Consider the following 72,089-nt stretch of genomic DNA (forward strand, 5'->3'; position numbering starts at 1 on the left):
AGTCTTCTTAAATGCATCATCGGTGCATCATCAACATTGTTACCTGTATGTAAAATTACCTCCTTGATTTTTCTTCTCAAATTTGCTTTTTATTAATGTTCCATTCTTATTCTTATTGTTTTTTCTGACATTCTACATTCTTTGATTCCTTCTCACTCTGCTAATTATAACAACAACCATGCTATTGATGCGTTTTGTTTATGATTCCCTGTTTTACATGAATCACATTTGCAATACTCAAAAAAATTGTATTTTTCTGTTCAAAGAAGGATTAGAAAAGGTCAGTTTACATTCCAATTTTTTTTAAAAAAGGCAATGCCAAAGAATGTTAAAACTATTGCACCATTGCACTCATTTCACATGCTAGTAAAGTTATGCTTAAAATCCTACAAGCTAGGCTCCAGTAGTATGTGGATTGAGAACTACCAAAAGTACAGGTAGTATTTCAAAAAGGCAGAGGAATTAGAGATCATTGCCAACATACGATGGATCATGGAGGGAGTTCCAGAAAAATATCTACTTCTGCTTCATTGACTATACTAATGTCTTTGGTTGTGTGGATCACAACAAATTGTGGCAAGTTCTTAAAGAGATGGGAGTACCAGAGGATCTTATCTATCTCTTGAGAAACCTATATGCAGGTCAAGAAGCAACAGTGAGAACTGGGCATGGAACCACCAATTGGTTCAAAATTAGGAAAGGTGTGTGGCAAGGCTGTATACTGTCACCCTGCCTATTTAACTTATATGCAGAGCACACCGTGAGAAAGGCTGGGCTAGATGAATCTAAAGTTGGAATTAAGAAATATCAACAACCTCAGATATGCAGATGATACCACTCTAATGGCAGAAAGTGAAGAGGAAACTGAAGAGCTTCTTGATGCGGGTGAAGAAGGAAAGTGCAAAAGTTGGCTTGAAATTCAACATTAAGAAAACTAAAATCATTTATTTATTTATTTATTATTAGTTTGTTTGTTTTGTCAAGTACATATTGGAGGTATGGAAAGATATAATAATATTCAAATATATGATACTAATAAAAAATAAAAAGAAACATTAGATATAATAATATTCGTATACATGATACTAGTGAAAAAATAAAGAGAAACATTAGGACATGGATGGAAGGCACGCTGGTGCATTTATGCCACTTATTGACCTCTTAGGAATCGGGAGTAGTCAACAGTAGATAGTCTAAGGGTAAAGTTTTGGGGGTTAGTAGATGATACTACAGAGTCTGGTAGTGAGTTCCTTGCACCAGCTACTTGATTACTAAAGTTGTACTTCCTGCAGTCGAGTTTGGAACATGGCATCTGCCCCCTCAATGTTGGCAAATAGATGGGTAAGAAATGAAGGTGGTGACAGATTTTATTTTCCTAGGCTCCAAGATCACCGCAGATGGTGACTGCAGCCAAGAAATTAAAAGACGCTTGCTCCTGGGGAGGAAAACTATGACAAATCTATACAGCTAAAAAATAGAGACATCACCCTGCCAACAAAAGTGTATGTAGTCAAGGCAATGGTTTTCCCAGTTGCAATGTGTGGCTGTGGAAGTTGGACCATAAAAGCATCATAGAATTGAGGCCTTTGAACTATGGTTCTGGAGAAGACATCAAAGTCTTTGGTGAGTTCCATGTAGTGCAAGGCAATCCAATTGGTCAGTCCTAGAGGAGATTAACTCTGACTGCTCTTTAGAAAGTCAGTATCAGGCTGAACTCCACATGAGAGAATTGGACTGGGACTTGGTTTATTTCTCTGGTGCTATTTGGAATGCTGATAGTCAGATCCTGAAGATGAAACTCAAATACCTTGGCACCAAATGAGAAACAAAGACTCACAGGAGAAGAGCTTAATGCTGGGAAAGATAGAGGGCAAAAGAAGATGGGGACGACAGAGAATGTGGTGACTGGATGGAGTTACTGAAGCAGTAGGTGTTCTGTCTGGGTCACTCCGGAAGCCAATACCAACCCAAAAAGAGAAGCCAAACACACAGGTAAAAGGCAAAGGCAGTTTATAAAATTCAAGAAAAACGCAGGTAACAGAAAATGTCCTTACAAACAGGAAAATGCTGTATCTTCAGATATATCCACGAAGGCAAAAGTCCATGCAGCAATACAGGATTCTTGCTGCCAAGCTGAGGCTGTAGATAGCAGACCTACACCTCCCACGGGTCTTCCAAACTGCTGGGCCACAAGCCAGGAACAGAGACGCCGAGAACAAAGCAGGACACCGTAACTTCAATTGATAACACTCCACATGGCTTCAAGGGCTTGCCTGCCTTTTAAACCCTGCTGATGAGGACCACACCCAAACCCAGCTGTTTCTAATTCAATGGTGATAATATTTCTTTAACTGCTCCTTTCTTTGCTCTGAATGTCTCTGTTGCATGTCAATGACAGCTTGTGCGTCATCCCCTAATGATTCCAAGCTACTGGCTGGGGAGAGGCCCCCCCCCAGGGCTCTCATGCTGTTCATCCTCATCCCATTCCTGGCTGTCCCCTCCCCCGTCCGACTGCTCAGCCCCCTCCTCTTCGCTGTCATCCTCCTCCGGGCATGGAGCCAGCAGAGACACAGCTGGTCCCTGAGCAGCCTCAGGCTGAACCACAACAGTAGGTGTGAGCTTAAATGCATTACAGAGGACAGTAGAGGAGAGGAAGGACTGGGGGAATGCTGGGGTGGACATTGCAACTAACAACAACAACAAAAGAAAATGGCGGGCTTTCAAACTCTTAGTTGCAGCCATCATCCTGACATTTTTAACTTATTTTGTCCTATCGATCACCCATGACACAATAGCTGGGAAGGGATAAAAAAGGAAGGGAAGTGTCTGGAGGTCTTCAGGTCCTGAAGGAAAAGCAGGAAATAAACAAACTTGACATGGAGTTCACATTTGAAAGGAAAAATTAGGATGCCAAAAACGTCAGTATGGCAAACACTTTGGAGAATCAAATCACCACCCTTTTACAACTCATTCAAAAAGGTGGGGGTTTGATTGCTTAGTTGTGTTTGCTATCCTGACTTTTATGTTCTCTCCTCCGGTCATCCTGGGTAGTGATGGGCGAACCCAACGGTGTTCGGGTTCGGCAAGTTCGGACGAACTTTGTGCAAAATTCACCCAAACCCAAACGGTACGTGGCACCAAAGCTCCGCACCTGGAATCCCATCTTTTTTATTTTTACGGATTTTTTATTTTTATTTATTTTTATTTTTATGAAAAAGGACATTGCAGTGGTGGCGCAAGCAAAGGGAGGTCCTTTCACGTGAAAATAAAAACTTTTATTTTTACATGAAAAGACCTCCCTTTGCTTGCAGTGCCACTGCGGCATTCTTTTTCATTAAAAAAAAAAATTTACATGAAAAGACCTCCCTTTGAAGGAGCTGGGGAATCCCTCCCACGAAAAGATTCTGGGGGCGGAGCTTTGACGTCACGTATACCGGCAAGTTGCTAAGGACGCCAAAGTGATCACTTCCTGGATTCCATGGAATCCGGAAGTGATATATAAATATATATATATATATATAAATTATATATAATTATATTATATTTAATATATAAAATATTAAATATATTGTGCCTAGACTGGGCCCCAAATTTGTGAAGGGTCCTATCTGTTGATATATTAACAACCATTGAATGTCACACTCAACTCAACTGCTATGTGTTTTAATTTTAGTTTTTATAATGGGTTTTTAAAGGAAGATATTTTAAGATTGCTCAGATCTCAGAGGTATTGATATGGGTAACCATACCAATTAAATAAATAAATTCTAAACATATCAAACCACTTGTAATATATTCAAAATATGACAGTTCCAATATGATACATGAAGGCAGGTTTCCAGCTAACAAAATTGGTTATTCATTTATTTAATTTCTACAGCCTCCAAACTCAACCACGTGACTGAGTCACTTAAAATTATAAAATTATAAAACCATTAAAATTTAAATATATGAAATAAAATACCATAGGAATAGATATTAGTCTAAGTAATAAATGTTTTATTATTTAAATCCAAAAAGAGACATTTTCTTCTAGCTAACAATTGCTTTCATTGAAACTCTTCAGAGAAAACGGATTTTATTTATTTATTTATTCGATTTTTATGCCGCCCTTCTCCTTAGACTCAGGGCGGCTTAAAACATGTTAGCAATAGCACTTTTTAACAGAGCCAGCATATTGCCCCCACAATCCGAGTCCTCATTTTACCCACCTCGGAAGGATGGAAGGCTGAGTCAACCTTGAGCCGGTGATGAGATTTGAACTGCTGACCTTGAGATCTACAGTCAGCTTCAGTGGCACTCTACCTGCTGCGCCACCCCGGCTTTTGACAACTTGTAGCTCCCAAAGGTTCACATTAAGTAGCTATATTTTACTTAGTATAGAAGTCTAGAAAATACTTTGTGTTCATCAGTTAATTTTATTTTCATTTTGGGGATGATTCAGATGTATCCATATATACCAACATGCTACATGTGATCCCTTATACTTGCCTTCATGTATCAAACCATAAATATTATTTTGCTTTCATGATTTTCTCATCCCCCTTTTATAATAATTTTTAAAGTGGTATATAATGTCAAAACCCCATTTTGTATACAGTGTTCCCTCGATTTTCGCAGGGGATGCGTTCCGAGACTGCCCGCGAAAGTCTAATTTCCGCGAAGTAGAGATGCGGAAGTAAATACACTATTTTTGGCTATGAACAGTGTCACAAGCCTTCCCTTAACACTTTAAACCCCTAAATTACAATTTCCCATTCCCTTAGCAACCATTTAGATTATTACTCACCATGTTTATTTATTAAAGTTTATTTAAAAAAATATTTATTAAAGGCGGACAAAAGTTTGGCGATGACATATGACATCATCAAGCAGGAAAAACCGTGGTATAGGGGAAAAAACTGCAAAGTATTTTTTAATTAATATTTTTGAAAAACCGTGGTATAGGCTTTTCGCGAAGTTCGAACCCGCAAAAATTGAGGGAACACTGTAGTCTAAGATATTAATTTTTATAACAATAAGTTCTTATAGAGGTTAGTAATGGGCACATACAAAGGATCATAATACAGGAAAATTACTATACCAAGTAGCAATAAGAATAATATTATCCAATAAAGGATAAGAATAATCCCAAAGATGGAATTTAGTTTAAAATCTTGGTTTTATTGTACATAACTTAATATATATTTTTATGGTTTAATTATACAAGCTTAAGAACCCTGTCTGAAAGAAATTAAGTTGATTTATACCCTTGAAATTGATATAGCTTTGACTTTCCCCCAGTATTGCTATAGTTATGCTTAGATATACTGTAATGTAGAATTTAGTTGATACGAATGGGTATTTAACATTTGAAGATAAGTAATTTGTTTTTCTTCTTCTTCTTAAAGGGCAATTATTATAAAATAAGGGTGAAGAAACATACATGAAACAAATAAATAAGGAGACATGGAAATGACTGAAGCACTATGGCCTAAATGTATTAGATGAGAGAAAGCAGCTTATAGAATGTATTAGTTAATAGCATTTTAAATTTAAATAAGGATGTAGAACTTTTTTTTTTTTTTTTTTGGTAATCCAGGTGATAAAATCAAAAGGCGGCAGCATTTGATGGAAGGTGATGAATACTGAATGTAAATGGACATGAATTATTGTATTTTATTGAAGGTATGTAATATTACGTGTGTGTATGAGTGGAGAAAAATTAAAAAAAACTTTACCACCCCCACCCCAAAAAAGAACCCTGTGTGGACAATCCTTCTTTCTGAGCTTATGCCATAAAGCCTGATAGACTATCTGAAACTTTGGTTGTCAATGATTACTGTTCAATTCTTTGATGGTTTTGTATAAATAGCTATAGCAAAATCAAAGATTACTGAAACTTATTCTGCACAGAAAAATAGATTTTTCTTAGAAATGTTCAGTGCAAAGAAGGCCCGTTTGAATTAAAAGATTGAAATACTGACAAAATGATGGTTTAAATTAATATTTCTCAATTTTCGGCAAGATATGTGGGTTTTCAAGTTGCAAAAATACAAGTATTGCCAAGAACGAGAAAAATTGATGAAAACATCAATTTTACCAATGGTTAAACCTAATAGAATATGTTCTATTGTTTGTGTTTCATGTGGTGATGCAGTGGTTAGAATGCACTACTGCAAGCTTATTCTGCTGTCTGCTGGCTACCTGCAATTTGGTAATTTAAATCTCAACAGAATCAAGATTGATTCAGCTTTCCATTCTTCTGAGGTTGGTAAAACGAGGACTCAAATTGTTGGGGGCAATATGCTGACTCTGTAAAACCGCTTAGAGAGGACTGTAAAGTGCTGTAAAATGGCATATTGTTGTGCAATATAGTGTTATTACTATTCCTGATAGCAGTTTCCTTATACCAGTGATGGCAAACCTTTTTCCCTCAGGTGCTGAAAGAGCATGAGCATGCACTATCACATGTGCGCAAGTGCCCACACCCATAAATCAATGCCTGGGGAGGGTGAAAACAGCTTCCCCCATCTCCCAGAGGCCCTCTGGAGGCCAGAACAGCTTGTTTCCCAACTTCTGGTGGGCCCAGTAGGCTCGTGTTTTGCCTTCTCCATGCTCCAAAGGCTTTCCTGGAGCTGGGGAGGGTAAAAACGCCCTCCCCATCCTCCCGGTGGCTCTCTGGAAGCCAAAAATGCCCTCCCAGAGCCTCTGTCTTAGCCAAAAATCAGCAGGCTTGCACACATATGCATGGTGAAGGTGAGCTAGGGCAACAGCTTGCATGCCAGCAGATATGGCTCTGCATGCCACCTGTGGCACCCATACCATAGGTTCACCATCACCGCCTTATACAGAGCATGTGAAGATTACAGATTGATTTTCAAATCGTGCCAGGAGAAATTGGGAAGTATTTCCACTTGATATTCCAGAGACCCTGTGCTGTCTTCTCTATTGTAACTCTGTCCAGGTACATTGGAATAAATTATACAGTTAGTATCTGCAAGTTGGAAATTATGAGAGTTGAAATCTAATGCATCTGGTTGCATTAGTTGTTAGGGAAATCAGTCAAAGGCCATTTTAAACTATCAATAGTTGATCATGCTGTAAGCCATTTCCCATGTTTCTATAACTGAAATAAAGACCCACATTTGGAAACTAGAAAGAACAAGAAAGGAGAAGAGCAGGATAACTGTTTCAAAAAACATTTTATTGTGATTAGTAGGAAAGAGATATACTGATTACATCAGAGCAACTCTGCAGATACCAAACGCATACCTATGACTGGAGATAGGCATGATAAAGTTGAGTGTCTAGCTCGTACAAACCTTTGGTTAAAGCTCAAGTTCTTTCCCTAAGGTTTAATACTGTTAACTTCCAATGTATGCAATTTAATACTTGAAATTTAGCCTGCTTACCCTCCACAGATCTTAAAATGGAATATGGTCAGGTGAAACAATTCCTGAAGCAAATGTTAAAAGATAAGAGGGGCTGGCAGATCTAGAGAAAGCTCCAGACTTTCTGTTACAAGTATAAAACAGATATATTGTCACTCCTGATTCTCACAGCTAAAACACTTAGCCACTGGAAAATTTTCTCTCTTGCCTGATGCCGTATTTTGCCCTCTGAAGTATTGGATGATTAATACAAAAAAGTTCCACTGGCTGAAAGTCTTTGTACTTGCACTTCTAGAAAGGTAGAAACTACAGAACATACCCTTTTACACTGCTGCCTTTATGGAGACAATTGAACTGGATTTATACTTCCTCTGATCAGTTCACATTCTGGTCATCCAAACTTGGTCTATGTTCAGATCCTGCTCATAGAAGAAATACCCCTTATTATGTAGCATTTAGCTAAGTTCTGCATGCAGCACAGATCTATCAAACTCTGATCGACCATTATCCTGAAACCATAATTGATTTAAAATTTAAATATTGCTTCTTTGCAGATATTAATAGATATTTTTGGTTTGGTATAATTTTTGATACCATGCTTACTATAAATTAGTGCTTATGTTATCATTTAATAGAGGCAGTGATGGTCCATTCATCCTTGTGATGTTGCTGGATTCAACCCACACATTTTGGGTGGCGCTAAACTGATCATGGACACCAATGTCTGGCCCAGCTGACAGGCCAGCCAGAAATTTTGTTGCAACAAATGTATTGAAGCCACCAGGGTGTCCCCTGCAGATGACATATAGAGGTGCCGTCCAACCAACATGAAAAATGGACAAGGCCACCAGTTCAGGAGTGTAACCGGTTAAAGAAGTTAGCTCAAAGGAAGCCAAAACCACTGTGCATCATTGCCCTCAACATAGGAACATTGACTGGACACAGTTGCAAGTTAGCTGAAATCTTGAAACACCGCCATATTGACATAGCATGACTTCAGGAGACCAGATGGAAGGGACAGAAATCCAGAGACATTGGAGAAGGTTACAAGCTCATTTACTAAGGCACTTCCAACAACTATGGTGTTGTTGTTGTCATGAGCAAAGATTTACCCAGCCATGTGCCTGAGATCCAGAGACACTCCGACCATCGCATGTCTGTTACCATTAATACACTCACCAATTGACTCCAGGTATTTTCTGTTATGCCCCACAAACAGGACTTGATGAAGACACCAAGGATGAGTTCTGGAATGAACTGCAGGCTACAATTTGTGCCTGCGCTGAAGACGTTCTACTGTTTTTCTGGGGTGACTTGAATGGTCACATGGGAAGCAGTCAGGATGGCTACCAATGCCACGGGAACAAAGTTTATGGAAACTGCAATGAAGATGGATTTAAAATCCTGGACTTTGCAGAAGCAAATGATCTCATGATCTGCAGCCTATTTTTCAAAGAACGTCCAGACCATCTCATTACTTTATACCAGTGATAGAAAAACCAGTCAAATCAATTTTATTCTCTTGAGAACACAGGGCCTTCTCATGCTATGCAACACCAAGGCTATCCTCTCTCAAATTACTTGTTACAGATCTAAGTTGCAGGACCACAAAGAAGCAATGACCCAAAAACCATATGCCCACATACATGGAATACTTCCCTGCAATGGCTGTAATATGCTAGGAGGAGGAGGAGGGGGACGAGGAAGAGAAGAAGATTATCATTTAATACAAGTTGTATCTGAAATTTTATGTTAGGTGCCAGTTAGGCTATGCATAGCTAGTTACTACTGTATCTTCTTTCAGTTCTTCCCAAAGTAACAAGTCTCTCCTTTATTTTTCCCTGTGAAGAGACCCACCTCCTTGCTGGTTCATTAAAGGCTTCTAGAAGGAAAATCAGGAAGTCTCTGCTCTAATCTACACAGGGAGGCATGTTGCTTCTAACCGAAAGTACTATAATACAGTTGCTGGAATTGTTATAACTTCATCCCATTCATCACAATAAATCTTGCTTTCAGTTTCAGTTTAGGTAGGTGCTAAAGCAGCTGACAACATGCTGGACCTGGAGAATCTCCTCTGCTCCTATCTTCTGCACATCATCTGTCACTCACGTGGCTAGCTTCTAGATTTAATTTTCTGCCTACACCTATTCCTAGTCTTCCTAAAGAAGAAGCATTAGGTGCTCTTTCCTCTACCATTAAGTCTATTTCCCTAAGTAAACATGAGTGAGGTCAAAGGATTAATGTTCCATCTTCAAGAGCCTGCAAAGTAATTCTGAGGAAGCAGTTTGAGAAGGCCAAACCTAGTTGGGGAGAGAGTGCCAAGTTAAGTGAATCATTGCTCTAGCTCATGATAAGTAGCAGCATTGCTTATGAAATCATCATTCCTGCTACTTTGGGTGTTAAAAGGCTCTTTGAAGATCAATCTGAACAGCTTTTCAAGACGCATGGATTAGAAATGTTCCCAGTGGAGGGAAAATATCAATATAGCACACAACACCTTCAATGGCATTTACAATAGTTGATCTTGCTAGCCTAGCTGTGAAACTTCTGGTTTCAAGGAGAAGGGGAGAAGTGAGTATGAGTGTCTGGTGGAGATAACAGGATATATCAGGAATCTTTTTCCGTTATAAAAAATACAGCAAGGTGAATGAAAGCTAGACATTTCTCGTGCATTCATTAAAAATAGCAAAAAGAAATTCATGTAATTCTTCGTGTAATTTTAAATTTATCTTTTAATTAACTACTGAAGAACAGATACAGGAAGGAAGAAAATCATTGCAGCTGTTGATACATATTTTTAAAAATATATTCTCTTTATTATAATATTAACAGATTAAATAAAATGTTGAGAATCAATAGAAAAGCATATCTCAGTATTTCACTTTCCCCCAGTTAATACTAAAGAAGTGTACTTACTTGATGGGGACAATCCATTAGCACTTATGAAGTGCTCAGGCACTGTTAAAGATCAGTTATAGCCTGGTATACAGTACAGAAGTGAAGAGGTGGTGATACAGGATATTGTCCACAAAGCAACATGATCACATTCCATTAGAGAAACTAGTTCAACATCCAAGTCTTATTAAAAGACAAGGAAATGTTTCAGTACAAAATGTGGCTGCCATTTTGTCTTTAAATAAAAAACAGAAAAAGTATTGCTTGGATATTCATAATAATTATTCTTGAATTTATGATTCTGCAATCCCTTAAGAAACTCATTGTGGGTCTAGTGGCTAGGTTGAATGCAATCCATCCATCCATCCATCCATTTTCTTTACATATTTGATTTGATGGACAAAGAAAGCAAAAGAGACAAAAATGCCTAAGATGGAAACAGCATAAAGCTAACATGTATCAAATAACTATAAGGAGATACAGTATTTGGAGGGCATTCCTAAATGTGTACAGCTCACTATGATTTCTGAAATTATTACATCATACTCTGTTGTCATTTTTTGCCATGACATTCCCAAGCTGGCAGTTGTTTATTTACTATTTACTGCCAAAAATCCTCAGTATGAACAGCTATGGGACAGTCAATTGCTTAATTATTTACAGGCGCATAGCAGGATTCAAATCACAAACCTCAGAATTACATAAATGACTAATAAGTTCTTAATTGTAGAGAAATATCTGACAAATGCTTACAGCTAAATTGACTAGTTATGTTGCTGCCCATATTGATAAGACACCTAGTTGAAAATCCATTGTTGATCCATTGTATAATACAGATATCTATGGAGATCCACAGTCACCCAGCTCATCTATGTCCTAAAGGAGCTTTTTCAAAAGGCAACTGGACTTTCAGGTTTTCCTTTGAAGATTTTTTTAAAAAAAATATTTATGTATTTATTTTATTTGTCAAGCATGTACAAAGTAGTAGGTATTGGTATAAACATAAACAAAGTAGTAGGTATTGGAATAAACATAAACATTAGTAAAATAGGTACAGGTAAATTAGGCAATAGGACAATAGGACAGGAATGGTAGGCACAATAGTGACTTATACATGCCCCTTACAGACCTCTTAGGTGAGCTTGACTGTAGATAATCTAAGGTTAAAGTTTTTTGGATTTGAGGAAGAAACCACAGAGTCAGCTAGTGCATTCTAGGCATTGACCTCAGAGCTGAAGTCGTATTTTCTGCAGTTGAGTTTGGAGCAGTTTACATTAAGTTTGAATCAACTCTGTGCTCGTGTATTATTGCGGTTGAAGCTGAAGAAATCATTGAGAGGTAGGACATTGTGGTCAATGACTTTATGACTACATTTAGGTCAAATCGAACGCGACAAAGTTCTAGGCTATTGAAGCCCAAAATTTCAAGTCTGGCGGAATAAAGTATTTTGTTGCGAGCAGAGGAATGAAGAACTCTTCTTGTGAGATATTTTTGGACTCTCTCGATTGTATCGATATCTGATATGCAGTGCATGTGAGCTGTGTTCAAGAATTGTCTAGCAAATGTTTGTATGCTCTGGTTAGTAGATTAATATTGTTTTAATGTTAATTAATATTAAAGATGTTTCGCTTGACATCCAAGATGCTTCTTCAGCTCTGAAGGAGAGCTAAAGTCTTCAAAGAAAAACCAGAAACTCCAGTTGCCTCTTGAAAAAGCACCTTTAGGAAATAGTACAGGTAGTACTTGACTTTATTTATTTATTTATTTATTTATTTATTTATTTATTTAGTTAGTTAGTTAGTTAGTTAGTTAGTTAGCTAGCTAGCTAGCTAGTTAGTTAATACAAAACATAATTACAGAGGTTATGCTCATAGTACAATATATCAATGGGGGATATATGACAAAATATATAGGAATAAATATATCAATGAGGAATAAAAAAAAGATATAGGGCTAGAGAAGGTAAATAAAGAAATATAGGACAGGGGACGGAAGGCACGCTGGTGCATTTATGCTTGCCCCTTACTGACCTCTTAGGAATCTGGGGAGGTCAACCATGGATAGTCTAAGGGTAAAATGTTGGGGGTTAGGGGAAGACACTACTTATAAATATTCATTTACAGTATTGCAAGGTTTGGTAATCTGCGGTTTTGGTGCCGCATTTGACTTTCATCTCTCTGCAATACTCAAAATATGTATCACAACTGCCAATGTGTGACACCCACTTGCGCACTATTTATTGAGTTTTTTAAAACCAGGTAGGCATTTTAGATGTCAAAAGGGTTTTGTGGCTCACAGTGTTTTCTTTTCTGTGGGAAATGGTCCAAATGACTCTTTGAGTGTTTAAGGTTGCCGAATCCTTGGTGATAGTCAGTGAAGGGCTGCTCCTCTTACCTTCTACCGGAGCTCCCTTGTAGGCCGCATGCGCAGAAGCAAAAAAATAGGTGAAAATGGACAAAATCTCTCTCTCTTGCATGTCTTCGCGCAAGATTTGGCTTGCAGAAGCCAAATCTCAAGTGAGGGTGCGTCGGGGGCATGCAGCTGAGCAGACATCCAGGATTTTCCTACCGGAGCCACGCACTTGGGAGCACCGCTGCTACCCGCCATTGGTGATAGTTTGAATTTACTATGGCATTGAAAAGGGTGAGTTATGACTGTTTTCTACACTTATGCTGCTTCAGCATCTCCGTGGTTAATATTATTAAAATTCCAACACTTGGCAACTGACATATATTTATTATCGTTTATCATCTTACAGTCATGTGACCACTTTTTGTGACTTTCTGACAAGCCAACAGATTAATTTAACAGTGTGACTAACTTAATAACTGCAATGAATTACTTAACAACCATGGCAAGAAAGATAGTAAAACGGGGCAAAACTCATTCCACAACAACCTTGCTTAGCAATGGAAACGTTGGGTTCAACTATAATCATAAATTGAGGACTATTTGTATAGTCATCTACTGTATGTACTTAGGAGACATCATTTATACGTGCATGCCGAGCCACAATATGCTTCCATCCTAAGATTTTTATTAATATTGCTTCTTCATTGCTTATTTGACCCCCATGACAATCATTAAGTGTTGTACCACATGATTCTTGACAAATGTATCCTTTTCTTTTATGTACACTGAGAGCATATGCACCAAGACAAATTATTTGTGTGTCCAATCACACTTGGCCAATAAAAATTCTATTCTATTCTATTCTATTCTTTCCTAAGAGAAGGGATACTTTTTGTTAGCCTTTCCAAATCTTCCATAAAACAGATATATTCATTATCTTTATTTTACAGATGGATTTGTTGATCAGTCGTTAAGTCGTTTTCAATTCTCCATGACTTCATGGACCATAATCAACCCAACCCCCCTGTCTTCCACTGTTTCTCAGATTTTGCCCACATTCATGTTCATTGTGTCAATGGCACTATCTAACCATCTCTTCTGCCATTGTCTTCTTCTTTTGCTTTAAATCTTTCCCAACAGTAGGATCTTTTCAAAGGAATCCTCTCTTCTCATTTGGTGATAAAAAATATTCAAGCTTCAGCTTCAGTATCTATCATTCTGAAGAACTGTCAGAGTTGATTTCCTTCAGGATTGATTGATGTGATCTCCTTGCAATCCAAGGAACTCTCAAGAATCTTCTCCAACACCACAATTTGAAAGCATTAATTCCTTGGTGCTCAAGCCTTCCTTATAGTCCAACTCTCACAATATTACTACTGGGAACACAGATGGGTAGCTAATGTTAAAACACAGTAAGGTATCCCAAAATAGGTTGATCAAAGACGAATCCACACAGTTTCAGGTTTAATATATAAGCCCACGGTCTCAACGCATTATCAGAACAAGATGAAAAGTATGAGTATATAATCCCTCTTTCTAAACTAGGAACATATTAACATTAACAATATTTTTATATTAAAGTAACTGTGTTTAGATTTGCCAACTGGCATCACATTTCAATGATATCATCATCAACCACTTAAAACATTTGACATTTTAAAGAAGGTTCATACAGAAGTCTGAAAAAAAGGCTTTGGAAAATAGCAGAATGAGATTGATCTTGCATGTGATCATCATCCAGATGCTTTCTTCAAGTCATTTTAGAACTACAAAATGACAAAAACAATTTTGGCAATAAATCCAAAATTTCTTTTTTTAAAGCCAAAAGCAAGATGGCTACCACATGCACAGTGCCAGAAACTTGACTTTGTGTATGTGCAGAAGAAAAAACTTGGAAAAATGTCCCCCCCAATTCCCCTCCCCCAAAATAAATAATAATCCTTCCCCCTAAAAAAGCTGAAAACAAGATGGCGACCACACGCACAGAGCCAGAAACTTGGTTTCTGTGCATGTGCAAAAAAAATTTTTTTAAAAAAAATTCAATTTTTTTTTTAAAGACAGCCACGTCCACGGACTGGCACCAACTGAACTGGTTCTGTGATGTCATTATGACATCAGCAGCAGGTCACTACTGGTTCAGGTGAACCGGTCCGAACCGGGAAGAACACCACCTCTGATCTCACAATTTTAAATATCCCAGCCTATCCATGATAGTGATAGAAATGAACAGATTAAATTTAATGAAATAAAACTATACAATTTAAGCATGGCAAAAATATAGTGCTTATATAGCAAAACAATTAAAAAAGGAATGTATTGTTTAATATATTTATAAAATTGTTTTATACATGTATAAAACAGTTGCATTTTCTAAATTAAAAGCAATTGAAAGCTATCAGACCAGTGCTTATCTGTTCTATGCATAGGTAGTAAATATCTGTGGCAAAATTGTAATTTTTATACTTTAATATGAAAGTAATTATTTTTTTGTTCTTTGTCTATAATGCATTTAGAAAAATCTACCAGCTTCAAAGAAGTAGAATATTTTTTCTAAGGCAATAATGCAATTGAGAGTTTGAAAAGCTATAAATGCTTCTTACATAAAGATAAAACTGTTAAATAATGCCTATGATTCATATACTATATATTCATCACATATGGAAGGACTTCCATATTGCTTTGCCAAATGCATTTGAAGTAGGGGAAAATCAATTAATGAATAATGGTTCAATGTGGATTACAAGCAAATTTTGATATAATTAACACAAAACAATATTAACAATAATACTTTCTGCAGTCATTTGAATTTCTGCTGTCACCCACTCACAATTTTATTCATGACATATTTGTGTCATTTGAGTTAGTAATATCTCCCCATATTTCTACTACAGACTTAACTTCAGTTTGTCATCCGGTAGCATTCACAGTTCATCTGTTTGTCAATTTTTACACATTTCTTTTGCAAAGAAGGAATATGCTTACCTCTGAAAAGAAAGAATGCTTGGAAGTCTATCTACACATTATGCAGAGTCAGATGGTAGATTGTGATGATAAAATTCTGGATTCTATCTGATGAAAAACAGATGAGCATAAGAAGAACTGTGTTGGATCAAATCAAAAGGCTCATTTGCCCAGAAGTCTGTTTCTATAGCAGCCAAACCAGAAGTTGAAAGGAAGGCAGCAAGTCAAAGACAAGAACTTTTCCCTTACTAATGGACTTGAATAGTGGTCTGTAACAAAGGATTTTAATAATAATTTTATTAAATATTATAGTTTGAGATAAAAATAATATAAACAACATATATGTATGTATGTATGTATGTATACATACATGTATACACACATACATGTATACACACACACACATATATACACACACACAAATATATATATATATATAGGAGGAGCTACATGCTCCTCCCATATACCAGGATGACTCGACAAAAAAAATCACACAACCTTTTCCTGGTACAAGTTGATAAGGAGGCAAACCTTTAGCCTAGAGGCTAAGGCCACTGCCTTACAAGGCAGGGGCTCAGGTTCAAATCCCAGTAAGGGTATGGCTGCCTGATGAGAGCAAATAAGCTTGAAATAGATCTATTTCATTATCAGCAAAATTACACACAAGCACGCACGCATATTTATATACATACCATATTTTTCGGCGTGTAAGATTCATCTTAGTTTTACAGGAGGAAAACAAGGGGCGGGGAATCTGCCTCCCAGCAATTTGCCTGCAACAAAACAGCTAACAGAACAAATGATATACAGTGTTCCCTCGATTTTCGCGGGTTCGAACTTCGCGGATAGCCTATACCACGGTTTTTCAAAAAATATTAATTTAAAAATACTTTGCGGTTTTTTTCCTATACCACGTTTTTTTCCATCCGATGATGTCATATGTCATCACCAAAGTAATAATTTTTGCAAATAAATAACAAAAAAAATAATCATTGTTAATAAATAATTATGTTTATAAATATCAGGATCACTATTCAATGGTGAGTACCAGTAATAATGGTGAGTAAATGGTTGAGGGAATGGGAAATAGCAATTTAGGGGTTTAAAGTGTTAAGGGAAGGCTTGTGATACTGTCCATAGCCCAAAATGGTGTATTTACTTCCGCATCTCTACTTCGCGGAAACTCGACTTTCGCGGGCGGTCTCGGAACGCATCCCCCCCGGAAATCGATGGAACACTGTAGACTGTTTGCTGTGTATTTCTGTGCATGTGTGCCTGATCCATAGCAAAGAATTAGAGAAATGTACATTAGGGCAGTATATTAATGCCCGAGAATTTTCTTAAATGTAGTCACACCAACTCTTCCCACTCATTTAAATAGATGTACTACAAATATGACTAAGTCAGGGTTTAACTCAGTTGTCTTATTTTAATACTAAAACAGGACATATTACATTTCCGATTATACTTGTTTAGATGCTGTTAAACTTAATGTGGCTTAAATAACAGAAAATAAGTATATATTATTCTCTGCTATTTATAAGAAGATACAATAGCACTAGGCCTCTTCAGATCAAGCATCTATTTTTAAAAGCTTCTTCATTTTGTTAAGTTATCTAAAACAATAATAAAGCAGTTTTTAAAAAATAAGTTTATTTTGAACGTTCAATAGACATTTATAGTTATTGACTTACCTTCTTGCATCTACTTTCAGCAACTGATTAGCACAAGAAAATAAAATTCTGCCTCTGCCTCTCCCTCCCAGCAATTTGCCTCTCTGCAGCTTTAGTATCCCTTCATTTTAGCACTTGAGTCTGCCTGCAGCTTCAATCAGCTGCTAGTCAGGTCGAGTATCAGTTGCTTCTGCTAATCAGGCTCTGCAATGTTTGCTGCAAGGAGGTAATTACTGGGAGGCAGAGGCCAAAGGGTGGGGTTGGTTGGCTGGGGATATATTTGATGAATAAGATGCACCCAAGTTTTCATCCTCTTTTTGGGGGTAAGAAGGTATTTTATGTGTGTGTGTGTGTGTGTGTATAGCATATTTTTGCTAATAATGAAAAGAAAAAAGACTCTCTTTCTCTCTCTGTGTGTGTATGTATTTGCATTTGTGTGTGTGTGTGTGTATGTATATACATACATACATACTTACATACATACGTACATATATATATATATATATATGTATCACATGTTTTTTCTGAATTATATATATATAAAAATATATAAATCTACGAAAACACGGGTACAGGTATGACGGTCTTGGTATATTCGGGTTTAGAAATTTCTGGCAACGTTTCGACGAGGTCATCTTCAGGCTGGTGCTTCTGTCCTTGTTCTAGGGCGAACACAGCGAGACCTGAACTGCCTTCCTTCTATAAATACTGGTGGCTGGGTATGGTTTGACGGGTCAGGAATTGCCTGCTGTGTAGAAACTTCCTGGTGAGTCAGTGGGGTAACATCTGGGGTCATTGATTTAACTGAGGTATGCTGATTAGTTAATGATTGTGGATTAGGGGTGATATCCTGAGTAGTTGGAGCTTGCAGGCTACTTGGTTGTTTTGCAATGTGTGTTCTGAGTCTGGTTTCAGTTTCTATGGCTGGGATACGTTTGTTAATGAGGCTTGGTTTCCAGATGTCTGGTAGGCGGGAGGTATCATCCCACTTGTTCATATTTTGGGGATGTTTTTCTATCTCAATGGCTTCCATGATTATTCTTTTGTTGTAGTGTTCTGTTTTGGAAATTAATTAAGTACTGTCAAAATCAATTTCATGTCCTGTAGTTTTGAAGTGTTGCAAAAGGGAGGAAGTTTTTTCTTTTTTTCTTAATGCATTCTTATGTTCTGCAACACGTGCATTTACTCTCCTATTAGTTTGTCACATATATTGGACAAACTAACAGGAGACTAAATGCACGTGTTGTAGAACATAAGAATGCATTAAGAAAAAAAGAAAAAACCTCCTCCCTTTTCAAACACTCATTGATTTTGACAACAAAATCTCACCCAATAACTGGGAAATTGAGTCCAATTCTAAAGTCCAGAGAATCCAGACACCATCTTGAACAGCACAAAAACCATGATCTTGACGAAACAATGAATCAGATAAACTGCCATGAGGCTAAAACACCAGGTTGCACTTTTATCTGTAGCACTAATTACAGCAGCCCCACCCAACCACAGGTGGCCTCATTTTCTCTTGTAATAATCCTTCAGTTGTTGTCTCCTATGCATCACTCTACGCATGCGTGGACTTGGCTTTTGATGAAGCCAACTACATGTCATTATTTATTTATTTATTTATTTTGTTTAGCACGTATTCGATAGATATAGGTATAAACATGGTTATTACTACATGAAATGGATACAAATAAAGGGGGACATTAGGACAGGAATGGTAGGCATGTTGGTACACTTATGCACGCTCCTTACAGACCTCTTAGGAAAGGGGTGAGGTCAACAGTAGAGGTTAAAGTTTTGGGGGTTTGGGAAAGGAAACACAGAGTCATGTAGCGTATTCCAGGGATTGACTACTCTGTTGCTGAAGTCATATTTCCTGCAATTGAATTTGGTGCAGTTTACCTTCGGTTTGTATCTATTGACTGCTCGTGTATTGTTGTGGTTGAAGCTGAAGTAGGAAGTAGAACATTGTAGTAAATAATTTTATGTACTATACTTAGGTCAGACGGAAGATGGCATAGTTCTAAGTTATTTAAGCCCAAAATTTCAAGTCTGGTGGCATAAGGTATTCTGTTTCAAAAAAACTCTGGAAGACCAGGGAACTACCAGAGTATTGGAAAAGAACTTACGTAATTTCTATCTTCCCCCCCAAAATGGGGGAATAACAAATCCAAATCAACCAGTCTAACATTAATTCCTGGGAAGAGACTGGAAAAAATAATCAAAAAAATAGAAATGAGAACATCTAAAACATCTAAAAACAAATACCGTATTTTTCGCTCTATAAGACGCACCTGCTGATAAGACGCACCTAGATTTTAGAGGAGGAAAATAGAAAAAAAATATTTTGAGCCAAAAAGGGGAGAGGAAGAGAGGAAGGAGTGAAAGAAGGGAGTGAGGGAGGAAAGAAGGGAGGAAGGAAAAGGAAAGCAAGAAATGGAGGGAGGAAAGGAAGGAAGGAAAGAAAGAAAGAAAGAAAGAAAGAAAGAAAGAAAGAAAGAAAGAGGGAAGGAACAGGAACAGAGGAAGGAAGCAAGGAAACTTATGAAAGGGGAGAGTAAGAGAGGAATGAGTGAAGGGAGGGAGGGAGGGAAGAAGGTGGGAAGGAGAAAGAAAAGAAGAAATAGAGGAAGGGAAGGTAAAAGAGAGAAAGAAAAAGAGCAAGAAAGAAAGCAAGAAAGAAAGAAAGAAAGGGGGAAGGGACAGGAACAGAGGAAGGAAGCAAGGAAACTTATGAAAGGGGAGAGTAAGAGAGGAATGAGTGAAGGGAGGGAGGGAGGGAAGAAGGTGGGAAGGAGAAAGAAAAGAAGAAATAGAGGAAGGGAAGGTAAAAGAGAGAAAGAAAAAGAGCAAGAAAGAAAGCAAGAAAGAGAGAAAGAAAATGAAAGAGAAATAAAAATAGAGAGGGGGAATGAAAGAAATGGAAGGAGGGAAGGAAGGAGAGAAAGCAAGAGAAAGAAAGAAAGCAAGAGAAAGAAAAAAGAATGAAAGAGCAAGAGAGCAAGAGAGAAAAAGAAAGAAAGAAAGAAAGAAAGAAAGAAAGGCAACTTCAAAGAAAGGCTCACTGAGCATCTCTCACTCTCTCTTTCTATCCCTCTTTCTTTCTTTCTCTTCCTTTCTCTCTCTCCTCTTCCTTTATCTCCTCTCTCTCCCTCCCTCTCTTTCTCTCCCCCCTCTCTCCCCCTTTCCCTCTCTCTTTCTCTCTCTCCCTCTCTTGCTATCTCTCCCCCTCTCCCTCTCTCTTTCTCTCCCCCCTTTCCCTCTCTCTTTCTCTCTCTCCCTCTCTTGCTAGCTCTCCCCCCTCTCCCACTCTCTTTCTCCCTCTCCCTCTCTCTCCCCCTCTCTCTTTCTCTCTCTCCCCCCCTTTCTCTCCCTCTCTCTTTCTCACTATCTTGCTGTCTGTTGCTCTCACTCACTCTCGTTCTCCGTTCTTCTTAGCGGTGACGCGCGCACGCCCTGCCCGCCTCACCTTTGCCGAGAGCTCTCAGCAAGGGGTTGTAGGAGAGGCGGGGCCGGCGGCAAAGGCGATATTCAATGTCGGGGGAGAACGGGTGGTTGCAGGCGTTCCCTATCTCCCTGCTAGCCCACTCGGAATATTCAAAATAAGAAAAACCTTCGCCAGCAAAGGCTTTTCTTATTTTGAATATTCCGAGTGGGCTAGCAGGGAGATAGGGAACGCGCCAGCCGCCCGTGCGCCCCCGACATTGAATATCGCCTTCGCCGGCCTCCGCTGACAAAAGCATTTGCCGGCATTTCCTCTCGGCACAGCGGCGGGCGGAGAGAAGGAAGGGGGGGCAGCGGCGTCCCTCCTGGCCTTGGCGGGCCGCCCGACCCTCCCCACCTCCTGCAAACGCGGCGGGCGGCGGGGGGAGAGCGAGGAGCCGGTTCCGGCGGGCGCGGGGCTTGGCTGGCTGGCTGGCGTGGGGAGCGCCGCTGGTGGTGAGGAGGGAGACCCTCCTCCGGGAGGGAGGGGGCCAGGCAGCAGCTAGCCAGCCAGCCGGCGGGATGGCGCTTCGGAGTTCGCAGCCCCCCCCCCCCTGCCTGCATCTTCGCTCCATAAGACGAGGCTGATTTTTCTTCCTACTTTGGGAGGAAAAAAACTGCGTCTTATGGAGCGAAAAATACGGTAGTTATAAGTAGATGCCACCGTGGGTTTTGTTAAAATCTTATTTCATTCTTGGAAAAAGTAACTAAATTAGTAGATCAGTGAAATGCTGTGGACATAGCATAGATAGACTTCAGCAAGGCATTCAACAAAGTATACCACATATTGGAAAACTAGAAAAATGTGGGATAGACAACATCAACTCCAGATGGAATTGTAATTAGCTGACAAGTCATACTCAATGAGTAATCCTTAATGGTACTACATCTACCTCATGGGTGTCAACTCAGATTGTCACAGCAGCATCATATGATGTATTGCCTTCACTAAAATGGGTGTGGGTGTGGCCAGCATGTAGATTAGCATCTCTGATCTACATGGCAGGAAATAAGCCATGGGGTACCACAAGGTTTCATCTTAAGTGTAATACAATGGTACCTCATCTTACGAACGCCTCTTCTAACAAACTTTTCAAGATACGAACCCGGTATTTAAGATTTTTTTGCCTCTTCTTCCGAACTATTTTCATCTTACGAACCCAAGCCGCTGCTGCTGGGATGAAGGAGTTTCTTTTCCCCCCCTTTTTTGAAGAAAGAAAAGGGAGGGGCGGCTTGGAGAGGGAAAGACTTTGCATTAACAAAAGTAGGAGAACAGTGTGCTTGCAGGCACTGAAAGAGTGTCTTTTGAAGAAAGAAAAGGGAGGGGCGGCTTGGAGGGGAAAAGACGTTGCAGAGAACAGCGTGCTTGCAGAGGCACTGAAAGAGTGTCTTTTGAAGAAAGAAAAGAGAGGGGCGCCCCCCTTGCCTTTCTTCCTTCCCACTCACCCTTTAGCCTAGCCTTGCTTCTTCCACCCGCCCCCTTTAGTTGCTCCTCCCTGCCCTCTGTTCGCCTCCCTTCTAAAGTTTGGGATTTTCCTGAAGGATTTGCATGCATTATTTGCTTTTACATTGATTCCTATGGGAAACATTGTTTCGTCTTATGAACTTTTCACCTTACGAACCTCCTCCTGGAACCAATTAAGTTTGTATCATGAGGTACCACTGTACTCTTCAATATCTTTGTAAATGACTTAGATGAAGGAATAGAAGGGAAACTCAACAAATTTGCAGATGACACTAAGCTGACAGGAATAGCCAACAGCCCAGAAGACAAACTATGGATGCAAAAACATCTTGACAGATTTTAACAATGGGCTCTATCAACATGCAATTTAATGCAGAGAAAAGCAAGATTTTATACTTTAGCAATAAAAACTAAAAGTATAAGTACAACTGGGCTCAAGAATAATGACCATGAGAAGGATCTTGGAGTCCTAGTGGACAATCTCTTAAATATGAGCCAGCAATATGCAGTAGTAGCCAAAAAAACTGATACAACCCTTGGTTGTATAAACAGAGATACAGAATCAAAATCACATAAAGTATGTCGTGCCTGTTCCAGCGCTCGCCATTCTGGGAGGTTGACAATCCAGTTGAGGTGCGGGCAATTGAGATGTTGCATCATGTATCAACAAACAAATTGGTCAGGCCTCTTACGTTTTGCAGAAGTGGCTTGTGTTCTGACCTAGGCTTCCTGATAAAATCACACAGCACAAACAGTGTCTAACAAACCTGTTTTAAATTGTTAACAGCTGCTAATTGTTTGCATTGGCAGTCTTCCAAAATCCAAATAAAGTAAAATAAGTCTTTTCTTTTCAATGGCTGCTAATTATTGTCATTAGCATTCAGCATAAATCCAAGCAAAATCAAACAAGTCTGACTAAACGTCTTTCATGTAAAAGCAGATAACACACACCTTGCTCTTTTTTGGCAAGTTGCCAAGGAACAATTTGCAGGAAAAGTTTGCCACGTGTAGACAGAAACAAAAATGGAGGCTTGAGTTGCAAAGACAAGATCTGGAAATGAATAGATTTTTTTCCTGCAACTCACCCATTTGTGTTCTTTACTTAAATAGTGAGGGGCTAATTATCCCCAAGCCTTCCTCCCAAGTAGTCCTCCTCTGTAACCATTCCTGCCTTTTGGGAACAGGCTCCTCCTGTTCTACTTCCTTGCTCATGTCAACTTCTGTTGGTTGAAATTATACCTCTGGCACTGAGCCTTCTTCAGACTCCAGGTCTGGACCAGGTTCCTCCCCAGCCTCCTTACTGTCCAATTCCGCTGCCAGCAGCACAGGCCACTGGCACACCACAACAGCCTATTATAGCATGGTGCACAGCAGTACCAATTTCATCCCTTTCCATGTGGTGAACGGAATGGAGTTTATGACCAAATGGGCCCCAGAATCACAACTATGACAAAGCCCGAGGGAGTGGGCAGAATTAATACCAAAGGTGTAGGGACGGTGAAGAAGGCATTAGAGAGACTGCAGACCTATATAAAGCCAAGGCCAATAAAAAAGAACAGACATAGTAGGAGACTGATTTTATCTGTCTACAAAAGCTTCCTATTGTTGACCTCCATCAATACTGACTCTTTGCTCTCCTTCACATAGTCAGCTAATGCATGCTTCTCTTCTTCCACTGTCTCTTCACTTGCAAAAGTCCTCTGCAGCCTATTTTCCTTGGTAAATACAGCCTGTCAACGTCACTGCGGGGGTGTAATGCATGATGGATCATCATTAATTTTCTGGTTTTCCTGTCCAGGTTGCCCAGCTCTGCTTGAGTCCAGTTCACTATGCCAGTTGTGTATCTAATGACAGGTATGGCCCACGTATTTGTAGCCTTGATAGAGTTGCCACCATTCATCTTCAAAATTATTCTGGTCCTCTGGATGTACTCTTTGCTGATCACAGTTTTCACATGGCCATGCTTGATATTATCCAGTTGCAAGATGCCCAAGTATCTGTAGGCTTCTGGCTGGTGGCACGATGGTTTGACCATTTGGCATTTCAATGCCCTCACTTTCAGTGATTTCCCCCTTTTTCAGTGCCACTGTGGCATATTTATCCAAGCCAAACTCCATGCTGATGTCATTGCTGAAGATTCGCACAGTGTTGGTTAGTGACTGTATCTCAGTTTCTGATTTTCCATACAACTTCAGGTCATCCATATACAGCAGGTGTGAAATTTTGGGTGAATTCCTAGCAGTTTGGTAGCCTAGGCTTGTTTTCTGTAGGATGAGTGACAGCGGGATTATAGTGATGATGAATAGCAATGGGGACAAAGAGTCCCCCTGGAAGATGCCCCTTCTGATGTTGATCAGTTCAAAGCTTTCATTCCCAACAAAAAGCTCAGTCTTCAATATTTCATCGTCTTTTCTATGAATTTCCTGATGTTTTCATTGACTCCAATGACTTCCAGGCATTTTATGATCCAGCTGTGTGGCAATGAGTCAAAGGCTTTCTTGCAGTCAATCCACGTCATGTATAGGTTTGTTTTCCTGTTCTTACAGTTCTCCGAAATCATTTTATCAATTAGGAGCTGGTCTTTCGTACCTCTACTTTGCCTTTTATTGCCCTTTTGCTCCACTGGCATGATGTCATTTTTTCCTAGGTAGTCCTGAATTCTGTCAGCTATGATACCTGTCAGCAGTTTGAGCATGGTCGGCAAACATGTTATTGGCCTGTAGTTTCCTGGTATGGCTCTTTTCGCTGCGTCTTTCTGTATTAAATATGTTCTGCCAGTTGTAAGCCATTCACTAATATTTCCTGTCTGCAGCATTTTGTTGAACAATTTGGCCATTTTTGCATGCAGGCTGGTCAGGTATTTCAGCCAAAAACCATGCACCTGATCAGTGCCAGGGGATGTCCAGTTCTTTACCCTCTTCACTCTTTCTGCAATCATTTCAGGTGTTATCTCCAGCTGCTGCATATTGCTCCCTGAGAATTCCTTCTCAAACTCCTTTATCCACCCAGCAGTCCTGTTATAGTCCTTTTCGACCTCCCAGAGATCTTTCCAGAACTTTGTTGTTATTTTCACCTCTGGCTTTTCAATTTTCTTATCTGTTTGCTGATGCAGGCTCTGGTGGAACTGCCTCTGGTTGGATTAAAAGGTTTGATTCTGCCTGTACTGGGTGATCCTAGCTTCATATCGCTCAATTTTCCTGGCTGTCGCTGTTATCTGCTGCTTTACAATTTCCAGAGTTTCCTCGATCTTTCTTGTACTAAGCCAGTACTTTTTTGTCAAATAGTCTTTGATCTTCTGATTGTTCAGTTTCTGCTCCTTAATATTCTTCAAGCTACGTGCATCTGATCTCAAGCTTTTAATTTTCAGTTATAGTCGGATTTTCCATTTTGGTTTTCCAGTTGGTTTTCCGATTGGTTTCTGTTGCAGTAACCCTAGTTCTTCAGTTACTATCACAGCTCTACTGTAGGCAAGCTGATTCAATTCTTCAATTGAAGTTGCATTGACAGTTGCAAGTGCAGAGTTAATATCTCCCATCAGTGGGACAAGTCATTTCTTGCTTATGTTTTTTAAGGCTGGCAGTCTCTTTCGCTCTGCATTGAACCCTGCATGAGCAAGTATTTGGTCCTTAAGTTCTTGCTGCCTTTGAGTCAAGTGTCAAGTGTTTCATCTGCAACTTGAGTCAAGTGTCAAGTGTCTCATCTGCAACTTCTTGCTGTCTTTCCAAGTTTTCATCAGGTTCCAGTTGTGCAGTGACTCCAGATCTTATTGGAGTTTCTACTGGTGCCAGATCAGATTTTGGTATTTCTATTTTGCAAATTTTCTGTATTTCTTCTAATTCGACTTCACTGAATATTTGGTTCCTGATTATGAGTCGTCGCTGATCGGCCAGTCGAAGTTCCATTATTTTTGAGTCTGCATATTCTTGTTTCCATTATTGGTACATCCGTCTTTGATATCCACATTTTTCAGGCTCCGAGTTGTAATAACACTTCATGATTGTGCGATTCTCTGACATTGAGAATTTCTGCCGCTGTTTGTTTTGTTCCTGTAGCTCATTTGTCGATGGCTGCCCAGATTCCACAGCAGCCACCATGGTCCTTCTTACCCTGGGCGACGACCGAGCCAGTATGGACTTCTTTTTGTTGTCTCTCCATTAGTTTAAATGGGTTAAGTACGTTTAGTCTGGCTTCTCTGCTTTGACCACTCCGGCAAGGTTAGACCTACCAGTAGTTTACACTACCACCAGCACAGCTCTCAGCTTCATTGAAGCACACAAGCTCCACTACTATGACAAGGCGTACCCATCACTGGCATTGCATGGCCAGTTCTTGGAGAAGATTGAAGGCAAAGTGGATAAAGAAAAGACCTGGTCATGGCTTACAAGTGGAACACTCAAAAAGGAGACAGAAGGACTAATACTGGCGGCACAAGAACAGGCCATTAGAACAAATGCTGTCAAAGCCAGAATTGAAAAATCAACAGATGATCCAAAGTGCAGACTTTGTAAAGAAACAGATGAAACAATCGATCACATACTCAGCTGCGGCAAAAAGATCGCACAGACTGACTACAAGCATAGACATGATGCTGTGGCACAGATGATCCACTGGAACTTGTGCCGGCACTACCATTTACCAGTGGCAAAGAACTGGTGGGATCATAAGCCCGAAAAAGTGGTCAAAATGAGCAAGCAAAACTACTGTGGGACTTCTGACTTCCGACTGACTGAATTCTGAAGCATAACACACCAGACATCCTGATTGTGGAGAAAAAGAAAGTATGGATCATCGACATCGCAATCCCAGGGGACAGCAGAATTGAGAAGAAGCAGCTAGAGAAATTAGTGAAATACGAAGATCTAAAAATCGAGCTGCAATGACTCTGGCATAAGCCACTGAAAGTGGTCCCAATGGTACTTGGCACGCTGGGCGCAGTGCCAAAGGATCTCAGCGGACATTTGAAAACCATCGGACTTGACAAAATCTCCATCTGTCAATTGCAAAAGGCGGTTTTACTGGGATCAGCAACCATAATTCGCCGCTACATCATGCAGTCCTAGGTGCTTGGGAAGCGCCCGACTGATGATGAAATACGAAATAGTGATCTCGTTTGCTGTGTTGCATTGATAATAATAATAATAATAATAATAATAATAATAATAATAATAATAATAATAATAATAATAATAATATTCTGATTGATTTATTGATGAGTTGCAGGCCATGTACTAAACCAGCTTGTGTCCTCCCCCTATTACTTACTTCTTTTATTTGGCTTTGACAATCCAGTAATCTCTAGAACCTGACCTTCATCTTCAAAGTCTTTTCCAGATTACACCACTGAACCTGTTGTGATCAGCTAAATAATGCACAGTTTTACTTTACTTCAGAAGTATTTGAAGTCATGATCTGGAGTGTAAAAGGTTGCAGAAATACTTGTTCAGTTTTTGAAGATCTATGTTAGTAACTTGGCAATTCAAAATTTCTATTTCTTTTTTTAAGCGTGGGAGAGTGTGAATATTTCTAGCTCTTAGAAGTGAATGTTTTGGCATGGATCTATGTATGAAGTGTTCCTTAATGTTATTCTGAAATTTTTAAGTTTCCAGAGTTTCTTTCTGGACTCAGATTTAATTTTCATGGAATATGGTTGCAAATTGAAGAGCTGAGAAACTGTCCATATTGCAATCTCTAGTCTTTTTACATGGAAAATAATAAGAGTTTTAATAAATGCACCAAATGTGTAGAAAAACCTTATGGATCATCTAGTATCTTCTACTCAGCACTAAATTAACCTCAACAAGTGCTATCAGCCCCTTTTGAAATCTTCTAGGAAGGGAGAATTTACTATGGTTCTATACAGAGATACGCACCACTGCATAACTCTACCTATCCAGAAATTTATCCAATATTCAGCTGATTGGCCTTTATCCTTAATTCAATTACAGCACAGAATTAGCTTATACCTTCTTGAACATCTGCACCTCTGTAACTGTCTGTTTTGATTCTGCAACCCAACAAGACTGACACAGACTTCAGAGGAGAATCAGAACTGCAGAAAAAACAATTGTTGCCAATCTGCCTTCAATTGAGGCCTGTATACTACACGAGTCAAAAAGAGGGCTGTGAAAATATTTACTGACCCCTCACATCCTGGACATAAACTGTTTCAATTCCTATGCTCAAAACGTCACTACAGAGCACTACACACCAAGACAGCTAGACACAAGAACAGTTTTTTCCCGAATGCCATCACTCTGCTAAACAAATAATTCCCTCGATACTGTCAGACTTTCTACTAAGTTTCCACTTCTATTTCTACTAGTTTTTTCTCATCATTCCTATCACCCATTTCCTCCCACTTAGGACTGTATGACTGTAACCTGTTGCTTGCATCCTAAGATTTTTATTAATATTGATAGTTTCTTCGTTGCTTATTTGACCCCTATGACAATCATTAAGTGTTGGCAATGTGATAAGGTATTCATTCAATGTTATCTGCAAGAGCATCTTCTGAACTGGAATTGTCAACTGGAGATCTCTCAGGAATAAGGAACTCTGGAAGACAGTACAAAATGGCAAAGGGAACTGAAGCAGATCAGTTGACTGTTGTTTTTGCCTGTGCAATATGCTCCAAAAGTTTGTAAAATTCCTGGTCTCTTCCTTGAAACCATGCCATCTGATGAGACTTGGAGGCATATCTTTTCTGATAAAATGGAATGAACTCCCCTGAGATTTTACTTATTCTGTCCCTGTTAGCCTTCAAAAAAACCCCTTAGATTTGGATGCCAGAATGTTAAGTGTGTATGTCCTGGGGAGAAGGGTAAATGTATGAGATATTTATTTATCTCTTCCCTACGGATCTTCTGGAAAACTGTTAAGACCTGGGTTTTCTGGCAGGCCTGGAATTAGATTGACTGCTGTGTATGTTTGGTTCTTTTTAGGATATTATTTTTTTGTTTCATTATATTACAGATTTTATTGTGTATTTTGATTTTATTTTATTACTGTTGTATTTATCCCACTTGTTAGTCATTCTGAGTCTGCTTTGGAATGAGAGGCATATAAAATAGAATAAATAAAATAATAAAATAAAATAATAAAATAAATAAATGGAATTTATCTGCCTCCCAACTCCAGATGGACTCTATACTGTCTTACATACTGTCCAAAGCTACATTTTTTGTGAGTTGGACAACCATAAAGATCTTAACATAAATAAATATTTCTCTTTTCCATCTCAGCTTTACAGGGAACTTGTTAATCTCCTCAATATCCTGATTGCTTTTGCTATTTTAACTCCTGAGGGTTGTTTTTGCCAAGGTCCCTTTACTTAGTTTGCGTATTCCTTAGGCCAGTGTTTTTCAACCTCAACAACTTTAAGATCTGTAGACCTCAAGTCCCAGAGTTCTCCAGACAGATGAAACAGCCAAACAGATAAACTGGAGATGTGGAGTACTTTCTGTTGGCTTAACCAGCCAGTCTAAATAGGCATCTATACTTGCCTATTCCTGCTCTATCTCACATTTAGAAGACTGATTATTTTGTTTTCCCCAACAGCTAATGACACCGCGTAAGGAAAAATGATGCCAGGAGAATCCATCACTTTTCTTAACTTGTTCCACATTAACATGATATAGAAAGTATCAGCAGTCAAGAATTAGGTCAGTACACTTTATGCCAGCACAATTTTCTGCTGACTTACAGACTGAAGGAAAACACTTTCAACAGAGACATTTGACTGTGTCCATAGATGCTGTCCCTCAGGGTGTCTGACATCTTCAGTCTATCAACTAATTCCTCTCTGTCAGTTGGAATTAGGCAGGGAAGTTCCTGGAATGGGCTTGGGGTGGAATTATCTGAGTTTTTAAAAGGGGCTTCTTCTCAATTTTCTCCCATCCTGGCAGCTGATCACCACAAGACTTCAGAAGCAGTGGCTCAGAGTAAGGAAGAAGATGGTGGAGAGCAGAAAGGAAGATAGAAACTACTGGCAAGAGGAAGCAGTCTTGAGAAGTCAGAGTGTGATTATATTTACAGAAGGAAAAAGGGGAAGAGAAGAGAAAAAGACAGCAATGGCTATTGTGGATGAAGAAGATCGACTTTCGCAGCAAAACAAACATGGGGAAAAATGAAAAGATGAAGGAGAAAGGGAATATTTATTACTCACTCACTCACTTACTTATTAGATTTCTTTTTTTAAAAAAAATCTTTATTACAAATAAATGGGGGAAGGGAATACAGAAAACAAAAGGACTATTTAAACATTGGTACAAATTTGTGTAATTTTAAAATATGCAATTTTAAAATAGTATACATACTTACATAGGGAAAAAGAATAAAGAGGAAAAGTTAGAGGGGAAGAGAGAGAAGGAGCAAAAAGGGGAAGAAAAAAGAAGAAAAGAAGAGATGAAGAAAGAAAAGGAATAAAACTGCCAAGTGAGAAAGGAAGAAAAAAGAGCATAGATTGGAAAAAAAAGATAGAAGATGAAACCAGCAATAAGCTGGTGTATTGTTTCCTTATGACGTAAAGTCCGTACTTATCGTTGGAGTGTCGTTCCTTTTTTTTAAGAGTAGTTATAAATTTCTATTAATTTGATTAGGGTTGTAGTTTTAAAGTTTTTCCAGTGTTATATAAGCATTTTTTAAATATATATATACCGGTATATATATAAGGTAGAGTATCTTGCAGGAGTTTGTCATACACTATTAGGTTATTTTATTGGATTACTCTCTTTTTGACTTAATTGAAAGATATTCTTTTTCTTCAGCCAGTCATACCATTTGCCCCCGACTTGGTAAAATACCGTATCTTGTCTATTTTGTAATTCCATGGTTAATTTAGACATTTCTGCGTAGTCCATGATTTTAATTACAATGTTTAATATGGTGAGTGTTTGCTTCTGTTTCCAAATCTGGGCATATACGGTTCTTGCTGCGGTTAAAATTTGAATGATAATATAATAATCATCTTTATTAATCTTTTGTCTAATTATTCCTAATAGAAACAATTCTGGTTTTAAGGATATATTTGTGGAATTAATTTGATCTATTTTTTTATTTTATTTTTAGCCAACTTATTAGATTTCTATGAGAATCAGGCTGGCTCACAACAAATAAATGCAGAACATCTAACAAATCTAATATTAAAATACACTAAAAACTACAATATGAAAAACATGTACTGGTACTTTAAATTCTAAAACTCCAATCTATTTAAAACCATTCATCCACATTCATCCTATCATTCAGTCATAGATAGTGAATTATGAGAGAACAATCATGGAGTGTGGTTTGGAAAAGTTAGTTGTATCTTGGAAGGTCAGGGAAATAACAAATCTTATTTACAATTTGTTTTGTTAGACTTTGTGGTTCCAAAATGTAAAGACCAAAACATTTTTGTTGTTTCTTAAAGTGAAGTAAATCAAAACGACCAATTGATCACTGCTGAGCAGGGTGCTTGTTCATAATGACAATGATAAATACAGAGTATTCACCCAGTACAACAAACAAGTTCATCTGAAATTCCAAACTGTAGGTCTTGTGGGTGGAAAGGAAAAAGACCCAATATTTCAAGTGAAAATATGAATGGTTAGTTGTTAAAAACAAACAGTATACTGAAACTCTTCTAGCTTAAGCCCAAAAAAGAAAAGAAAAAAGCTAAGCAATTTTTAAGTACAGATAATGGATAAATTAACATATTGGAAACTGACATCAAAATTTGAAATCAATCTTAATGACCTTTTTATAAACCATAAATCATAACTATATATTCTTATTTTTTAAGCAACAATTATAAATGAAATTTTAAAAAATACAAAAGCTTTTAGCAATAGAGAAGCTGAACAAAGAATAATATTATAACATGTGAAAGAAGAAAAACAGTGGGCCATAAATCAGATTGATCATCAAAATACCATATTTTTTGGAGTATAAGATGCACTGGAGTGTAAGACGCACCTTTAGTTTTGGAGGAGGAAAATAGGGGAAAGATAATCTTACTATTCATTATTCATCTGGTTAGTCATTAGCCTGGTCAGTTTCAGCACATTAGTTTGATGGTTTGAGCCCAAACACTTGCTTTTTATTGCCTGGTTGGGGATAAAAACAGTTTCTAAAACATTTCATTTCTCTCTCTCTCTCTCTCTTCAGAGAAAAACAATGAGAAAATCAGGCAAAGGGAGGATTTTTTTCCTTAGCAAAGCACAGATCACTTTACACATTAGCACCTTGTTAGGGCTGCAAAAAAAGGCAGAGGATCACTTGCTAGCAAAGCACAGAAGATTGTTTCACTGTTAGTTAGGGCTGAAAAAAGGCTCAGCTGATTGTTGGAAGGAGACGCAATGAAAGTAGCAAGTATGGGAAGATCGCTTAGCTAGCAAAGCACGGAAGATCACATTAGCACGTCTTCAGGGCTAAAATAAAGCTTAGTAAAAGCTACACTCGAAGTATAAGACACACCCAAATTACTAGCCTTTTTTTAGGGAGAAAAGGGTGTGTTTTATATTCCAAAAAATAGGGTAATAGACAAACTTTGGCATATTGACATGAAAATCCTTTGGTCATGATTCAGCACTAGCACCATCATTTAACAACTATAAAACTTGTCCCAGAATAGTTGAAGGACTATCAGGATTTACCATAAGAACCTTTTAAACTAAAACAGTCCGTATCTTTCAAAGTACAGTAATACCTCGTCTTACAAACGCCTCGTCATACAAACTTTTCAAGATACAAACCCGGGGTTTAAGATTTTTTTGCCTCTTCTTACAAACTATTTTCACCTTACAAACCCACCGCCGCTGCTGGGATGCCCTGCCTCCGGACTTCCATTGCCAGCAAAGCACGCATTTTTGCGCTGCTGGGATTTCCCTGAGGCTCCCCTCCATGGGAAACCCACCTCCGGACTTCTGTGTTTTTGTGATGCTGCAGGGGAATCCCAGCAGTGCAAAAACGGGCGCTTCACTGGCAACGGAAGTCCAGAGGTGGGGTTTCCCAGCGAGGGGAGCCTTAGTGAAATTGCAGCATCGCAAAAACACAGAGGTACGGAGGTGGGGTTTTGAGCATTTCGGTGTTTTTGCAATGCTGTGATTTCACTGATGCTCCCTTTTCCCTGCTGGGATTCCCCTGCAGCATCACAAAAACACAGAAGTCAGGAAGTGGTTTTTCCCATGGAGGGGAGCCTCAGGGGAATCACAGCAGCGCAAAAACGGGCGCTTCTGCTGGCAAAAGGGGTGAGTTTTGGGCTTGCACGCATTAATCGCTTTTCCATTGATTCCTATGGGAAACATTATTTCATCTTGCAAACTTTTCACCTTAAGAACCTCGTCCCGGAACCAATTAAGTTTGTAAGACAAGGTATCACTGTACAATATTTAGGTGTGGTTTTATGTAACACATCTTTAACTGTGAAATTGGACATTGTGCATTTATGCATTTCATACAGTTCTTAAGAGCATGGAGAGGGTGAGGTCTCTTTATTAATAAATTGATATCATACTTTGTGATTAACAATAGCCAGATCAAAAATATTTTGAGATTAGATCAACAATTTAGTTTGCTTAAATCACTGGTTCTTCTTTCATCTTCTGAAAAAGCAAAATGATTTTGTCAGAAAAGTGGCTCAGAAATTTGCGGAACTTCTCATTTCTACTTAAGTTAATTTTGTAGCAGAGATTGGGATAGTTTCCAATTATCACTATAATTTGTCCACTTGAGAAGTTGTCAGTTGATTCAGAAAGGGATTATGACATTGACTTAGCCTGGGCAATGGCTGTAATAAATTCTGCAATGAATCTGTGTTATTTCATAAAGCAAATCCAAATGCTTTAAAAATATTTACGGATTTGAGTGTCCTTCTAATTAGACTAGACTAGACTAGAAAACAACAACAGAATTGGAAGGGACCTTGGAGGTCTTCTAGTCCAATCCCGTTTAGGCAGAAAACCCTACAGCATTTCAGACAAATAGTTATCTAATTTCTTCTTTAAAACTTCCAGTGTTGGAGCATTTACAATTTCTGGAGGCAAGTTATTCTATTGATTGTTCTGTCAGGAAATTTCATCTTAGTTGCTTGTCTTCTTAGTTAGTTTCCATCCAATGCTTCTTGTCCTGGCCTCAGGTGCTTTGGATAATAGCTTGAATCCCTCTTCTTTGTTGTAGCCCCTTAGATATTGGAACACTGCTATCATGACTCTCTTAGTCCTTGTTTTTATTAAAGTAGACATACCCAATTCCAGAAACTGTTCTTTATATGCTCTAGTCCCCTAATCATCTTTATTTCTCTTCTCTGCATTCTTGTCAGAGTCTCAACATCTTTTTTACATCATGGTGAACAAAACTGGATGCATTATTCCATGTGTGGCCTTAACAAGACATTATATGGCTACTTCAAACGGAAAGACAATATGTACTTTCCATCTAGTTGACTCTATATTATTTTACTTTTTTTTAAAAAAAGTAATAAATTGTTTTTGGCTCATAGAAAGCTTATTTAAATAAGCCTATCTTAAAATATACCATACGTCATTCAATCATAAAGATCTACTCTTTCAATGATATACTGAATTATACGTGTATGCACGCACACATAGTTTACTATGTGCAGCATAATTAACTTACAAGGAGAACAATATTCCAAATAATAGAGTACATAATAATACTGAATGACTTAAAATGTTAATTGCCTTCTCTCTTAGATTTTCAATGCCACGGGTCTGAAACAAACAGTACTTAACCTTTTGAACCTTGGATGAAAAGAGAGATAGATATTTGCTTTTGATTGTCATGGTCTTTTCCTGAGCTGAATCAATAAGTACACTCTTATAGCTTTAAGTCATGATTCTAATTAGTCAGCCTCTCGGGTCCCATTTACAATGTAAAACCTAGGTCCAATGTGGATTTATAAAAATTCAGCAAGCAGCCTGAACCAATGCCAGCTCAATAAAATAATTAAAATGCCATAAGGCTGTTAGCATGTTCCCTCCCTCTGTCTCTCTTTCCCTCTTCCCCATCTCTCTCTCTCTCTCTCCCTATCTCCCCCACCCTCTCTCTCTCTCTCTATATATAATATAATATATATATATTCTCACATGCACACACACACTCATGTTCATATGCATGTACACCCTCTCTATTTGAAATGTCAAGCTGAACTTGAAATTATAAAGAAAACAATATATTTTGAAATTCTGTTGGCTGAAATAAATTATCAGATTTAAAATACAGATGGAGATCCATAAGAAGGCTCATGAATAGCTCTAGAGACATGAAATTTTTATTCTTGTGATGGAAGTGACATGAAGAATTAGTCTTTTCTGTAGGCACTTCCTGGTGAAGCTGAAAAGAAGTTAAAGATTAAAGCCATTGCAGCAAAGGATTTATGGAATTTTGAGATATTTATAGTAGAAAATATAAAGCAAGGAATGGAATACAGAATTTGGAAATGTAAGGAAGATTTCCCATAATGTTTTGTTGCCTAAGGAGAAGAACACAAGGGGATTCTATGTCATCCTCTCACTCCCCTACAACAATGAATCAAACAGTTTGGTTGTCCCCTCAGAAAAGCCATGATCTCTTAATCTGATTATTAAAAAATATCTCTTGATTATACCTTTGTAGGGCAAACTAAGGTCTGCATACACTTTTTGAAACTTTTTGGGTTCAAAAGAGAGGGGGCTAAAGTAATTTTAAAAGTATTTTAAGCCATAAAGCAGCTTAAAAAAATAAACCTGTTATAGCTATCCAAGACTAAAACAACCAGAAATATTGTGGAAAGAAAGAAAGAAGGAAGGAAGGAAGGAAGGAAGGAAGGGTGAGTGACTGAGTAAAGGAAGTAAGGAAGGAAAGAAGGAAGAAAGGAAAAAAGAAAAGAAAAGAAAGAAGGAAAATCTCTGGACTAATTTAGGCTTTGCTTTATATTCAGAATCATTTACAAAATGAGTCTGATATAGGTATGTTTTATTCATATTACAATATTTGCTAAGTCTCCCCTTTTCTGATGCACGGTAAAGCGGTAACACTGAGAATCAGCAGTGACTGAGGAAACCAATATTAGTACTGTGCTTGAACAAAGTAAACTGCTGATGGATGAGCATGCTATACCGATGTCCAATTCTGCAAGTGAGATCAATGCCATGAGAAAATTTTCCTGCCATTTTGCAGTAAATGTCATCTGTGTAGGATCTTAATTGAGCAGAATATGAGGATTTCCGAACTTTGCTTTCTTCCATCCTATGATGATTTTGCAGCTATTTCAAAAGTAATAATAATGATCAGTAATATAGTTGTAACAAGAATAGTAATATAAGGATAGAAATTTAAATGAATAGCAAATAGAAAAGCTTTTAGTGTTCCTGGAAGATAAACTGCTTAATATTATCACTGCAAATAAAGAGGAGGATACCTGCATGGACCTATAAACAGTATACTTTGTTTATGTGATTTATAGGCCATCCTAATGTGTTAGTCCTTTTGGGATAAGGTGAGCAATGCAATATAAATAAAGGGAACAAATGCCCCTTTGGTCAGTCCCAGGAGATGGAGGAAGACATATCTAGTATGGTTCAGAATTTGAAGTCAGTAGATAGATTGATAGAGCAGCAGTGTAGCGGCAGAAAAAGGGTACACGATAAAGGAAGTGCCATGCATGGTACATATATTAAAATTCTGCACACACCTACAAAAGGGAGAAAGCAGCAAGATGCTATAGATGCCCATGCTTTACTCATGGCAATAAAAATTATCTAGTGAAATTAAAACAGTTGGAATTTCCCCATATACTCCCATTAACCTGTCAATGGAACTCAATGTACATGGAGAGGAGAAAAAGAAATCAGTGGTTTAGGATCAAATGAGAAGCAAATAGAGATGGAATTTGAGATTATGAATCACTTTTAGCATCACCCAATCCAGCTTTATATCCAACTGCAAGGATCCTTCAGTTATATTCTGAGTGCCACAAAAAGAGGCTTTTTTAAAGCATGAAGTGGCCCTTGACTTGGTCTTCTTCTTAGTTATTCATGGATCATAACAAACTTTTGTTGGATTTAGCACACCATACCAACACACTGCTAGGGTCAAGGATAATAGCTGCTGCTGTCCTAGCCCAATACTTTCAATCTTATGCTTGGGAGTACAACTATTAGGCTTCCCAAGCCTATAAATTGTCCTTATTGTTAGCAATCCAGCCAAGCACTCCAGAGTCCATCTAAAACAAGGACAAACTAAATTGCAGAACTAGAAAACTTAAAGCAAGAGATGGTTCTTTATGCTATCATGCCCATCACTCCCTTTCTATCCCCCAACAAACATCGTTGAATCGGAAGAAGCTTCAGCATTTTGTGTTTTGAAATAATTTATAAAAACCTGATGTGTAAATGTCTAAATAAATGAAATTTAGTAGTAAATGTAGTAGAAATGACCAGATCTCCCTATTAGCCTTTACCGTACATCTCACAAGACAGCTGATTCCCAGTTCTATATGGGTTCCAGCATCCACTGATTTATTGGGTAATTCAGAATTTGCCAGTATGTCTTGTGCTAATTAAATGCATCGCACTCTATTCAGAAATGTCACAATTGATTTGTCTTCTGCAAGCACTGACTTTATTTCAATCTTCTAAAAAAGATTTTATGAGCCCCAGATAACTTAACCTGGCACATTCATCTCCCTGGGAAGCTTCTTGGTGTAAGGTTAGGGGAAGACTAAAAAAACCCAACAACTAGTACAGATGTCCTGCTAGACACTTTGTTTATTGTTAAATGTTCCACATCCAGCCTAACATTATGTATAGGTATTACCCATTTTATAATAACCCATAAAAACCTCCAAATGAAGCAGAAATGAACAAAGTGCTAATGGTAAAGATAATAGTCAGTAGAATGTGGATTCATTGGGTTGCAGTTTAATGTGACAATTAATTAAACAATAAAAATGGAAATAATCAGAGACAAAGGTTGGGCTCTCAGCTTAGTCACACTTATTTATTACAATTATTTATATCCTCCCTTTTAGAATAGCAATGGAGTTTGCCAACAATAAAAAAGAATTTTAAATAAAAATGCAATCAATATGATTTCATTTAGTAAAGAATTATAATAAATAAACAAGTTCTGCCTTTGTTTTGACTCCCTGGAATAGGTGATCTTTTATTAACAACTGCTCTTCTGAATCAAAATATACTTGGTGCATGAGGATCTATCATGTCATGTCACTGTTTCTTATCCTTCTACTAAATGCTGCTGTATGGCTTATCAGCACTTCCAAATAGCCAGTCTAGGAAACCAAAATCATGTAAACCTATATTACTTCATTGTGATGTTGTAATAATAGAATTATGAACTAGAGAGGGGCTTGTGGGAAATATCTGCTTATGTATAATAGAATACCCTACAACAGTGATTTTCAACCTTTTTTGAGCTGCGGCACATTTTTTACATTTACAAAATCCTGGGGCACACCACCAACCAAAATGACACAAATCAAATCAAATCAAATCAAATCAATACATACATACATACATACATACATACATACATACATACATACATACATACATAACCCCCTCGTATATACAATCCCATGTAACATCCCCTTATAAACACAGTCCATCATCAATCATCCCTACTCAAATTTATATCTCATTTCTGGGTACTTCTGTCTTTCCCCCTTTTCTCTCTCATGTTTGTCATTTCTCTCTCTTCCTCCCTTTTTCCCTCATTCCTTTTCCCTCTCACTTCTCTTCTTTTTCCACCCCTGTCTCTCTCCCCCCCCCTTATGTGTGTGTGTGTATACACACTGGAACCATTTCCAAAACCAGTTGAGGGCTGGGGGGTTTCCTCTTTTATTCTTTTCAAAAACAGGTGTGGGCTGGGGGGCGTTTCTTATTATTTGGGTGCTTTTTACCATATGCTTCAAGAATCACCCCTCTCTCTCTCTCTTGTTTCTCTCTCCTCTCATTCTCTGCCTCAATCATTTCTCCTTTTTTCTCCCCTTTTTGTTCTCATTTCTCTCTCTCCTTTCCTCTCCCTATCTGTCTGTCTTGCTTTCTCTCTCTCTTGCTATCTCTTTTTCTCTCTTATTTTCTTTCTCTCTCTCTTGTTCTTTCTCTCTCTCTCTTTCTCTCTCCCTCCCTCTTTCTCTCTCTTTTTCTCACTTTCTCTCTCTTGTTTTCTCTCTCTCTCTCTTGCTTTCTCTCTCTCTCTCGTTTTCTTTCTCACACTCTTTCTCTCTCTTGTTCTCTCTCTTGCTATCTCTTTCTCTCCCCCTTTCTCTCTCTCTCTTTCTCACTTTCTCTCTATCTTGCTGTCTGTTGCTCTCACTCACTCTCGTTCTCTCTCCGTTCTTCTCAGCGGAGGCTGGCGAAGGTGATATTCAATGTCGGGGGCGCGCGGGCGGTTGCGCGCGCTCCCTACCCCCCCTGCTAGCCGCTCGGAATATTCAAAATAAGAAAAGTCTTCACCAGCGAAGGTTTTTCTTATTTTGAATATTCCGAGCGGCTAGCAGGGGGGTAGGGAGCGCGCGCAAGCGCCCGCGTGCCCCCGAAATTGAATATCACCTTCGCTGGCCTCCGCTGAGAGAACGCCTGCCCCGTCTCTCCTGCAACCCCCTTGCTGAGAGCCCGGGACGAAAGTGCTCTCGGCAAAGGTGAGACGGGCAGGGCGTGCGTTCCGGGTGCGGGAGGAGCCACGCCGAAAGGCAGGAGACAGCGGAGGAGGAGAGGGGGCGGGCGGGGGGCAGCGCCAAAAGGCCGAGGGGGCTGGAGGCACCGTGGGGAGGCAGGGGCGGCTGCGCCTCCCTTCCCTTCTGCTGCTGGCGCCTCCCCGCCCCCCCGCAGGCTGGCAGGGGGATGAGGAGCGCGCGGCCGTGAAAAAGGGTGCACGCGGGGGTATTTTGGGGTGTGCGCACACACACACACACAGCTTTCGGGGAAGCGACGAGAAGCCATGGGCGCGAGGGGGCCGACTTTCAAAGCAACCTTTGCCGGCCTCCCGCGGGAGGGTGCCAATAGCGGCGGCGGCGGGGGGGCAATAGCGGGGGGGCCCCCGAGCCGCCTCGCGGCACACTTGACCATGTCTCGCGGCACACTAGTGTGCAGCGGCACTCCGGTTGAAAAACACTGCCCTACAAGACTAGACTTTCAATCCTGGGCCTAGAAAGTTTAGAACTAAGACGCCTTAAACAAGATCTAAGTACAGTGGTACCTCGGTTCTCAAACGCCTTGGTTTTCGTACATTTCGGATACCGAACAAAATTTTCTGCAAAAATTTGCTTCAGTATCCGAACAAAAATTCGGATACTGAACAGAAAATTTTGTTTACTATTCGAAATGTAAGATCTGAGGGGACGAGGTGAGAGGGAATGGGAGTCGGAATCCCGACACGCCCCTCCTGGCCGCCCTCTTAACAGCCTCCCAGTCTCTACCTTGTAGCTGCTCCAAGCTGCAGGAAGGGTAGGGCTGGCTGCAATACCGGCAGCTTCGGGGGGCTACTTTCCTCAGTGGTTCAGTTAGTTACCTCCAAGCAGCTGCACCAACTTTTTCTTTCCCGGCGGCGGCGGCTCCGGCAACTTCCCTTCGAGGAGCAGCAGCAGCGTCAGGAACGTGAAGGTGAAGGGAAGGCACCAGAGCCGCCGCTGCCGGGAAAGAAAAAGTTGGTGCAGCTGCCTGGAGGTAAGCAACTGAACCACTGAGGAAAGTAGCCCCCAGAAGCTGCCGGTATTACAGCCAGCCCTACCCTTCCTGCAGCGTGGAGCAGTTACAAGGTAGAGACTGGAAGGCTATTAAGAGGGCGGCCAGGAGGGGCGTTCCGACTCCCATTCCCTCTCATCCCGTCCCCTCAGATCTTTATCCCATAGGAAGTAGAGGAAATACTGTAGATTTAATTGGTTCCCAGCAAGTAAATGGGCTGGGAAGCAATTAAATCCATTTCCATTATTTCCTATGGGATAAATTAATTCGGTTCTCGACCAAATCGGTTCTCGACCATACTTCTAGAACGGATTGTGGTCGAGAACCGAGGTACCACTGTATTGCCCAAAAGATCTTATGCTGCAATGTCCTGCCTGTCGGCAACTACTTCAGCTTCAATCACAACACAAGAGCACACAACAGATTTAAACTTAATATTAACCGCTCCAAACTTGACTGTAAAAAATACGACTTCAGTAACCGAGTTGTCGAAACGTGGAACTCATTACCGGACTCCATAGTGTTATCACCAAACCCCCAACAATTTACCCTTAGATTATCTACGGTTGACTTATCCAGATTCCTAAGAGGTCAGTAAGGGGCGAGTACAAGTGCAGCAGAGTGCCTTCCGTCCCCTGTCCTATTGCTCTCCTATATCTCCTATACCTTTCTTCTATTCCTATATCTTTTCTTCTATTCTTTCATTGATATCTTCTATTACTATACCTTCTTTTCTATTATTTCTTAGATATATTTTACTATGAGTATCTCCTCTATAATCTTCATCATGCATTTTACTATGTGTATATAGATATATACCAACTAAAACCCTCATTGTGTATTGGACAAAATAAATAAATAAAAAATACATACATACATAAATAAATATGTTACAATTCTGTCCTGGACTCAGGTTTCTTTTATCCGACTGTTGCCTTAGTAGCAGTTCTTCTTCCTGCTTGTCAATGGCCATCCACTCTGCCTATCAAATGATTCTAATTTGGAGTGTGAAATCACAACCTAGGGAAGGAAACATCTAACACTTTTTCCCTCTTTCCCCCCTCCAAATCAACCTAGCATACATCAAAGATATTTAGAGCATTACTATTTTAATCAGATATGGCTGTTTGGACCAGTAAAGAGGATATAAAAGAGTCAAATCAAATCTTTCTTACAGCTAAGCCGCCATTAAGCTGAGTGAGGTGACCATCTAAGGAGAAGATGTTGGGGAGAAGTTATGTGTGCCATATAGCTTTTAAAAGCTGCCTGCCCACAATGTCAACATCATCCAGCATTGGTCTGTGACTTAGAGGGGATACAATTCCATCTTATCTTTTCCCTCTCTGCCCTATTTTATTTTGTAGCAAAACGCAAAACATTTGCATTGAGGCTAGGATGAAATGAGGTTCAGGTTAGTATAGTCAATAGATTCAGTTTAGTCAATAGTTCAATTTAATGTCAGTTAACAATACTGTTTATGGTTAATGGTACGTAGGATTACATTTATAGTGATAGTCCTCGACATACATCAGTAACCATTCAGAGTTACAACAGCAATGATAAAAGTGACTGAGGCCTGATTTTAACACTTATGACCATTGCAACATCCCCATGATTCAAATGTGTGTCAATTTTTTCTTATTTATGATGGCTGCAGTATCTTGGGATCATGTGATCACCTTTTCCTACCTTCTGACAAGCAAAGTCAATGGGAAAGCCAGATGCACTTAAAAACTGCATTACTATATTAACAATGATTAATTTAACAATGGCAAGAAAGTCATAAAATGGGATAAAATTCACTTAACAAATGTTTCATTTAGCAACATTAACTTTGGGTTAAATTATGTCTGTTAAGTCAAAGACTACCTATATTACATCTAATGATTATTAGAGAGAGTAAATAATTCTGTTAGTATTTGTAAGGCACAAACAACCAGACCAAACAAGTAGAATTCAAGCTTTCTATAATATTATATTCTGCCCATTATACAGGAATATCCAGACTATCAACTGCAGCCTCGGAACAAATGTCTGTGTAACTTAAGCATTTTGGATCTGTGACTGAAAAAGGATTTTATGCTGATTCTGTGATTGAGGCTTCTCCCCGGCATGGCTGGGTGTTTCCTAACAGTATTAAAATAAAATTGGATTTAGAGTTAGGGTCTATGATCGGTATTAGATCTGTGATCAATATTAGGGCAACAGTAGGCTCCAGGGTATGCTTTTATGACTAGTAATAGTTTTAAGAGATAAAGGTCTGCTCCTGGAAGTGAGATATGCTTAAGACTGATGCTTGTAATAATGTTCTATTGAAATTATGATTAAATCTGTTTCTCAGTATCAGCTATTTTAACATCTATGGACTTCTGGAAGTTGAAGACCACACATGTTAAAGTGGCCAAGATTGAGAAACTTGAGTTAGAATTAAGCTTCCTTGAGGTTAGAATTTTCATTAGGATATATTTTTAAGGTTACATTTGTTATGTTATGTTTAGTGATGGGTGGACTCAACTCGCACAATTCAGGTCCGTACTGAATTTTGCGGTGTTCGGTACACCGAACACAAACCCGAAATTTTTTAAAACTTCGGGCAAAGTTCGGGGTTGTGTTTGGCGTTCGGAGCTTTGACGCCACTGGCAGGTTGCTAAGGACGCCAAGGTGATCACTTCCTGGATTCCATGGAATCCAGGAAGTGATCACCTTGGCGTCCTTAGCAACCTGCTGGTGACGTCAAAGCTCCGCTCCCGGAATCTCTTCGTGGGAGGAATTCCACAGCTCCTTCAAAGGGAGGTCTTCATGTAAAAATAAACATTGTTATTTTTATGAAAAAGGACGCCGTTACGGCGCTGCAAGGAAAGGGCAGTCCTTTCACGTAAAAATAAACTCCTTCCTGGAGTCCACGTTTCAGCTGGCCAGGAAGGACATCTCTGTGACGTCAAAGCTCCACTCATGGAATTTCCTGTTGGGATTCCCCACCTCCGTTTGAGCCTCTTGACCGGCTGACAGCTCCGCGGCTCTTTTGCAAAGCTGACAGCCGGGGGGTGGGGCTTCTCAGCGTCCTCCTGAACCCGAACGCTGAACCCGAACTTTGCTGAACTTCCGGGTTCGGCGTTCGGGAGAACGGCGAGAAGCCCCCCGGCTGTTTCAAAAGGTGACAGCCGGGTGGCAGGGCTTCTCGGCGGCCTCCTGAACGCCGAACCCGGAAGTTCGGCAAAAGTTGGGGTTCAGCGTTTGGGTTCGGGAGGACGCCGAGAAACCCCCCGCCTGTTTCAAAAGGCGACAGCCAGGTGGCGGGGCTTCTCGGCGGCCTCCCGAACCCGAACTTTTGCCGAACTTCCGGGTTTGGCATTCGGGACAATGCTGAAAAGTGCCCGGCTGTTTCAAAAGGTGACAATCGGGTGGCGCTGTCCAGCGAAGCGCTGTTTTTGCGGGGTTTATTTTGCTTGCACACATTAATTGCTTTTACATTGTTTCCTATGGGAAACATTGTTTCGTCTTACAAACTTTTCGCCTTACGAACCTCCTCCTAGAACCAATTAAGTTCGTAAGACGAGGTATTACTGTATATATTTCCCCAAATATTGACTACCATTTTTTAATACTCTGTGACAACATCAGACCCCTATGATGAATAGTGGAAGCCTTGAACAGGATTTTACAAAGCCTATTTACGAGGGGTATTAAATTTTAGATTCACACTTTGGAACTACTAGATAGTTTTCTGTCTTAGCAGTCTTTGAATTGCAATGAAACGTCAGACACCACATGAGAATGGTTTTACATAAAACACAGAATAAAATGTTTTACTGAATAAGAGTCAAGAAGGATTACATAATATAGTTTAGAAAAATGGGGCATGAATGCAAATGTAGACTTTTACTGGAAGTTTAAAATATAATGTAGAATATGTGAGCTTGTGTTATTTTTCCATTCTGTAGTCTACAAATAACTGAAATCAAAGCCTGTTTGTTTAACTCAAATAAAATGTGGTCCACATTAAGTTTGCTTTCTTTTATTCTCAGAATAGTTTTTGAAAATCCTACTTTTAGAAATAAATGGGTTTACTTGGATAACTGAGAGAACTGCTGCAAGCACAATCAAATAAAATCTTACCTAGATATTATTTTTCAGGAGATTCCTCTCATCCTTAGACTTTGTTTCAAGCAGTTTCACTTATGCAAAAGACTTTTAAGGTCACAGGAAGGGACAAAAGAAGAGGCAGAAATAAGCCCTTCAGTTATTTTCTGTTCCCGCAGCAATAATAATGACAAAGTTCTTCTTTTTTGAACTGGAGCACTGGATGAGAAAAGAAAGAAACCAATAACAATTGCCTCAAAATGGAGACACAGAACTTGAAACAGTGGAATTCCAAGCTGAAACATAAGTGCAGCTCTGTAAAGAAAGAAACATATTCACACACACACACTATTTATTTATTTATTTATTTATTTATTTTATTTTGTGATTTATTTATTTTATTTATTTGTCATACAAATATAGTATTGTATTGTAGTATGTTTAACATAATATAAGTATAAAGTAGAGATAGAAAAGATAAAAAGATATTAGGACAGGAACAGTAGGCACAAAGGTGCACTTATGCACGCCCTTTACAGACCTCTTTCTTATTTATTTATTTATTCATTCATTCATTCATTCATTCATTCATTCATTCATTCATTCATTCATTCATTCATTTATTGGATTTGTATGCCGCCCCTCTCCGTGGACTCGGGGCGGCTAACAACAGTGACAAAAACAGAATGTAAAAATCCAGTACTAAAACAGCTAAAAACCCTTGTTATAAAACCAATCATACATACAAACATACCATGCATAAATTGTAGAAGCCTAGGGGGAAAGATTATCTTAGTTCCCCCATGCCTGACTGCAGAGGTGGGTTTTGAGGAGCTTACGAAAGGCAAGGAGGGTGGGGGCTATTCTAATCTCTGGGGGGAGTTGGTTCCAGAGGGCCGGGGCCGCCACAGAGAAGGCTCTTCCCCTGGGCCCCGCCAACCGACATTATTTAGTTGACGGGACCCGGAGAAAGCCCACTGTGTGGGACCTAACTGGTCACTGGGATTTGTGCAGCAGAAAAGGGGAGAGGTCTATTGTAGATAATGTAAGGTTGAAGATTTTGGGAATGGGGGAGGAAACAACAGAGTCCAGTAGTGAATTCCAGGTGTTGACCACTCTATTGCTGAAATCGTATTTCTGCAGTCTAGTTTGGAGTGATTTACATTTAGTTTGTATCTATTGCATGCTCTTGTGTTGTTGTTGTTGTTAAAGGTGAAGTAGTCTCTAACAGGGAGTACATTGTGATGTATGATTTTATGAACAACAGTTAAATCAGTGTGGAGGTGGTGTAGCTGTAAATTTTCTAAACAAAGTAATTGAAGTCTGAAGGAGTAAGGTAATCTGTTGCGTGAGAAGGAGTGGAGGACTCTTATTGTGAAGTATTTCTGGACTCCTTTAATTGCATCAATGTCTGTTAGGCAGTGTGGATTCTATACATTTGAACTGTATTCAGGAATTGGTCTGACAAATGTTTTGTATGCTCTGGTTAGTAGATCGGTATTTCTAGAAAAGAAGCTGTGCAGAATTAAGTTTGTGACTCTTAGTGCTTTTTTGGCAATGCTGTTGCAGTGGGCTCTGGCACTTAGCTCATTGGAAATGAGTACTCCAAGGTCTTTGACTGAGTGAGGATCTTGTGCGAGTTCAGTTTGTCCAAGAACAAAACTACAGGAAGATGATTACGATATTTCAATGATATAAATACAGTAAATTGGAATACAAACAGTAAGATACAGGTTTTTAAATAGTTAACTATTCACTGAAGCCTCTGGACTTCCAATAGGCCCCTTGGGGCTGTTTTTTGCCCTCTCCAGGCCTCAGGAAAGCCTCCAGAGCATAGGGAGGGCAAAAAACAGGCTCAGCAGGCCTGCCATAAGTTTGGAAAAAACTTCCTACAGGCCGTTTTTCACAATTTACATTCTCCAGAGGCTTTCCTAAAGCCTGAGGAGAGCGAAAAATGGTCCAAAGGGCTTATGCAAAATACTGAGGCTTAAGTGAAGCCTGAACACATGCACAGAATAATAGTGTGGGTGGGTTGTGGGGGGTAGGGCATTGCATTATGGGTGTGGACATGCATACATGTGCTATTATACACACAAGCATCTATTCTATATGAAATAGCATAATTTAAGTCTGATCATGAACTCTGTGTTAATTTCTTTAATGATCTATTTGTTTATTTTGGGTCTGTATAGTATTCCCAGATGTCTTCTCTAACACCAATGTTCTAAAATGGCAATATTTTTCCTTCCTTGCTTTTTCAAAATCCAACTTGCACTTTCACAGAATGTCACAGGGTATATACTACATTGATCTAGTACAGTAGATATAAGCACATTACAGCATCTGAATATCTTTCCTGTGGCCTTCATAGCTGATTAGCAAACACTAGTCTGTAAAAAGAATATTTCTTAACTGCTTCTTTCATTACTATTGACAGTCGGTCTTAAAAAACAAAAGATACATACTTTTTCATTTTCAATTTTAAGACTGGTTGTTTTACCTGCTGTCACTGGTATGATCTTCCTTAATTTTAATCCCTTTTTTAAAACTATGCCCCTTGATGTTTATTGGTAGACCTTGTACTTTTGCATATCAGAATAGTATCATCAGCACAGTAAAGGTTAAAATTTATAGTTTAGCACATCAGACTGATAGCCATATTGGAAACAGAAGTTGCTTACAACAGTGTTTCTCAATCCTGGCGATTTAAAGATATCTGGATTTCACTTTAATTTCTCAACCAGTAAGTGTAATAGTGTCATTGCCTTTTAGTGACCAAATATACAAACAGAAAACTCAGGTCCCAGTTAGATATAAATGATCTAGTTGCAGGCAGTGGGTCTTTGATTTAATTCTTGTAGCATTATAAGACAGAAAATAGAACAGATTTACTCTCAGTTGGGAGCCTACAAAAGACAGTATGTGTATGATATATTCTTGCATGTCTAACTAGAGTTTACAAATCCATTTCCTGAAACAGAAGGCAAAACATTGCTGTTTCTTCTTCTATATATAATAACTAGTTGTCTTCTTACTAGCCAAACTAATTATCTCAGGCAATATCAACTTTGGTTCACGCTCTAGGTTTATGCTCTTTATTTTTGGGAATAGAATACACTATTCAAAAGTCAAGTGTAATCTTTGTCCTGAAAAATGATCAGGAAAAATGGAAGAAGATGCAATGAAACATAGAATTTGACATGTTTTATTTTTTATTTTATTTATTTATTTTGTCCAATACACAATGAGGGTTTTAGTGGGTATATATCTATATACACATAGTAAAATACATGATGAAGGTTATAGAGGAGATACTCATAGTAAAATATATCTAAGAAATAATAGAAAAGAAGGTATAGTAATAGAACATATCAATGAAAGAATCGAAGAAGAGATATAGGAATAGAAGAAAGGTATAGGAGATATAGGAAAGCAATAGGACAGGGGACTGAAGGCACTCTAGTGCACTTGTACTCGCCCCTTACTGACCTCTTAGGAATCTGGATAGGTTAACCATAGATAATCTAAGAGTAAAGTGTTGGGGCTTTGGGGATGACACTATGGAGTCCGGTAATGAGTTCCACACTTCGACAACTCAGTTACTGAAGTCATATTTTTTGCAGTCAAGGTTGGAGCGGTTAATATTAAGTTTAAATCTGTTGTGTGCTCTTGTGTTGTTGTGGTTGAAGCTGAAATAGTCGTCAACAGGCAGGACGTTGCAGCATATGATCTTGTGGGCAATACTTAGATCTTGTTTAAGGCGTCTTAGTTCTAAACTTTCTAGGCCCAGGATTGAAAGTCTAGTCTCGTAGGGTATTCTATTCCGAGTGGAGGAGTGAAGGGCTCTTCTGGTGAAGTATCTTTGGACATTTTCAAGGGTGTTAATGTCTGAGATGTGATATGGGTTCCAAACAGATGAGCTGTATTTGAGGATGGGTCTGGCAAAAGTTTTGTAAGCTCTTGTAAGTAGTGTGAGATTGCCGGAGCAGAAGCTACGTAGGATTAGGTTTAAAACTCTTGAAGACTTCTTGGCTATATTGTTGCAGTGGGCTTTGGCACTTAAATCTTTTGTTATTAGTACAGTATACCAAGGTCTTTAACCGAGTGGGGATTATCTGTGATAATTTGCCTTTTGTCAATAGGGTACATTTCTTGTGATGGTCAGCTGGGACCATCAGGGAAAAAAAATATGAATAAGATTCTCCAGTCAGCTGGGAAACAGGAAAAAAATATTTTTGTCTATTTGCTCTTGCAGGGAGTAACATGACAGATTGGATAAACAGAGGAGGGTCAAAGGATGATGCAGGAGGAGGCTAAAATGAATCCTAAAACATTTATATTTGGCAATAGCTGAATAGCAAATCAGACTAAGCAGAGGAAACATGGGATGCCTGGGGCCATTGACTGCAGTTGGTAAAGCACAGATCATAAGAAATTCCTGCCAGATCGAGAAACTTACCTTTCCCCACCATCTCTTCATTCTATCCTGGGCTTTATCCTGTGATGCCAATTTACAAATGGTAGATGCTTAGCTCTGGTCTGTAATGACTGGTCCAGTTGTTTCCTGTTAGTTCTACTGCAATAACAGTCAATGCTATGTTTAAAAGAGAAAAAGGAAGATGGCTATTACTAGGGTGACCATTTTTTTTTACAATGAAAAGGAGGACAAAAAAAATAGTACAGCGTAAATAAATGAAACATTTTATTAATTCAAATAAAAATACACTAATTAGGCTTACATTCCTTTTAATTATTTAATTAAATGAGTATTTTTCCATTGAATGAATATTTTTTGGCAATATATCATTTTCTAACAATATATTGGAAATTTTGGAGCAAGAAATATCCCCCATTATGAATTTTACGATAAGTGCTGCAGCTACAATATCCACTGAAAAAGCAATAATTTCATATTTCCGTTAGAAGTAAACATAAAGTATAATATAGAGGTAATGGTGTGAGACAAGTGTGAGACATATGAAGTTCTTCTGTGTCCTGCGCCTTTCCGAATTTTACCGTCACATGACGCATAACAGTTCAGTGCGGCATCTTTGAATATAGAGGTTAACAGATCAGTGTTAAAATATCGAAAAGGGGGGACAGATAGGAGTACACTTTTCGAGGAAGGACAGAACCTTCTAAAGAAAGACTGTCCTTCCTAAAGGAGGACAATTGGTCACCTTATTACTATGATTGTATAGAGCAAGGCTGTCAAAGTGCTGGCCTGTGGGCCAGATGCGTCACACACCGGCCACAGCCATGTTTAGCAAAGGGAGGAAAAGTCCTGATATGTCATGTGTGGTCGCCGTGACGTGAATTTGACACTCCTGGTATAGTGTAATGTTTATTAACTTTAACAACTTTAAGATCTAAGGACTTCAAATCGCAGGATTCAAGTTAAAATGTAAAGTTACTGAGGTTGAAAAACACTGATTTATAACAATGTTCCTGCTTTCATGCAAACAAGTCTTCTTTGCAGGGAAGGTCTTCCGGTTATCTTAGCTTGAGGATTGGTGACCTCGGTGTTGGTGGACTAGTCTACGGCGATAGACTGCAGACAATTTTTCTCTTTTCTCTTGTTCCAAGGAATGAATGTCTCACAGTGAGGTTGCCTTCTAAGGCTCCTACCAATCTCTCCGAGTCTGCGGAGAGGGGTGGCATACAAATCCAATAAATAAATAAATAAATAAATAAATAAATTACAATCCTGTGATATTGTAATTCTAGTCTCTGCTTCTATAAGCTGCCTACATAAGCATGATCATTAATAAGACAAAATAAAATATTAATATATATCATTCTTATTTCTAAAAACAAAGCTTTGATAATCTTTCCATAGTGCATGGTTGGAAGATAGAAGATCCAGAATTATAGCTGTGCTTGGGAAGCTATTTTGGAATTTGTTTCTGGCCTAATCAGATATTTGAACAGGGGGACAAAGCCAAAGCAAATGAACATTTCCCCAGACAACTGCCATTCTTCCTTTAATAGATGTAGAGCACATTTTGGAAACCTATTATGTAGGGTATTTCCACAGCAAAGAGCCCATGTTAAATAAAACCTGTAGTTTAAAATAGCTCCATTTGTGCTTTTATTCTTTTTTTTTTCCAACAGTGATTGCCCAGCATGTAGAAAATATTCAATGCAATTGAGGGGGGGAAATACTATTGCTAAAGACAATCAAGAGAGAAAATTTATTTCTTTATTCTCACGAAAAGGCTACCCTGCCTCAGTAAGGTCAATGGATGACAGATAGACCCGTGTGACAGTCAAGACAAGGGCTAGCAGTTAGATTGCGTCTCCTGGGAAGTTCACAGAATCAGTTCTGTGTCTTTTACACAGCCCTAATGAGCTTACCATGAAATTCACTGAACCCAAACATGCAGCAATTTCACAATTACGAGCTGAAAATGTCAGATTGTCTTACATATTGTCACACGTTTGTTTTCAGGATTCTTGGATCCTCCTTAATTCTTTTTTTTTTTTTAGTTTGTATACTCTCATTTCTTTTAGGCCAGAGGAAATAATAATTAACAGACAGGCAACATGTCACGGAAGGCCTCTAATCATAATTAATTAATTTGGAGTTGCATAAGTTCTTAAACACATCATGCATTAATTTAGCCTAATTATGGATCTAAGTCAAGAGTCCCCAGATGGCAGATATAACTGAGTATTAATTAATTTGCTTGCTATACTTATGCTTAACAAAACCTCAATGAAAAGGAGAAGTGTGGGGATACTTTAAAAAATGGCTGAGCAGCTCCATCAAAACCCAAACCCACAAGAAAAGGCAAAAGTGAGAGCTTTTTGTAAAATTTACTAAGTATACATGGCTTGGTTCCAGGAGAGAAAGTATTTCTTGTTAAAGAAGCTTGACTTTGAATTAATCCCTGCCCTCAATTAGCTGAATTTGGAAAAGGTGAATATTTTTTGAATTATGACAATGATCTAAGAAGTGCAAACAGATTCTTGTGATATACAGGCAATTTCCTGAATTCTTTCTCCTAGAAGTCAAGAAAGAAGGTGCCTTTAATGGAAAGAGGCTCCTGGAAATATCTAAAATAGACACTTTCTCTATCAATTCCCCAGTTCACATGAATATTAAAAAAAAGGAAAGAGGAGAAGCACATTTAGCTTTCCAAGATCCTCTTACTATATCCAAACTTAATAATAGTTTTAGGCATGTAGCATCTGTTTCTTGGTCTGGTCGACCTTGTAAGGCTCACAAGATACTCGTGTTAACTTTGCAAAATGATCAAAAATGATTTTATTCTTCAGGATTTTCATTGCTGTAACATATATTTATTCATTTAGAGCTGTACTGGCACAGTGGTTAGAATGCAATATTGCAGGTTAATTGTAGGCTAATTCTGCTGACTGCAAGCAGTTCAATCCTCACTGGCTGAAGGCTTCATTCCTCCAAGGCTGGCAAAATTAGAACCCAGATTGTTTGGGGCAGTATGCTGACTCAGTAAGCCACTTAAAGAGAGCTGTAAAGCTCTGTGAAAGGATATGTAAGTGCTACTGCTATTTACTCATTCATTAAATTTACAGCTTACTTTTTTGCCCATAATTATGGGCAAAAAAGTAAGATGTAAATGTCCATAATGTCAACCTTCTGTGGTGTGGTGTGTGTAACTCAAATCTGAAATCTAATATAATCTTACCTGTATACCACATTGGTTATCAGTGGTTTCCCACTGCCACTATCATTTTAATCATTGCACTGTGTTCTGTATTCTATTATTTTGGGATTTTAGGACAACAAACAAAAAATGCCAGTTGCTAGAGTGCAGTAGTAAATGAAGCCTATCATTATTTTGCCCTGTTTGCAAACATCATGGAGGCACCTAGTCATTGGTGATGCAAAATGCTTGGTCAATACATTTTTGCTAAATGCTTTGAAAATATCACAAGATAGTAAAGAACAAGTTCAATATAATATGAATAGTATATTATCAAGGAAAGGCAGAGATTTGCTCATGACAGTGACAATTTTAGAAATATCATTAAACTGTTAATGATAATAGGAATTAATAATTAGGAAACACAAATCGTTTCAGTTTCATTATGATTTTATGTAATAGACTGAATGCCAAAATAAACAAACCTGTGCCATAGGTTCACCATCACTGTCTTAGTGTATAACCTGATGCTAACTCTTCCTACTTTTCCACTGCTTATTGGAATTGTTCCTTAGAATTGTAAACATTGGGGAAAGTTCTAGCCATTTTTAAATAAACAGACCAAGTAGAAATTAGTAGGAAAAACTACTTGAAAGAAAATTGGGTGGTCCAATCAATTTTATTTATATGACAAAAGAACTATAGACAATTGAAGCAGTTAAAGCCCTTCATGGAATTGGACCAGAATACCTCCGAGACCGCCTTCTCCCGCACGAATCCCAGCGACCGATCAGGTCCCACAGAGTGGGCCTTCTCCGGGTCCCGTCAACTAAACAATGTCGGTTGGCGGGACCCAGGGGAAGAGCGTTCTCTGTGGCGGCCCCGACTCTCTGGAACCAACTCCCTCCGGAGATTAGAACTGCCCCTACTCTCCCTGCCTTCCGTAAACTCCTTAAAACCCACCTTTGCCGTCAGGCATGGGGGAACTGAAACACCTCCCCCGGGCATGTACAATTTATGTATGGTATGTTTGTGTGTGTGCTTGTTAGTATATTGGGGTTCTTTTTAAACTTTTTTAAATATTTAAATTTATTTGGATTTGTTACGATTTGTTATGTCTTGTTGTGAGCCGCCCCGAGTCCCCGGAGAGGGGCGGCATACAAATCTAAATAATAAATAATAATAAATAAATAAAGGCAATTAGTACCTAAATTGATTTTAGTTTTAGGTACCCTGGACCAAGATGCCACTTCTAGCTGATTCTAAGTTCAGTGTCTAACCTTCAAGGCAGAAAGTAGAAATCCTAACTGGGAAGAAGATATACCACCATTATAAATGATGAAAATAAGTATTCAATGAACTTCTCAATGAAGTTCCCCGAGGATGGGCTCCAGCACGATCTGGAAGTTTGGAAGAACAAACATCTGGACCTGGTGACCAATTCAAATTGGATCCTGCAGTGCAATCTATGTACACATCATCATCATCATTATTATTATTATTATTATTATTATTATTATTATTATTATCATCATCATCATCATTATTATTATTATTATTATTATTATTAGATTTGCATGCCACCCCTTTCCGTGGATTCGTGTATGAAAATTCACTAGGCAGCAGAGTAGAAAATTAACTCCATAGGAAGGCTAGAAAGATTGGACATTGAGATTGGGTATAACAACAAAACTTTGCAGGTCTAACCAATTAAATTGTAGATAACAAATTGAACTGTTAGTTTAATTAAAGATTAGCATCACTTTACCTGTAGCCATTAAATCTAAGTAAATAGCTCTGTAACAAGTAAAGAAGCTTAATTGTGCAATTGTTTCATCCCTTCACCATTTCGTACTTTGTTAGTTATCTGCCAACTGAATCTTTCGTAAGGGGCATGCTATTATATTCAGTAATAGAATCTTTAAATCAACTAAAACAAGTATAAGATAATATGATCAGGAATATCAAATCTCATTACAAGTTCAACGAGATCTTATATAACCCTAGCCATGTAGGGGGAAAAAAAGAATGGGATACCAGTAAATCAGAATTCACAAGAGAAATGTGTTATTTAGTATTTGTTTCTTTCCAGTGTCCTGCATTGAGATAAGGCTGCTATATTTAATTGTTTGAAGCTTCAGCCTAAAATATCTATAAGGATTTTTATTTTGCCCTTCATGCCACTTAAACATTGGGCAAATCTCACCCAAGATGGCCAAGTCCAATTTATTCAAAGATGCAACTGATTTTAAACTGCATCCTTCTATAAGCTTAATCTTTTATTTGAAGACATCTTTTTAATTAAATATTTATTTTCTTAACAATGAATTATAAAAAATATGAACAGAAGACCTGAAGTACCTTTAACAGCTAGATCTTGTCACATTTTTCCTCAGTATAACAAGATGAATTATATTTTATTTAAAGTAATGTCACAATTTACATTTCTCTGCACATATCAACAGATATACATTTTGTGCACATCTACTTATTTCTCTTGTTTTTCCACATTAGCTGCACACTTTGTTTAGTATTTCACTCCTGTTTATTTTCCTATGCTCATTTTAGGCTCTAAAGTGTGACTCTACTTGTTTCTGTGATCACTTCCTGTTGGCTTGTCCTTTTTTCCAATATTCAATCCAAATAGGGGGGGGAAAAGATGGGGCAAATTACAATTGACTTGTTGTTTCTCCTTACCTGAAGGGTAATTGTCAGAAGGCGGAGACTGCAGTCAGAGCGGTTGACCTCATCCGTCAACCAATCAGGTCTGAGCCAATATTACAAAAGATTCCAGTCTAACAATCACTCCGCTTTTTTGTAAAGGACGATGCATGGGCTCACCATGTGGTCAACTGTTGTAGATGATTGACAGACAACAAAAAGTTGAGAAACCAACAACACAAATGATAGACATGACCTTCTCCCCATAGAAAAAAAGTAAAGTGACAGAATAAAATTTCTTAATAAATAGGAAGAACAAAGAGGAGGGTCTGTCTGAGAATTACCGTTCAGGTAAGGAGAAACAACATGAAAAAGCTCAGAAAAAAATTAAAAATATTTTTTTAAAAAAAGATGGCGGCCGCCATGGACTTGCACCGACTGAACTGATTCTATGATGTCATCATGTCACCCCCAGCAGGTCGCTATTGGCTTCAGCAAACTGGTCTGAACCAGGAGGAAGCCACCTCTGCTCATGAAGCAAGACTCCTGTTTGGAGAAGAGGAAACTATAAATTAAAATCATAAGAATTAAAATATAAAGTGTCTGTGAGCTGGCTGGAAATGAGATGAAGGCTAATCTTCAAAATATATTTTATTTTTAAAAATGGTTAATGAGGACATGGAGATGAACCTTATAACTCACGCATTATGTTTTTACAGGAACTGGCAGACTCAAACCATCAGTAAAGTGTAACACCGACAACAAAAAGTAGGAAGATGAATATTGTGTACAGTCATTGTTTATCATAACCCAAAATAGTTAAGGCAACCTCTGAAGACATTTACAGCATTGTTGAATATTACAAACACCAAAACTGGTGTCTGGCTTAAAGACTTTTTGCTTGGCTGCTTTGAAAGCAACAGTGTAATTCTGCAAAATGAATTACTGCAAAAATAGAGGGAAAGAGATTGATTGAGATTTGTTCAATATGATTTTATTTATCTATTTATTTACATTTCACGTTTTTGGACCGCTTATCTCCCTCAAAGAGAGACTCTTCAAACTGAGTGCATTTTGTCTTTAGGGATAAAAGTTTCTTTAAATATGTTTCTTTAAAATTGCATGCATGTTTGTTCGGCATTTCTCTCAACAAAACAAATTTAATAATAAGGAAGGAAAAAATGCATATGAGACTATGTTTTCAAAGACAAAAACTCTTTGCATAATACATGTAAATCTAACAGGTTACAACCAAATAAACAGAAGAAGCTATTTCTTACTCTGCAAAAGCTGCTGAAGCTTTCCTATTACATTTGAACCAGTTGATTTTTAAAGTTTTTTTTTAAAAAAAGGATATATCTTCTTGAGAACAGAAAATAATATCAGGAAATTGTAAGTTCTAAGAAGACAGCATTCTTTTGAAATAGTATTATACCATCTTAGCCTCTGCCTGAGGGGTTCAATTTAGTAGAATCAACATGCTCTGAGTTCCACCAATTAAACAACAATACCTATTTGGGGGCCATAGAAAAGTGCCTTTTTTACAGCCATGCCTGTTTTCTGGCCCCCCGAGATTTGTATGATTGTTTTGCTACCGATATTCATCTCTGTATTTCTTTCTACAGGAATAGCAAGGCATAAAATGCTGAACTGTTTCAAAAGTTTAAACACTCAGATTTTGTTAAATTTTCTGGCAGAATACACTGAATTTAATAAGAGGGTTGCCCAGAAAGTAATGCACCACATTTTTTTGTTCAAAAATTATTTATTTAACACAATGAAGCTTATACACAAGAAAGAATGATGTTTCTTCTACACTCTCTATTTTTCCACATAATCTCCCTCTCATTCTATAGCCTTCCTCCAGCAAAACATAAGCCCGTGTATGCCTGTCGGTGCTTTCCTTGTTCTGGTCATGAAGCCATTGCTGCACTGTGCGTATCACCTCTAATGGCCTCACTCTCTGTGCCCAGTGACTAACCGTACTTCTGTTGACTGCAGATTCTCCATAAATTGTACACAAATGTTTGTTAATGTTCCCAATAGTTTCTTTCTCCGCAGTGAGAAATTAAATGATGACATGATGTTTGTAATGTACATCACTTATATCAAAATATTTCTGCAGTTATGCTATCTGCCTGAAGAAACACAAAATTTACACATGCACTCCTGACAATTCAAATAATATATATCTAAAGTTTCACATTCATACCATTACTGTAGGCAGAGGGGGGGAAATGTGTTGCGTTACGTTCTGGGTGGCCGTCTTAGATCCCATGAAGCCACTGCTTGGGATCTAGTAAAATTTATCATACTGACATCTCTCAAAATAAAAACCTTCCTTGCCACAAATTAACTCTTATATACATCAAAAAAGTTGTTATAAAGTGTAAAGATGCCATTTAAAAATTAAATATCCCACAAAACAACGTACAACAAAGGTTAGAAACTTTAAAGTGTTTTGGGCTGTTTGTTGATGGGGAAAAAGGTCACAGGGTAATATTAACAATATTAACAATTCAGAATGGATGAGACAAATCCTATTGTGAGATATGCTGAGATTTTCTACTACATTGTATGAATGAGAAAAGGATTAGCTTTCCTAGTTTTTAAAATCTGGGTAAACATTCAATATTTTAACTTAATGTTTAACTTAATTTTTAAAAAACAATTCATGCCAATCCAACCTTATTTCATTCTTCGACAAAGTAACTAAATAAGTAGACTAGCAAAATGCTGTGGACATAATATATTTAGATTTCAGCAGTCATTTGACAAAGCAGATCACAACTTAATTCTTGAGAAACTCGAAAAATGTGAGCTAGACAGCATCACCACCAGATGGATTTGTAATTGGCTGACTGTACTCAACGAGTAGTTCTTAATGGTACTACATTTACATGGCAGAAAGGAAGTAGTGGGATACCACAATATTTCATCTGAGGCCCAGCACTCTTCAATATCTTCATAAATGACATAGATGATAGAATAGAAATTGCCAGATGTCACTAAGATAGCAGAAATAGCCAACACCCAGAAGATAAGCTCAGGATCCAAAAACATGTTGACAGACTTGAATAATGGGCCCTATACAATACAGTAGTCCCTCACCTATCGCTGGTGTTACGTTCCAGACCTGGCCGCGATAGGTGAAATCCGCGATGGGGAATTTATCGACTGATAGTACTTATTTAAGTATTTATATTGTAATTGTTTGGTAAGTTTTCATTGTTTTAAGTGTTTATAAACCCTTCCCACACAGTATTTATTTTAGATACAGTATTTAAATACAGTATTTACAATTTTAGATTTTTTTTTTTTTGAAAAACCTGCCGATCGAGTTCGGCGGGCTGTTTAAATCTGCCGATCGACTTCCTCAGAAACCCACGATGAAGTGAAGCCGCAGTAGGTGAAGCGCGGTATAGCGAGGGACTACTGTATCATGAAATTTAATGTGGAGAAAAGCAAGGTTTTACACTTAGGCAAGAAAAACTAAAGGTACGAGTAAAATTAGGTGAAATCTAGCTCAAAAATAATAACTGTGAGAGGAACCTTGGAGTTCTAAATATGAGCCAGCAATATGTAGCGCTAGCCAAAAAAAAACTTAATACAATCCTTGGTTGTATAAACACAGGCATACTATCAAAATCACGTGTACTATCAGTACCACTTTGTAAAGCCTTAGTAAGACCACACCTGGAATACTGCATCCGGTTTTGGTCCCTCCATTACAAAAAAAGATGTTGAGGCTTTGAAAAAAAGAGTGCAAAGAAGAGCAACAAAGATGATTACGGGCCTAGAGAAAAAAAAACATTTGAAAAAAATGTTTGCAGGAATTAGGTATGGCCAGTCTAAAGAAAAGGACTAGAGGAGACATGATAGCAGAATTCCAGTATTTGAGGGGCTGAAGAGGGTGTCTACTTATTTTTCAAAGCAACAGAAGGCAAGAGCACTCTATGTCCCACTGGTAGATAAAATGGCAAAACCATCCTCTAGGACAGTGATGGCAAATCTTTTTTCCATCGGGTGCTGAAATAGAGCACGCATGCTTAGAGAGTCACTCAGGAATGCAGAGAATAAAGTTTCTCACACCCATATTCAACACTCCCATGTGCTTCCACGCCCCCATTTCCTGGCTCTCATTTTTTGCCCTCTCCAGGTTCCAGAGGCTTTCTTGAAGCTTGAGGAGGGCAAAAACACCCTCTCCTGTCCCTCTGGAGCTCCTCTGGAAGCCAAAAATGCCCTCCCAGAGCTTCCATGTGAGCTAAAAATCAGCTGGCAGGCATCCGCATGCATGCTGGAGCTAAGCTACGACAACAGCTTCGTGTCAGCAGATATGGCTCTGCTGTATCTACTGTAACGCTCTCTACATGGGGCTACCTTTGAAAAGTGTTCGGAAATTTCAGATCGTGCAGAATGCAGCTGCGAGAGCAATCATGGGCTTCCTAAATATGCCCATGTCACACCAACACTCCGCAGTCTGCATTGGTTGCCGATCAGTTTCCGGACACAATTCAAAGTGTTGGTTATGACTTATAAAGCCCTTCATGGCACCGGACCAGATTACCTCAGGGACCGCCTTCTGCCACACGAATCCCAGCGGCCAGTTAGGTCCCACAGAGTGGGTCTTCTCCGGGTCCCGTCAACTAAACAATGCCGTCTGGCGGGACCCAGGAGAAGAGCCTTCTCTGTGGCGGCCCCGACCCTCTGGAACCAACTCCCCCCAGAGATTAGAATTGCCCCCACCCTCCTTGCCTTTCGTAAGCTGCTTAAAACCCACCTTTGCCGCCAGGCATGGGGGAATTAAGACTTTTTTCTCCCCCTAGGCCGTTACAACTGTATACATGGTATGTTTGTATGTATGTTTGGTTTTTATATATTAAGGGGTTTTAATTTGCTTTTAGTATTGGATTTTATTGTATATTTTCATGATTGTTGTTAGCCGCCCCGAGTTTTCGGAGAGGGGCGGCATATAAATCCAATAAAACTTGAAACTTGCCACCTGTGGCATGCATGTCAGAAGTTCGCTATCACGGTTCTAAGAGAAGGAAAACTCTGGCGGCAAACCTCCACCTTCCTTGTGGCTATATCCATAATTGGAAAAGGCTTCAGGAGTAAGCCTTGAGGCAAAATCTGGAGCCGGAGTCCCGGAAGCAGTTCGTGACAGTGTACAGCCATGTTTTGATAACTTCTGTGATACAGCTGGAACCAATCGTATTGGCTACATTCCATTGGATTATTTCAGAGTCGTAGAGAGGGAAGAAACTGCTGCTTGGGTAACAGTCTATCCTCCATACTAACCTCCCAGGTCTTGTGCTCTGGAGAGGTTATTCCAGCTTTGCATACAGCATTTTAGAAACTTTTTCTAGAGCATGATACTATAGTCTTTTGAGAAGGATGCTAATGATAAGAAGGAAAGAAGACAACGTATGGAAAGTAAACAAGAGAGAAGCAACCTAGAATTAAGAAAAAAATTCCTAAAGTGAGGACAATTAACCAGGAAATCAGCTTGCTTCATCACTGGAGGTGTTTAGGAAAAATTGGACAGACACCTGTCTGAAATGATGTAGGGTTTACTGCTTGAGCAGGGGTTTGGACTCGAAGACCTCCAAGATCTATTCCAGCTCTGTTCTGATTGATTGATTGATTGACTTCATGCCATTTAAATTCAAAGAAATGAACATGAACATCACAAGCATTCCTTCTTAGATGAAGTGTACACTATGCCTAGGTTCTACTAATCATGAGTGCATGGTGTTTGCAGGATATGACAAAAATTCAAGATGGTGACTGTAATAGAGCTATTAAAGTTATTTTTATTTTAATACTGACACATATAAAAATAGGAAGCGCTTCACTTGCACTGTTGCAACCATCACCTTGACCATAAGTTGTGGATATCCCTGCATGAGTACACATCTGTAAATTAAAATGTGTCCATATAAAGGATGCGATGCACACACTGAAACCTGTTCTTCAAAAATGAGACATCTAATTCTTCCAAAAACATACTTGAATAGATATTAAATGAGATCATGCTGGGAATGTATGTTTTCTGATCCTAATACTAAAAGAAGCTTTAGAGAAAATAGAAACTCCTATTGATATTGTACGCCTTAGAGCCAACTTCTCTTACAGCCTTTTAGCATATCGTGTTCCCTAAAATCTGATTTATATTCCCAAAGGCATGCCTACTCTCCCTAATGCAAAGTTGTCATCCAAATACTTTTTCTGAAATCAAATATAGATGATGACATTTCATGTAAGCAATTAAATGCTATTAATTACTTTGGTATTCACAGGAACAATAATAATTAGCTCATCTGAATATAAGACATCTTTTCCCTGAAACACATGGATTGCCAGCAGATTCCTAATCAGGCTTGATAGAGAAGCAGATGAAATCTCCTGGGTCAAGTCTCACATTTTTGCTCATGAAATTAAAGTGAGATAACTCTGAAATATAAAACCCCTTCAAAACCTGCAGATTTTCCTGGGATAAAAAAGGCAGGCTTCTTGGTTTAATTGGTAAAACATCACTGTTTGCCTTGAAGTTTGGGCAAGAGAACCTAAATGATTAAACCAAGATGGATGTGTCATCCCATTTGTTTGTTCCGTGCTGTTTTCCTACTTGATCTTTGGAAATCTGACAAATGTTTGATATAAGTGATATTTCATTAGTCATTTAATTTAATTATTCAGGTTCAACCTCTACTTTTCATCTCAGTAGGAGTTATTTTCTGGAAAGCAGGCATTTGTGGAAAACCGTCCTTGAAGAAGACTTTTTATCTCTGCCGATAAACACTTTGACTGGGGGGAGACATGGCACCACGATGTTTCCCTTGGTCCTCCCATGGCTGTGAATTTAAGGCATTCAGAGAAAATTAAGGAAAAAGAGAAGTATGACCTAAGATTAAAAAGACAAAAAGGATGGAGTTGAAGTATGAAAGGAAGTAGAAGAATAGAATAGAATAGAATAGAATAGAATTTTTATTGGCCAAGTGTGATTGGACACACAAGGAGTTTGTCTTGGTGCATATGCTCTCAGCGTACATAAAATAAAATATACATTTGTCAAGAATCATGTGGTACGACACTTAATGATTGTCATAAGGGTCAAATAAGCAATGAAGAAGCAATATTAATAAAAATCTTAGGATATAAGCAATAAGTTACAGTCATACAGTCAACATGGGAGGAAATGGGTGAAAGGAATGATGAGAAAAACTAGTAGAATAGAAGTGCAGATTTAGTAGTAGAAAGTCTGACAGTGTTGAGGGAAAATGAATATGCATGGAAGATAAGCAATAGTGATTAAATTGGAAGAAAATGGAAAATTAAAAGTAGTAGATCCAGGTGACAAAAATAGGTAGTAAGGAGGTAGCATTATGTTAGTAGTTGTATATCTAGAAAAAATACAAAATATGTATAAACATCGGGTAATATAAGTCACCGGTCTGTTAACCATAAAATGAATTACGATTAAATTTACTCAGGGAAGGAAAAGAGAGAAGAAGAGGAAGGAGGGAGGAAGAGCGGGGAAATAGGAAAGAGGAGAGAAGGAAATAGAAGAGAGGGGAGAGAGATAGAAAGAGAAGAATATTATGAATATTGAGAGAAAACAGACAGGTGATAAAAGTACAAAAAGTGAAAAAATAGGGTGCTTATTCATGGTTCATTGGTAAGAAATGTATAACTATACAGTATATATATTGAGATGATTTATAGTCTATGTATGGATGTTTATGTGATGTTGGGGGGGGGAGAGACTGAATGACAATATGTTACAAATTCAATGGCAATGGGCACGATTCTTGGGCCAAAATAATTATTTCACTCATTTCTCGGGTTGCCTTTGCTAATCTAGGACTATCACTTGGAATGCAAAAGGCTGTACTTTATAGTGGCATTTCCACAATACAGGCAACACTAGGAAGAAAAGTCTTCACTAACAAAATCATAGTTAGGTGCTCAGATTTGCTTTAGCCCAAAATATCAATCCAGAAGAGCTGTATATTCACTACAGAGCATATTTAGACTCCATTAGTCTAGTTATTTTTATAAGTGATAAGCAAATTTGCAAACCTTGGGCTTTTACTGAGCATCCTAATGCCTCCCCCCTCTGCCCTCTACTAATACCCCTTTGGCTCCAACTTTGCTGATATCTACTCCCTTGGAATAGCTTCTGTTTAATTATTTATATACTCAGAGCCTGACACATCTCCATTTACAGTGATCCCTCGAGTTTCGCGATCTCGATCTTCGCGAAACGCTATATCGCGATTTTTAAAAAAATATTAATTAAAAAAAAACACCACTTCCGCGTTTGGCTTCAGGAGTCAGCTGGGAAGCGGCACGGCTGTTTTAAAAGGTCGCCGCCGGCATGGGGGGCTTCCCAGCACCCCCCCAAACCCCCAACCTGGGTCTTCCCGGCCGCCCACGCAAAGGGGAAACCCCGGCTCCTCGCTGATGCCCGCCGCTCGCCCGCCCACCAGCAAGAGGGGAAGACCCAGGGAAGGTTCCTTCGGCCGCCCAACAGCTGATCTGCTCGGTAGCGCAGCAGCAGCGAGGAGCAAAATTGGGGTTTCCCCTTTGCGTGGGCGGCGGGGAACGCAAACTCCACCATCTGCGCATGCGCGGCCATGGGGAAAAGGGCACGCATGCGCAGATGGTGTTTTTACTTCCGCAACCCTACATTGCAAAAAATCGATTATCGCGAGGGGTCTGGGAACGGAACCCTCGCGATAATAGAGGGATCACTGTATTTATGTCTGCTATATTCTTTCTTTTTTCTCCTCCATCATCAATGTAAAAAAGTCACAGTATTTTTATACTATTTAATACTGACAAAGATGGCTTTTTGGAAGAATTTCTGTGGATAAGAGGACAAGCCCTTCAGAAGCCAATGTCCAGAAAGATGGCAAGACTTCTATTTGCTAGACAGCCTGAGTGAACAGCTCATTATGCTAACATTGCATGTTAGAGATTTGTTGTACTCTCTTCTGATGCATCCATTCCTGGGCAATATTGGGTATAGAATGATTGTCCAAGGTGAGCCTTTGATGTGACACACAATGGCACTTCATTTGCTCCCATCAGTGCTACATGCAATTGCTACAGCAAAGTGCTAAACTCAGCCCTGCCACTGGTCATACTGTAGCTGCTCCTCAGATAAATAGAGTTAAATCTCCGGGGCAGTTAATCTGACACTTTTCATGAAAACTAAATTCACACCATAAAGAGTCGAACAGGAAAAATAACCCAGCCTGATTTTTAAAATGATGCTGAGTTGTAAAGAGCTGTAAGAAAGTAATAAAATTGGGGAAGCAGCTCTATTTTCAGAACTGCTGAAAAGATGTCAGACTAGCACACTAAGCAAAACTAATTTATTCTGCTAGTGTTTGTAGATGGATAAAGGCATTCTGAAAGGAAGCCCATTTAAATTTAGTGGTAAACGTGCAAAGTCTTTGAGGAATTGGAAAACAAAGGAAGTGATGTGGCTTTTGCAAATAATAGCATTGGTGGATACTGTATATATGCGCATTTTTGTATATGTACATATGCACACACACATACAAATACTTTACGTTTCTAAGTGTGCAATAATTGTGCTTCTGTATCATCCACATCTTTAATAAGACACAACAATCATTGTTACATGGGGATTTGTGTCTTCCATCAATAAAATTGGAAGAGACAGGCAGTGTTTTAAAGCACTTGGTACAATTTACACTGACATAATACAGACTTTCTATAAGACTGGATAAAAATACAAGTCCTGCAATTTCTATTTTATTTTGGAAAGTTGTCCCTGCTGATTTTCTTACTATTGATTTTCAAAATTTTAACCTGGAACAAATGTATGTCAGCTTTATAGAAAAAGATTTTAGTTATTGTTGTATAAGTTTTTAGTTCATTCATTCTCTCTGTTATTCAATTTGGTATACCCAATTAGATTTTCTTTCTTATATATATATACATAGATTTTAAACTCAATATGTATCTTTTTCATTTGCTGCTATACAAATAGTACTCATTTTTTATATTGGAGATTTTGTTTTTGAGCATTAATTTGGGTACTTATGAAATAAATAGCACTCAGGATTTGATGTGAATTAGGATTTTTAAAAATGTATTTCTATCAGTGTAACACAAATCACCAATGAATCTCTATAATCAGTTAATTAAAAATTAAATTAGTTCTTTAAATATATCATGTTTCACAATTATTTAATGACAGAACACTTGCAAACAGATACCATTTTAAAGTATTATCTTTAAAACTGAATTCTTGTTTCTATTATAGAGTTTAAATTGAATTGTGGGACTTAGAATATGAAAGTAAAGAATCTAATTTAAAAGATTTCAGACAAAGCTTACCAATGGCATTGCTATCTTCATCTGCTTTCTCCCTATTAGCACATAGTCAAACTGCCTAAGAAAATATATAAAGCTGCTTAATGAAATTTCAGTTTGGCAGTAGACCTCTAAGATCACGAAGTATCATTTTTATCTAATTATTTTTCAATGGATTTGCTTTTTTTCTTTTTAGTGGATTTAGTTTCTCAATGGCTAGAGGTTGAACTAAACATTTCTACATATAAAATAGATGCACTATCATGCAACAATTACCCTTGTAAACTTCCTGTCCAAAAATTAGCAGACTATATATTCATTATAGTTATAGTTAATAGGATTGTAACAATCCTATTAAAAACAGCATCATGGGAGACAGAATAGGAAAGCATGTCAAACTAGGCAAAAAATTTGTAAGAAAACACCTTTACACTTTAGATGAATTAAAATCACGAGGACCAGATGGTTTACACCCCAAGGTTCTGAAGGAGCTGGCAGATGTGATCTCAGATTTACTGAACAATATCTTTCAAAGCTCCTGGAGCACGACCAAAGTGCCAGAGGACTGGAAACAAGTAGTTCTAATTTTCAAAAAAGGGGAAAAAGGGGAACCAGGAAACTACAGACAAATCAACTTGACATCAATTCCTAAAGAAATTTTATAACAGATAATCAAGCAGCAGATTTGTTAGCACTTAGAAATGGACAACATGATTAATAAAAGCCAGCATGGGATTGTTAAAAACAGATCATGCCAAACAAACCTTATCGCCTTCTTTGATTAAGTGACTAAATTAGTGAATCAAGGAAATGCTATGGATACAGTATATTTGGACTTCAATAAGGCCATTTGGCAATAGACTGCAGCCAACTTCTTGGAAAGATGGAACAATGTGGGATAGACAGTACCACTATTAAATTGATTTGCAATTGGTTAACTGACTGTATTCAACCTATAATTCTCAATGGATTTATATTTACATAAAGAGAAATAAGCAATGTGGTACATGAAGGTTACCTGGGCCTGGTATTCTTCAACATCTTCCTAAATTATTTAGATGGTGGAAGCTTATCAAAACTGCAGATGACATCAAGCTGGAGGGAATTGTTAACATTTTGGATACAGAAGACTCAGGATGCAGAAGAATCTTGACAGACAAGAAAAATGGGTTCTATCCTATAATATACAATTGAATGATGATAAAAGTAAGGTCTATAAAAGCCCTTCATGGCACTGGACCAGAATATCTTTGGGACCGCCTCCTGCTGCACGAATCCCAGCGACCGGTTAGGTCCCACAGAGTCGGCCTTCTTTGGGTCCCGTCGACTAAACAATGTCGTATGGCGGGACCCAGGGGAAGAGCCTTCTCTGTGGGGGGCCCGACCCTCTGGAACCAGCTTCCCCCTGAGATTAGGATTGCCCCCACCCTCCCTGCCTTTCGTAAACTCCTTAAGACCCACCTCTGCCGTCAGGCATGGGGGAAACTAAAACACCTCCCTCTTGCCCATGTTGTTTTGTTGATTGATTGACTGTGTGCCTGTTTTTTTATATATATTGGGATTGTTTTATGAAATTACTAATTTTAAATTGTAATTAGATTGGTGGGCATTGGATTTTTATTATGTACTGTTTTTTATTATTGTTGTGAGCCGCCCCGAGTTTGCGGAGAGGGGCGGCATATAAATCCAAAAAATCTAATCTAATCTAATCTAATCTTGCACTTAAGCAGGAAAAAAAAACAAATGCACTGGTATAGACTATTTGTAGAAGCTGTAAGAGGAATCTAGGTGTTGTAGTACAGGACCCCAAACCTGTGGGTTGTGGCCCATTACTGGGCCATGACCAATTTGCAACCAGGTGGCATGAGTGGTGGCTGGTGTGCACAGATGCACTCACATGAACGGTTGGCATTGTCGCTTGCAATAGAAATAACACTTATATGCTACTTCACAGTGCTTTTCAGTGCTTTCTAAGTGGTTTTACATTGTCAGCATATTGCCCCAAACAATCTGGGTCCTCATTTTATTGACCTGAGTCAACCTTGAGCCTGTGAGATTCAATCTGTCAAATTACAGGTAGTCGGAAGTTAGCAGAAGTAGACTTGCAGTACTGCATTCCAACTCCTGCGCCACCATGGCTTCTGCAGCCCTACTCGTGGGCGGGGGGCGCACATTTGCTGGCCACTCATGCAAATGAAGCTGTGTGTGCATATTTTGTGGTTTCCTCCACACAAAAAACCATCCCCTCTTTTCCCTACCCACCATGCCAGGCCCCCAACCAGGAAGGGTTGGAGAACCCTGTCATAGTAGACCATTTAAATATGAGTCAGCAATGTGCAGCTGCTGCCAAAAAAAACCCCAAATGCAATCCTGCATCAGCAGGTGGATAACACAAGATCACAAGAAGCGATAGTTCTGTTCTATACTGCACTAGTGAGGCATACTTGGAATACTGTGTCCAGTTCTTGTCACTGTGATACAAAATAAATGCTGAGACACTAGAAATAGTGTAAAAAAGTACAACAGAGATGATAAGGGATCTGAAGACTAAACAAAATGAACTATTAAGGGACTTAGGTATGTCTTGCCTTACAGAGAGAAGGATGAGATGTGACATGGCAGCCGTCCTATTCTCCAAAACCTCTGAGAATGGAAGCAATGGGTAGAAGCTCATTAAAGAGAGATTCTATCTCACACTAAGGAGAAATTTTCGGACAGGGAGAACAATAAACCAATGGAATAGCTTGCCTTTAATTTAATTTAACTTATTTGACTTCTATGCTGCCCAATCCTGTAGGATTCAGGGCAGATTAAAATAATAAAAACAATAAAATGATACAATAATAAAAAAGAAGTGAGAAACAACAATAATAAAACCCCAAGACCCTAACAAAACCAATTATAACCCCCCCCCAAAAAAACCCCCCAATCTAACATACCAACAAACATAATTCAGGCACATCTGATGTTAAACTTCATGGCCGGAAGGCCTGTTGACAAAGCCAAGTTTTAGCAGCTTTTTGAAAAGTCAGTAAAATGGGAGCAGTGTGAACATCGGGGAGGAGCTGATTCCATAGAGCTGGGGCAGCAACAGAGAAGGTCCTCCCCCCCCCCCCCCCGTGATCTGGGCAATCTACATTGTTTAGTCTACAGGACCTGGAGGAAGCCAGTTCTATGCGATCTTATAAGTCTCTGGGAGGCATATGGCAGGAGACGGTCCCGTAAATAGGGGACCTCTGGAATAAACTTTCAGAGTTGTGGGTGTTCTGTGCTGAAGGTTTTGAAGAAAAGTTTGAACAGCGCTTTGTTCGGGATGATATAAGCAGGGGTGGGCAGCAGGCAGGACGGGGTGGAACGCAGTTCCACCGGAGGAAATGAAGATGCGTGCGCAGTTCCAGCTGATTGGCGGTTGTCACTTCCTGAATTACTGGTCTCGGCTTGGCTCTCCTTTTCCCCCCCTGCTGCTGCATCTGTGCTCTTTGCTTTTTGCCTCTTGCCTCCTTCCTGGCCTCAGACGACCTTCCCTTTCTTCTGCCCGGCTCCCCTCCAGCCTCATATGGCCACCTCCTGCCTGAGGTAGGAAGCAGCGTTGGCAGCATTTATGCTTCTGGCAGCACCTGTTCTAGCTACCCAGCCTGAGGAAGGAGAGCGAAGCAAATTGTCACCCCAGCGAGCGACACTGGTAAATTTGTATATCGAGGACTTAACAGTTCACTTGAACAATGATGATTGTTCAAGCCACTCCCACCTGATCACATGGCCGGCAAGCCACTCCTAGGTAGTCACATGACCATTAGTCTAGGAATGGTGCTAAGAATATTCCATACTGTATTGTAGGGTTTTTGTGCTGTTTTTAAAACTGTAATTATTTTATCCGGTTCCCATTTTGCTATTATTTGCTAATCATCCAGAATCACGTATATGAAATGGATGGTGGAAGGAAGGAAGGAAGGAAGGAAGGGAGGGAGGGAGGGAGGGAGAGAGGGAGAGACAGACAGAGAGAGAGAGAAGCAAACAAACAAACAAACAAACTTAATTCTTGTCTTATTAGATCTGGCAGCTGCCGAGCAATGGACTTGATGATTTAAGAGAAGGATAGTGTTTATTTCGGAATTAGATACCAGAATAAAGAGCTTTGTCAAAAGCTTTGAAAAGTGCATTTCATACTGAGGTAGAGGAGTTAAATATGTTTTTATCTAAATCTTAACCGGGGGAGGGGTTTCTTCTTACCTTCCCCACCGGTTCTCATTGCTACAGAAGTGACGTCCTGTGTGAATTTTGTGATAGGCAGGGCTTAGAATATTCCTTAATGACTGCTTCCTGCCTTTAACCTTAACAACATACAGTATACTTGTTATACCGCATATACAAATATATACACAGTACTTGTTATACAGGATATATTTGCTATCCTGAATTTAGTATCTACTGTAGTGCATAATGGTGAATAAATAAGACCATGCTTATTTATTTTGACCAAATGGCAGGATTTCTTGGGCAAACCTAGCCACTGTTACAATTTGCCTGTCTGAAGTTATCTGTCTAAAGTTATCTAGGGTATAGTTTTTATACTTAAAATATGTAAAACACAGAAAAGGTTTAGAAAGTCCATAAAAATAAACAAAAAATTATAGACATTTATTAAGAAAAGAAGAAAGAAAAGATAATTACTGGCAATCTAGAACACTATTCACTATATTTCATCACACATTATATTTCTATTTAAGTTTCTTGGTTCTCTCTGAAGTTGGTTGTATTTTTATAAATATTTCATTATCAAACTAGGTAATATCATCACTGTACATGGACCCCACAGTTCACCCCGAGCTACAAATATTCTCTTCTAATGTATTTCTATCTTTGCAAACCATACTTTCCTCCATCATATTTACACCCTGCTCCATATGTTGCCTTTTGTTCTTTGAAGTTCTTGAGCTTTTTAAAATAAACTCATGAATGTAATTGTCTTGGCATCTTCTGATAGACCTTCTGTACTGACCTTAAGCACACATTCTAGTTATGATCAATTGAAGTTTTCATTAAATAGTTTCTAGGAAGGAAAGGTTTACTTACCAGTCTTATGCCAGATGCAATATTTTCCTGTAATTATTAAGCTTTTTTGCATCATTTTGGTAAGTAGCCAAAATCAATTTGCCTTCCAAGCATGCTCATTCCACATTAAGGCATCCTATCAACTAAGATGCCTATATTCTCACACTCAAAATGCAACAGAAACAAAGAACATCACAATTAGAAGAGAAAGAAAAATCTTATTTTCTTGTTTTCCAAGGGATACGATAGGTAATAAATCACAGCAATGGAGCAGCTGCATGGGTGATTGTTTTCAATTAAAATAAAATAGACCTTGCCTTTCCTTGTCTGAATGCACATCTAAGGACACATGAAATAATCAGGTTAAAACTTCTACTACCAAACATAGTTAGAAAAAAACTGAAACTTCTCCATGAATATAAAACAAGAATAAAACCCTTTATATACATTGTCTTAAATCAGATATTTGTTAGCAACAAATTGCAATGTAAACATATCTAATTTGCATACAGTCCAATCCTGTACATACTTACTCTGAAGTAAACAAAAATATTTTATAAAGAAATATTTAAAAATAAAATAGATATAAATTCATTGCAAGAAATACAAGTGGACTTACTCCAAAGTAAATAGAATTGCAGCCCAAATTTACATAATCTCATGGGTACTATCTGCTTGCGATGCTAATAAGTTAAACACATGAAGAAAGCCACCCAACTCAACAGATGCTTGGAAGAGCTCTGCCAATTTTTTGTAGTTTCTCATGTTATTTCAATACATATTTCCCTCAAGATGAATATTCTGATTTTTTTTCAGATAGGTTTTATGCAAATATTAGACTCCACCCCAATTCCCTTTCATGATCTATGAGACTATAACACTGAACATTTTCTAAAACATACAGTCAATTTAGTGTTGTGGAGTTTCTTTAATTATATGATTTAAAAATAATTTGCAATGTATTAGTCACAAAATGGCACTAGAATTCTTTTTATTTAATGTCAAAAATTATTTTCCTTTGAAGTCATTGAAATTAATTACATATGATGTTAGGCACTTGATAATCCTAAATAGAACTGGATGCATAACACATGAAAAAGTATTTTTAAATGTTCCTTCCTACAGTGCACTCCCCTCCCCTGGAAAAAGATAATAATGGAGTTACTATTTGTTCTAGGAGAGAAGCTTTCATCCTGGAATATCACAGATGTATAGTATGCATAGAAATACATTTGCTTCATTTGAGCAAGAACAGATAGACAATCTGTACTGAGTTGTAACTATATGTATATGCATTTCATATGTTAGCCGTCTGTTTTATCAAAATTTAGCAATATTATTTTTTTTAAATTGCTAGTTGGTGAAGAATGAAAAGATACTAGGTTTAGTTATAAATCTATCTGGAGATTTTTATATTGTCTCTA

This window comes from Erythrolamprus reginae, chromosome Z (genome assembly GCF_031021105.1).
Source record: "Erythrolamprus reginae isolate rEryReg1 chromosome Z, rEryReg1.hap1, whole genome shotgun sequence".
Lineage (NCBI taxonomy): Eukaryota > Metazoa > Chordata > Lepidosauria > Squamata > Dipsadidae > Erythrolamprus > Erythrolamprus reginae.